This window comes from Dipteris shenzhenensis, chromosome 29 (genome assembly GCF_047967505.1).
Source record: "Dipteris shenzhenensis isolate YYH24624 ecotype China chromosome 29, Dip_SZ_1.0, whole genome shotgun sequence".
Lineage (NCBI taxonomy): Eukaryota > Viridiplantae > Streptophyta > Polypodiopsida > Gleicheniales > Dipteridaceae > Dipteris > Dipteris shenzhenensis.
In genome coordinates, this window is record NC_141624.1 from 34358037 (window position 1) to 34430125 (window position 72089).

At 41.3% G+C, this 72089-nt stretch overlaps 1 protein-coding gene across 1 annotated transcript; it reads right to left on the reverse strand.

Moving 5' to 3' along the window:
* Positions 1-24782: 24782 nt before the first annotated feature.
* Positions 24783-39987, reverse strand: VOZ1 (vascular plant one zinc finger protein). The gene is made up of 4 exons (XM_087400619.1): positions 39115-39987; positions 38852-39013; positions 38218-38746; positions 24783-25406 (listed from the first exon to the last, which is right to left on the reverse strand). The coding sequence occupies exons 1-4, from the start codon at positions 39340-39342 to the stop codon at positions 24817-24819; spliced, it is 1509 nt and encodes a 502-aa protein (XP_087256745.1). The 5' UTR covers positions 39343-39987; the 3' UTR covers positions 24783-24816.
* Positions 39988-72089: the final 32102 nt, after the last annotated feature.

Consider the following 72089-nt stretch of genomic DNA (forward strand, 5'->3'; position numbering starts at 1 on the left):
TTGCCCTTTTGCTTGATTGGGCATTTAAAGAGGGACCTGCTACCTTGGACAATGCCGGTGTTAGCTCTCTTTACACTACCAAGGATGCATGACCTACAGGGACTCAACCTGTCTGCTCACACAAACGTCGATTCAAGCAATGTTTATCCATTTTCTTGGAAGTCTTTTTGAGCTTGTTTGAAGGAGGCACTTTGCTGGTACTCACTTGGCGACGACGAGATACAGCTGGTATCAACTGCTTTCCTTTTCTCATGTAGCAAGTAGACAGGAGGGGCCAATGTGAATCGTCTCATCCCTAGGAGATTGTTGACATGGATGGGCTCCTAATGTACGAACTTGTCGTTGGAGCGGGGATCAAAGTGGTCCATGCAGTGATGTCTACGTAAGAATTCATGTACCTGGCCATCCTCGTATTGGGCGAGCAACTGACTGTGGAATGGTGGCTGAGCGAGATGGCTGGTTGGAGTGGCGATGGGCTCTGTTCTTACTCGCTTTGGGGCCACCTCTTGGTCAGCTGGTACTAGTCCTGTGGCGGCTTTGTCGGCCAATCCGTAGCCAATTGGCCGTTGCTGCTATAGCATATGATAAAGAATTGGCATGTATAGCATGGGGTTGCCGAGGACCTTGCCATATGTCTTGAGGTCCTCCCACATTTGATTACAAAAATAATCCACCCAGTTAGTGACTTGGGGGGCTACCAGTCTTGCCAAGATGTTGGGAACGAGAGATTGGTGGTGATCCGTGTGTTTGAATTGGGTCAACCATTGGAGAGTGTGTGCTGACTTTTCCATCTCTGGCTTAATAATTTCCAAAAAATGAATCCGCCCCTTGCTTTTCTTATGATCGTATCTGTAGATTTCCTTGAGGGCCTCGAGCATCTTCTTCTTCAAGAGGATTTCTTGGCAATGATCGGGAGGTCGAAGGCAACCTGCACCACATCTACCTTGAGGTTGCAGAAGTGGGGAGTGCCTATCACATCACATAGGATGCCAACATTTGTGTTGGAGTTGTAGGCTTGGAGGAATTCTCCCAATAGCCTCATATCCAGGTGACAGGAGAGCCGGTCTGCCACACGGATCCAAGACCTGTCACACTGCGAGAGATGCCTAAACTGTTGGCTCTTTGAGCACTTGATATGCTGCTGTGTTGTGGTAATGGAGGGTGTAGTTGTGGCCCTCGTATGTGTAACAAGAGTGGATGGCACATCTGTTGAGCTGTTGGAGCCACGCCTCTCCAAGTGATGAGTGCATCTGAGATTGCACAATTTTGTATTCCCCTTATGTGGGGGCGGGGGTGCACTTCCTTGATGATCTAGAGGGAGGAATGCACGTTGCTGTAGGTACGTGCCTTGGCTTCTTCGATGGCTTGGCGTTTCATCGGGGCTACCTCGGCTATGAGCTCCTTCTCCCTATGGATGGCTTGAAGGGTTGGCAGGGTGAGGGGGGCATAGTATCTTTTCAATTTACTCCCGTTGAGGTAGCCTTCCATTTTTACTCCAGCTAGGGTGACTATTCGGCATGCCCCTTATGGAGTGATCTCCACCACATGGTAGGGACCCATGCCCCGGTACTTGAGCTTATGTTTAGTGCTATAGACGCTATATAGGAGTGTGAGATCACCCTCCTCAAGGTCCTTATTCTTGAGGTTGTGGTCGAACCATTTCTTGTTCCATGCCTTCTCCACTTGGAGGCAGTAGGCTGCACACAATCTCATCTCATCAAGCTTTTTGAGATCAATCAAGCACTCCACCAAGGCATTCTCAGTGAGCCTCTCCTTGACTGTAATGCGGAGGCTAGGTACTAAATACTCCATTGGCATAATTGCCTCCACCCCAAAGGCTAGGCTGAAGGGGGTGCAATTTTACAAACAAATAGATCACTATTCCTTTAAACTCCTCATGACTCAACCGATAGTCCACATACTCTCACACCTTGTGCATTGCATCAACATACCTATGGTGAGAGAGAGAGAGAGAGAGAGAGAGAGAGAGAGAGAGAGAGAGAGAGAGAGAGAGAGAGAGAGAGAGAGAGAGGAGAGGGAGGGAGAGAGAGAGAGAGAGAGAGAGAGAGAGAGAGAGAGAGAGAGAGAGAGAGAGAGAGAGAGAGAGAGAGAGAGAGAGAGAGAGAGAGAGAGAGAGAGAGAGAGGACTGCACAGGGGTTCTTATGTCATTAAGGGTCTCTTCTACAAGCAAATAGATCACTATTCCTTAAACTCCTCACAACACAACCGACAGTCCACTACTCTCACACCTTGTGCACTGCATCAAGATACCTATGGTGATAAAGTGGGGAGAGAGAGAGAGAGAGAGAGAGAGAGAGAGAGAGAGAGAGAGAGGACTACACATGATATAGCTACATGTACACTAACTTGTATTCCATGGAAAATAGGAATATATACATGGATACTCCTTGGGGTTAGGGTTTGCTCCCAATGCCCTATCTAGATGGTGCAATTTACACCATCCTTAACACCCCCTCTTAAATTGAAATGGGTAATTAGAGGGTGCATGTACAAGATCTTTTTTTATTTCGCTTGGTGCATATGATAGCATCCAAAACTGAAAAAGAAAATAGGAAAGAATCAGAGTCATATGTGCATGTGTGACCATAGTGACTACGTAGCGGAAGCCTATACAATGAATACAACTTATGCTCCTGTACATAAATGTGCATTTTCCCCTCTTAATTTGTGGGCCATCCTTTGCCTTTGGGAATAAAACTCTGAAGATAGGTCGAAAGGAAGAGGAAGGAAATATGCAAAAAGTAAAGTCCACCTGGATCAAAGATTGTTCGATCGAAAGATGACTGCATGATTGATTGCATGTATGGTTGTGTGCTGAACATGTCAAGTCTGATCATGTCATGAGTCACCGTGGTGAACTGTGCAACTTCTCTATAGAAGAGGCATCTGGATGTGAAGCTAGTCGATGTAGCTATATCATAATGATCGAGTAGGTTGTGACAAATAAGGGTGTCATCAACCCCAAAGAACTGACAGCAATGTAGAAGGTATGCTGTAGTAGAAGTATAATCTATGTCAAATGATGCGGGATCAAAGAAGAACACTAGTCAGTGTGGACAGAGTAATCTAGGGGCTACAAATCTGGGGTCGAAGGTGCATGTGTAACATACTGCTTTGTTGAAGAAGAGGCCCATAAAAACTGACAAGGCATGGTGGCCTGTCAAACATGTTTGCCCAACTGTCATGAGCTGAAGGTCATCTGATGTGTGCATGGGTAAACATCCATCGGCATGGGATGTAGCATTTGTCATAGGCTTATCAAGAAGGAGTTGATAGTATAAAGACCTAAAAGCCTAAAATACAATTAAGAATGCATAAGCTGTCCTGAGACATAGGAGGTGACGAATGCTGATGTCGGGACTGATCTAAAGTCGTGGATCCAACCAGTGATCTGCATCAAGTAAGGACTATATACTATAGCCATGAGTGCATGTTGAAACACTAAAGTTCCATAGGTTGCACTATGGCTGAACTTGATGATGTCTGTTGCACTGGGATAGGACTACAATGATGCATAAATATCCTCATGCTGAGGAATGATCTGCTGATTGAAAGTGGTGATAACTGGATTCAAGGGCGGTGCAATGCAGCATGATTGAGCTAATGCTAGAATGTCCTGTAGATTGGTGTGCTGATCTGTCTGCTCATGGAAATTGTTTCCAAGGTATGCTTTATGTTAGAGATCAAAGCATCAGTGATGATGAATGCTTAAATGGAATCACCTAAAGACCTGGATGCACTATGGCATATATCTCCACATGCGGTTGGAGATGTGAGAGCCTCATACCAATGATTTACTTGCTCAATAGCTGCATGATCATAGCTGATCTTTTGCTGTGCATCTGCATCATCTGGCATGACAGTGAATGCAGTTAGATCCATCCATGAAGATGTGTTGAGATATGGTGCCATGAGCACATAGATTAGAGGCTAAGGTATGGTATAGGAATGTATTAAAGTAGCCACCCTAGGATGTGGACTACATGATGTGGAGATGTGGATCAAGGATATCCACAAGGAGAGATGTGGATCAGAGGATCCCACAAGTGTTGACTATTCAAAGAGCTCTCTCTATATAAGAAGCCTATCATGTATTGTTGATTACACACATTTGAATAGATTGAGTATTGCCTACCGTATGTCTCCTTCATGGAGTTTCTTCTATGGTTTTATCCCCCTTGATCTTTTTGCTAATTCCACGTTGCACTAGGAGAGCACGATCCGCACTTTCACATGGTATTAGTGTTGAGAGTTATGGTGCCATGAGCACATGTAGAGCAAAGGTATGAGTAAAGGGCAAGCTGCCACATGGCATGGAGGAGATATCCCACATGTGAGCAAGCATATGGATGTAAGTACCCTCACCTATAAAAGGGAGGTTCATTTGGAGTAACATCAATCAAGCACTTTGCACTATCTATTCTCTTTATGAGTCCAAGCTAATCTATCTTGGAACCTAATTGACTTGAGGTACATGTCATGAGCACTCTCTTCATCATGTTTCCACATAGGTTCCATCCACCTTAGAGTGCTCCATAGATCCTGATGCACATATGTTTTGTCATGGTATCTTAGGTCGAGTCTCCTAGATTAGTTATAGGCATGTCTTAAAAGCTCATGTTTTTCTCCTAGGTTAGTTTTAGTTTTATATTGAGAACAAATTTCCGTCCCTTGAGAGAGAAATTTTCCGTCCATCCATTTCATGAGAGATTGATTGTGAGCTTGAGTGTTCCTTATTCTGTGAGAGCGAGAGAGTCCCTTGAGTATTTTCTTTGAGAGATATATTGTGAGAGTTCTTCTGCCATTTGGAAACTCCATCACTTGGAGGCATTTCATGGGCCGAGGCTTCGATAGTCATTGAGGCCTCTACAACCAGCTGGTCGTCTGCCATAGTTCCCTAACTTGAATGGATTAACGAGATGAGCTCTGTGAGACTCCAAAGGAGTCAATACTTCTAGAGAGCATAGTCAAAAATGGGAGCTGGGTAGCATGACAACAACAAGGGCTGAGCTACTGGGAGGAGTGAATGCCCAAAGCAAGCAAGCCTCCATCAACGAGCCCCTGATGAACACCAGCTTCAGCCAAGCCTTCTCCAACAAGACGAATCTGTAGCACGACCAAGCTATCTATGCCTCTCCAACGACCAAAGTGGCATCTCCCTCGACTGCTACAACGCTCATGGCCCAACACTGGCCTTCAAGGCAACTCATTCATTGTTTGCGACAAAGTGCAGCAAGCGACTACCCGCTTTGGTGCCCTTCAAGTTACCCCTTCATCAAGCTTGCCCGCCATCTGCTAGCTTCAACTTTGCAATGCGCCAATGCTCTCTAGCGACTAGATCCACCTCACGGGGCATGCATAGCAGTGCCAAAACTCCAACAACACGGCTCAAATGACCGAAGGTTTGTGCGTAGTCTTGAAAAGCCTAAACATCGACCACGACTTGCTGTAATAGATTCTGAGGAGCTCATCCACCAAGATCTCACAATGCTGTCGATTATAGCCCTCCACAACTCTAAAGATCCTCAAGGCCTTCAGCAAGCTTATAGCAAAGCTAGCCCGTCCGCCACACAGCAGCTTCTCAAAAGAGCTACAAGGGCTTCACAAAGGCTTACAGCTTCACGACTAGCAGCCTTTCTCCAGACAAGGAACCAGCGACGGCCTCCAAGCTCCATCTTGCAACTAGCATCGGCGCTTTAGCCGCATCAAGCAACACAGCAGCCCCGAATGTCTCTAACCTATAGCAGCAGACAAATCCACCGAGCCACCTATCTGCATCGGACTACGTCTCCAAGCGCAACAAACTGTGCTCTCCTAATGCAGACGACCATAGCCAATAGGGCAGCACATGGGCGCCTCCTACAAACTGTACCTTCGTCACAAAGGCTGCGATGTCGCCACGCCATCGTCGTTTTTGAGCTTCTCCAAGGTCTCAGACCTTAGGAAAAGCCACGTGGAATACTGTGGTTAATTCTGAGTTAGGTTTAATTCTTTGGTCAAAGTTTTGCCACATGGCAAATAAGGTTCAATCTTGGTCTAGTTAACTTAACCCACCATGGTTAGAGTTAGGGTTAGTTATGTCACATCAGCATGCACAATCAGCAGTGCCTTCTAAGCACACAGCCTCTTGTTAAGCACACTTTGAATTCAACATATGAATCCCTAAGCCACATCATCAAGGCCCTCTCTTCTTCACAAAAGCTTAGAGAAAGCGTAACTTCCAATCCAGAAAGAATTTGCACACACTCTAAAAAGGAAAAGTGATCGTCTTTTCGAGCTCTACGCACTTGTCAGATCAAAATCATTGTTAGCAATTAGACACTATCAATATTGAAACAAATCAATTGGTAAGACCTTTGTAACAAATGGAAAAGCAAAGCATGAATGCACACATCATTGTCATAAGCATGCCAAAAGCACAAGTGCATGAGATGACCATAGCAGGAAGCATGGCATCCACACATAAAGCATCAAGGCACATGGAAGAACAAAGCATCATGCATGAAGCTACACTAAGCAAAGAAGCGAACGCCATCGTCATCAAGCCATGAGCCAAAAGTGACATCAATGGAATGTATTAAGAAACAAAAACCTTGCCAACCTTTCCTATATTTTGTAAATCAAAACCTGACCACCTGAGAGTAGCTATGAAAGCACCAGGGGAGGTATTGACATGTAAAAGCCACACTTGACCACCTTAAGTAGCAATGCAAGCACTAAGGGGAGGTGATGGATTTATAACTCACATCTTACCACCTTACAGTAGCCAAAGGATCATGGCACCAAGGGGAGGTGTTGAGAGTTGTGGTGCCATGAGCACATGTAGAGCAAAGGTATGAGTAAAGGGCAAGCTGCCACATAGCATGGAGGAGATATCCCATATGTGAGCAAGCATATGGATGTAAGTACCCTCACCTATAAAAGGGAGGTTCATTTGAAGTAATATCAATCAAGCACTTTGCACTATCTCAAGATTCTCTTTATGAGTCCAAGCTAATCTATCTTGGAACCTAATTGACTTGAGGTACATGTCTCTCTTCATCATGTTTCCACATAGGTTCCATCCACCTTAGAGTGCTCCATAGATCCTGAGGCACACATGTTTTGTCAATTAGAGCCTAGGTCTTGCTCTCATAGCTTAGTTTTTTGGTTCATTGTCTTTTCATCAGGATTGCTCATGTTCTTCTCATTCTGAGAGATGAAAATCTTGCGATTTTTGTATGAGAGTGTGAGAGATCAAGCGATTGAGAGATTGAGTGCTTTTCCTTTCATTCCGTTGATGAAAGAGAATTTCCGTCCACAGGATTTCCATTCATTGCTTTGTGTGAGAGAAAGAGAGAGAGTTTTTTCTTTTTTACTATTCATTTCGAGAGAAAGAGAGGAAATCCTATCTCTGAGGGAATTGAGAGAGATCATTGCGTTGAGAAAGAACTCCATTGTGAGATATCTTTGCCTTGACCTTTCTTTAGTGCGAGAAAGAGCTGTGAGAGAGAAGCTAACATAGAGAGACCTAAGGCAAGCTTAGCCTATCCTACCTCTATGACCTACTACAAGCAAAGCCTACACACAGCTCCAGCCACGACAATCTACAACAACTAATCAACTTTGATGGACGGCCATAGCAGCCAACCTTACAAGCAAAGGAAGGCAGCTACCACTTATCCACAAGTGAGGTGAGCTCTACACCTACAAGGCAAGCATGCCTGCTCAGCCAACTAGCAGCAGGACTATCGACCAAATGATCCAATGTTCACAAGCGTGTGACCTTGTAGCACATGGTCAATAGGTTCATAGAGCTCCTGCCTTTGCTAGCGATGCCATCTTTCCTCTCAGCCGCCATCATCACATCACCCAGCTCTGCCCTGCAGCTTGCTTCACCAACAACGGGATCTCCTATGCTCAGCCACACCATCTTTGTGTACACAGCTGCATCCACATCCACTAACAACCTCCTCTCTAAATATAGCAATGCCTGCATGGCTCCTAGCTCAAGCCAAACGTCCGACAAGCTACTCTCGATGACCAAAACAAGAGCATAGTCAACCACATCGGCTCCCAACGACTCACCTCGTGACTCTAGCACCAACTTGTAGCTCCAAACAGCCCACCAAGCCTCACAGGCCATGAATGAGGAGCTACCTACAAACAAAACGACTCCTCGACCAGCCAACGCCAAACGTTCCAGCCCATGACCACCCAAGAAGGTATAGAAGCAGATCATTAGGGGTGATGGAATTCGACGGAGCCAAGCACATACTCTTTCTGAAGCCATGACTAAAGGATTGGAAGGCCGAATGAAATGCAACAGAGCAATGCTAGCTACACACAAGGCAGCTCCCACTATTATGACCTCCATTCATAGCAAGACGCAACCAGATCGACGAGAGAGAACGCTTTTGCATCAGCGCTTGACACATGTCCTCCAAATAAGGTTGGGGAGAGGAAGTGCGTAGTTAGGTTTAGTCCTCGGTCAGTTTCTTGCCACGTGGTAGATAGATTCTAACCTTGGTTAGCATAGTGGTTAAGTTTAGTTAACCTTGAGTTCAAAGGATTTGGTTAGGTTACACAGGGTTTGGTTCAGTTATAGGTTGGTCGAGTATCAATTTGGTCAAAGTTGTGCCACGTGGTATAGTGCCACCTAGGCACAGTAATCCCTTACTAAGCACAATGTAGGTGCAGCATATGAGCCCCTGTGGCACATCATCAAAGGCCTCTTCTTCATAGAATCTTCGACAAGCCGTAACTTCCAATCGAAGAAGAATTTGTATGCGCTCCAAAAAGGAAAATGATCATCTTTTCAAGCTCTACGCGCCTGTCAAGTCACAATCATTGTTAGCAATTAGACACTGCCATTGAAGTAAAACAAAGCTCATGGTAAGACCTTTGCAACAAATGGTAAAGCAACGTATGAATGCAAAAGCATGCCAAAAGCACAAGTGTATGAGGTGACCATAGCACAAAGCATGGCATCCACACATAAAGCATTAAGGCACATGGAAGAACAAAGCATCATGCATCAAGCTACATCAAGCAAAGAAGAGAACGCCATCGACAACATGTATTGAAAAGCAAAAGCCTTTCCACCTTCAGCCCACACGTTTGTAAATCAAACTTGACCACTTGAGAGGAGCCATGTAAGCACCCAGGGGAGGATTTGATCTTGTAACTCACATCTGACCACCTTGTAGTAGCCAAAGGATCATGGCATCAAAGGGAGGTGTTGAGATATGGTGCTAGGAGCACATAGATTAGAGGCTAAGGTATGGTATAGGAATCTATTAAAGTAGCCACCCTAGGATGTGGACTACATGATGTGGAGATGTGGATCAGAGGATCCCACAGGTGTTGACTATTCAAAGGGCTCTCTCTATATAAGAAGCCTATCATATTGTTAATTACACACATTTGAATAGATTGATTATTGCCTACCGTATGTCGAGCTCTCATTGAGTTTCTTCTATGGTTTGATCCCCCTTGATCTTTTGCTAATTCCACGTTGCACTAGGAGAGCACAATCTGCATTTCACAAGATGATGGTTGTACATCATAAGGTTCAGTTTGTGTGTTGATGTAGATTGGACTGCCGCATGGTGAGGGCTTATCATCAAATGTGGCTTGTGTTAAGGGCTTACCGACAAATGTGCATGTCAAAATGATGATCCATGCTAACATGTGGAATATTTGCGTCTGATATCTCAAGTCTAATGATCGAGTCATCGTATAAACTAGTACATATTCTGTGGCAATGAATGGTCAAAGTAGGTTCTCTTTCCACTTGCAAATCTCATCTGGAGTCACAAATATCATCAATTGTGTGATGTGGCTAGAGATGGTCTGGTGCTCTATGCAAGAGGCTTACCCATATACAGACGAGAGTGTCTACCCATGAGAACATTGTGAATGCTGCCACCACTAAGGGGCTTATGTTGCATCTATCAAAACCAAGTCATGTGATAGAAGAACATGCGTATGCCAATGCTCAAGCTTGTAATATAATGATGACAAAAGTGTATAAGAAGTAGCCAAAAGGCTATACAAGATGGAAGGATATGTGTGGAAGAACCAATGCCAAAAATTATTAACAATGAGTGACTTTACACGGGTGGCATATGTGCATGTAAGATGAATGCGATAATCTTAAATTCGAGGAAGAGTACTGCCAAGTGTCACTAATGTACGAAACTGCCAAATGCCAAAACTACTCAACTAGAGTCAGATGTGTGAATGTGTACACCGATGATAGATCTAATGGGACTAACGCCGTTGGAAACTAATCGAGTAATATGGCAATGGCTTACTTGGCTTGGTCGAGTTGAATCTCCTCTACGGCTATGCTAGTCTACAGCTAGACTACATGTCAAGGCATCAAATGCAGCGAAAGAATTGATTTTATGTGATGGGTACCTTGTAGTGGATCAAGAGGTGGTTCTGATGATGAAGATTGGATGATGCTAACCTGTAGAAAATCCAAAAGATAAATCTGAGGTGCTCAACGAGTAGACATAATTTGGTGATCATTTTTGCTTTTTGGATCACCATGAATTCCCTTTGATCAAAAGTTATGGCCATTTGAAAAATGTGCCAAATCTTTGTCCAAGGGAGTGCCAAAATGATGAGGTGGCACTGTGGGTCACATGCAGATTACAAAGGATGTGCCAGTGTGGCACTTATTGCTTAGGTAGCACTGATGACTGTGCATGCTGTTTGGACTATAGTGACATGGCATGATGACTGTACAAGCTGGGAATGTGGCAGTTTGACCTTGTGTGGTGACCCTAGAGGATAGGGTTGATAGACATAATCTTGAGATTTCGTCGGAATCTCATGGATTCCATCGTGGGAGCTTTGCCTCATCCATCCGATGGGGGCGCTATAGAATGAGCCGTTGGAGGCTGAGCATTATGTGCCATCGAAGGCTCAGTAGGGAGCCTGTGTGCCATCGAAGAGCGTAGGTCATTTGTTGCATGGGCGTCGAGGAGGTCGTTTGTCAGCGCTGTGGAGGAGCTTTGCAGCTGCGTAGGTGGAGTCTGGCTATGGCACTACTGTTAGAGCCGGTGAAGACTGTATGCTGGAGGCTAGGGGGTCGATGGAGGTGGCAATACTGGGCGTTGTCAGCGTGAGCCAATTGTTGCCTATGCGTTGGAGCGGCTTTGGTATGTGAGAGCTGAGAGCATTGACAGAGGAGGCGACGGTGAGTGAAGCGTTTGCAATGAGCTTATTGATGAGCATCTTGGGTGCTAGTTTGCTAGAGATGGCTGCTTGTGTGTCATTTGAGCGTTATTGCTCGATGGCTAGCTGTCGTCACGTTGAAGGAGCTTGCGTTGTTGTGTAGGAGCTTGTCGTTGCTGGCGTTTGATGTATTGATGGTTTCCCGGTCCATGGCTGAGCATGTTGGAGAGCTCATTAGCTGCGCATGTGGAGTTGCTTTCGTTGAGGCTGATGCTGTCGTTGCAGTTGAGATAGGCTGGGCCGTGTAGTTTGCTTTGCTGCTGGCTGTCGATTGCTGAGGGCCTTTACTACGTAGGAGGGGCTAGAGTTGAGCTGCCTTTGTATAGTAAGGGATGGTGCTACTTGTGCATCAGCTTGTTTAAGGTGATGTACCTGCCTTTGGTCGTAAGGTCGATTGGAGCTACGTTGAAGCGCTACGTTTGGTTTGTGTTCTCGCTTGCCGTTTTGGCCGGGAGTCGAGCTAATTGTTGCTGCAGTCGAGCTCATGGATGCTTGGGCATAGAAGCCGTTTGAAGCGGGCTGGTTGGCTCCGGCATGATGAAGGGTCGCCTACGCTGCTGGAGTAGTCCTGAGCCTTGATGGAGCGGCTGAGGTCACTAGTCATGTAGACTAGCTGAGGTAGTCAATTTTGGTCAGTTGTCGACAGAGGTGGTGGAGTCGATGCAAACGATCATTTGATGTTTTTACAGTCATCCGGTTGAAGAAGGCCGTTCCTCCTCCCGTTCCTCCTCATTTTTTGCTTCAAGCTTATATGGAGTCCCATAGCGCTAAGTGACGGTTGTAGAGCTATCTCGAATAGTCGTGAGGGCAATCTCAAGGTCGCCTTTAGCCTTGGAAGCTAGGTTGGCTGTAGTTGTAGAGTCTCTGACGCTCACCAACTCCAAACAAATTCTTCTCTTTGTTGAAAAGAGGAACTCGAGGAGGGAATAAACCCAAAATTGTTGAAGTGGAGCAGCAACCTTTTCTCAAAGGAGACCTTTGAGACTATCACTCAAAAAGGAGAGAACACACTCGATGTTTCCCTCAACACTAAAACGAGATCCGGGCAGGCAGCTGTTACATTGTGAAATTGAACGATGAGTTGATGTCAGACAGTCGAACTCGAGAGGTATTCATTTCTATGAATGACATCAAATTAGAATATAAAAGTACTTGGTCTTTAGATGTGCTTGTAGATACCTACCCGTATCAATTGCTTGCAATCCACGTGATATTGGTGTAGATGACAAGCAGTGTCAATAGATTGTAAGTCATGTCTCCAGCCTATATTACAAATGTAAAAACATTGATATGGATAGAGAGTTGGCATGTGGATAGAAAGTTGGTAGTATATAATAATGTGAAAACATGATCATCTGGGCACAAATTTCACGTTATATATAACCACATGTTTGTGTAACTACACGTACATGAGGGGGAGAGTTGACACACTTTCTCTCCAAAAATTATAAGACCAAGGAATGTGCCGTTCCTTGGGATCTTGTATCAGATAATGTATGTGCATTCCTTGGGATCTTGCATCGTGTATTTTGCAAATCACATAATTTAATTTGCATATTGCATAATGTCTTTTTTAAAGAATATTGTTGTTGCATAATATGTTTAAAAAAAAAAAAAAGGGACATGTGTGTTTGATGGCATTGGTAGCCTTGGTGCCTAAACACCTAGCATTGTTCCTTGATAAGCACCAACATATTGGTGCAAATTATCCAGTCAGAGCTACAAATCTGCCCCTGAATCTACTCTCAATCTCTTTGCAAGCCTGTCATACACCTAGTGTAGATATACACGGCAAGTCTACATCCATACACAATGAAGGGAAGCAGTGGGAGCAGGGAAGCCTTTTTTGATGTGCATCACGATATGTGGTTTGCCCAAATTTGCTCGAGAGGCAAGACCTGTTTGAATGAAGAGAAGGCAAGGAGAGAGTGCTTCTTCTCCGGTTATGCTGTACAAAACAAGATCTGGCAACAGCTACTGGCGTACTCACCAGCCTTGATGATGCCTTCAGATTACCAGAACTGACATATATTTAGACAAACATCCGCTTACACAAGCTCTACGGTAAACAGAACAAAAATTAACATGCCATATGCCTGCTTTAAGGAGCTTGTAGGCTAGATTGGAATGCTCGATTCCAAATATCACTAGATGTTGCGCGTGGGTTAGTCTTTTTGCACGAAGAGTGGAGGGAAAGGATCATCCACCTCGATCTCAAACCGCAAAACGTTCTTCAGGACGATAAATTTGTGGCGAAGCTGTCAGATTTTGGGCTATCGAAGCTCATGGATCCGGACGACATGGAGATCTGAACGCTGATCAGTCTGACGCACGGAGGGAAGGATAGCATGGGGGGGCAGAGAAGGCACAGAGGAACGGAGACAGAGGAGGCAAAGATTGTAGAGAGCACTGGGCTACAGCAGCTTGTCGCCTCTAGCTATGGCACCAGGCACTCAGCTTCTCATTTCACGTAGTATTACTACTATATAGAACTAAAGAATTTACTAGATTCCAAAGTCATCTTCATTCTTGCCTCTTCCTTTGCCTGGCTTCGCCATGGACAAACTCTTCTCCTCGGCCTCCTCCCTCTTTTCCTCCTCCTCCATCAAGTAGACCTGTGCCAAAAGGTTGGATTAACAGTGTTTAAAATAAAGCTTCATGTACATCATCAAGAGCCATACAGACATATAAAATCATGATGAACCATATAGATTCATAATGAGCCATATAAAATCAAAACGAACCATATAAAATCTTAATGAGACAGTCATATAAAATCAGTCATATAACAACAAACATATTAAATTAGGATGAGCCTTATAGAATCTGAATGAGACATATAAAATCAGACAATATACAATCATAGTGAGCCATGAAAATTCGAATGAGCACATATAAAATTAGAATGAGTCCAAATATCTAGTGTTTCTTCGAGTCTGCCTCAAAGCATTTATCGTAGGCGGGGGCAGCATATCGAGATATAAATAGCCTAGAATGAGACATATAAAACTAGACATATAAAATCAGACATATAACATCAGATATATAGAAACAATCAAAATGAGGCATATAAAATCAGCATCATATGGACCTATAAATATCCCTTCTATAACTTAGCCGAAATGGCTTTGATACAACAGCTCTGTGCTGTACTCTACACACCCCATATATATAGCCCAAATGGATTGGATACAATAGCTCTACATTGCACTCCACAGACCCTAGTATACTATGTTTTGGGAGCAACCCTAGAACCTAGGAGATCATGGCCCTTCTTCCTCAGCATCCTTTTTAGCAGGTGACCCGAGGGACTATCATCTTGGATATCTGTAGTTGCGATATCTTTTGGGTCATACCTTGCATCTATAAGGTCTCTCACGATGTTATCAACCCTTTTTTAAATTCCTTCCTATAGCTCTAGAGTTGAAGAGTGTGCAGCTTTGTTGCACATTGATGGATCTACAAAAAATGATAGTCCAACAGCAAAAGCTGAAATAAGTGGAGTACCTCTAACTAGTATGCCTCTATCAATAAAACATTAGCTTATAACTGCTAGAGCACATGAGTAGAAGTCTGGCAGGTTAGTACTCTCTACATGAATGCTAACTAGCATAGGGTAGTTGGGACCATAAGTACACCAGTGCGCGCCCAATATCATAACTTAGTCACTTTAGAATATCTAGTATGCTGAGTAAAGTACCATAGAACATAAGCTAGTTAGCTTTAAATAAATGTCAAATGGGGGTTGCCATGGTGAGAGAACAATATTACAAGGTTTTCTCCCAAAATAGGGTATTTTATTTATCATTTATAAACAAGACTAAAAAGTCTTTACAACTATAGGAGACTATAAAAGTAAAAGAACGCCACATACGTTGAACCCTTGGTTCCACTTTGACATGGACCTGAACAACAAAACAAAATGTACATCACAACTTCTTGCATGCACGTGGTTTAACAACATGCTTAACAATTTTTGCATCCTCCATTGTGTCAGATGGCATCTTATCTTTTTAAAGGTTTAAGTAGAGAAGCAAAAGTGGACTTCTTCTTCTTCTTCTTGCCCAGCCTAGCAGCCACGTTTTCTAAGGGACTATCATCACCCATGTCCATCTGAATAGTAGCTGATACCTCCAATTGATTCTTAAGCATTTTCAACTCATTCAATACTTCAACGATATCATCTCTCGTTGCATCCACATCTTCAGGCATGGGGACATTGCCAAACACATCTTCACTGAGGATAATCTTTGGGTACAAGATGTCCTTTCTACCCGATTCATTTGTTGCAGCCACCTTTCCAAGCTCCTCCTTTGTAGCAAAATCCTCTCCAAGGTGTTTAGGGTAGGATTTTTCCTCTTTACCATCTATATCTGCACAATATAGTTTAAATAAATAATGGACCACATATGTGGCTTTAGCCATACAATACTATATTAGTAGACATATATGCTAATTACAGATGTGCCAATTTTATATGTGCTAATAACACATGTGCTCAATGATATGCTAGTAACATATATGATAATTAGCATATATGCTAATAACAAATATGCTAGTAATTGATATGCTAATTAGCACATATGCTAATAATAGATATGTTAATAGAATACTTGATATGCTAACTAGTACATATGCTAATAATAGATGTGCTATCAACAATATGCTAATAACATACCTGATAATAATATATATGCTAATAATAGATATGATGATTATTAGCACAAATGCTAATAACATATTTATGTTATTAACATACCTGATAATTACCACATATGCTAATAATAAATATGCTAATTAGCACATATGCCAATGATAGATATGCTATAAGTGCTAATAAATAACTTGCTAATAATAGATGTGCTAACAGATGTGCCAGTAGATGTGCTAATGGATGTGCCAACAAATGTGCTACCAGATGTGCTAACAAAAGTTGTGCTAATGGATATGGTACCACGTATGCTAACGATATGTGCTAATGGATATGGTTCCAGGTATGCTGATAGATATGTTAACAGATGTGCTAGCATAAGTTGTGCTAATAATAATATGCATATAGCGCCAAATGCTCTAATCGTAGGTGTGCTAATAGCACACCTGCTAACAACACACTTTCAAAAACTAGCTAACATGCTAATAGATACGCTGACAGATATGCTAACACACAAGTGAGATAATATCATAGATGCGCTCAAAACACAAATATGTTGACTTGAGGTCTATTAGCAAACTTGAGACGTTCAACCTTACAACATCCTTCTTACTAGATAGATCCTTGCCAACAGTTGTTACGAGGTTGCAGTCCAACATGAGGCTTTTTGGTATCATCGTTCCTAAACGCCCCAACTATCATCTTCATAGCATCATCAATTACATAGGTGCAAGCGAAAGTCCTAGATGATGAGCCGATGGAGCAAGTTCACCGAACATGGTAGCTATGTTTGCATGCCAAGCATACCAACATCATGGAGTTATCATGCTCAAGGGCCATTCCACAACCTACGCACTAGCCTGAGACATTGATTTGGCCCTGTACTGCACATCGGGGATGAGGGGTAGGTACAAACTGTGTATGCCCCTTGCTCTTCAAGTCATGTAGCATTTGTAAAGCCAGAGCATGTTGGCCTCCCAACTATGACAATTGCTCTGAGTGCAGGTCAACTATAGCCTGTACATATACATAAGTACCCAATAAAAATTAAAATTAAAAAATATAAATTAATTGAATATATTTTTGTCTAATGGAATCTTCTCATGTATCAATCAAAAGTGAACTAATGTTATATGGGTTCTATTGGGCTAGCAAGTTCTTGGTGTCTCTCCAAAGCATGCTAGAGATTGCTCCTAGCCTCCTCTCCTTTACTTAGTAGGAAGGAGTTGTAGGCATCATGAAGTATCCTAGCAATATAATGTTGCTATGAGATTGCATTGAATGGGACAAGATCTCACGTATTCTCAATCCAACTCCCTACGAGTTTAGTGCCTCTAGAGAATTAAGAGCTCAAGTATCCTCGGTCCAACCCTTTACAAGTCTAGCGCCTCTAGAAAATGGGCATGGCATCCACATGAGTTTATGCCTTGTCTAGAAACCTTTATACAAGGAGTGTGACATACCATTGATGGGTAGTTCATGATCTAACTCACGCCTAGAAACCCTTAAGAAAACATGAAATAATATTGGCCTTAAATCTCATAGTACTTAGGGCATCCCATGAGTGCATAATCTCGCATCTTGATGGAAATGTATGGCATCCCATCAAATGCATGCTTTGCAATTTCCACCTCCTACACATCGCATAGAGTGCATAATCTCAAATATTGATGGTAGTCTGTGGTGTTCATCTCAGGGCCTACTTCAATATAGAATGGATGATATGCTCAAAAATGGCCCAAGGCTAATTATTGACCCAAGGCTAATTATTAACCCTCAATGTCGTGGCCCCTTCAAACTCTTGAATCCCTAGGAATTGAGTGAAGTGAGTGAAGTAAGCATCCGTATAGAAAACTATCTATATTACATTTGAGAGGTGGAGCCCAGTGCCTAAATGAAACCATCCTCAAATAGGTGAATGATATGCTCTCTGTAGAATACCATGTTGGCTAATCTACATATGCCATAGATTGCCTTTTGGAGACATGATTGACCTCTTGATGTATCAAACACAATATGGTGGCCTATAAGGAGTTCTTTGTATGGAAAGAGATGATTTCTAGACATGGTGTGAAAGTGAAATTCATGGTATTTCGACATGGAAAGCTTCATGGGATGACCCTCATCCCCTGCTGTTTGGACAATGAGAGAGCCCTCCGAGATAGCTTAAGTCTATCCACTCAATCTAGGCATGCTATCCATGTAGGTTGTAATATGAAAAAAGGCTTTTTGGTATAGAGGTCTCGTTAACACTGTACAAGTACAGTATCATGTGCATTTCTTAGCTCAGATGAGGCATGAGGACATCATGCCTTGAAGACTCTCATTCCAACCCACAGATCCTCTCTAACCAAACTCCCAATGCATAAAAATGCTCTTGGTTTGACCAATGAGTCAAAGAAAAGGGATTTCATATTCAAATGGTTGAAATCATTTGGAAGAACACTCTCTCCAAGATCACCACAAAAGCATTTCCTTTTGTCAATTGTGCTTGGACAACCACCAATTTCATGGTGAACTTGGGTCCTATGAAGATGCATCCCTAGTACCCACATGATCATAAAAACTCAGCTCATTCTCCTGTAAGAGTGAATGACTCCCTATACAGCCAACTCTTGCTATGGTTGAATATCATAACCTTGGTTTCACCAAGATCGACCTTCATATCTTGGCTATCATGATTCATGTACTCTACTATGTCTGAATTGAGTGAACGTTGATCTCTACTAGTTCGGATCCCTTTGCTCCTAGAGTGTCCACAAAAGAAGCTAGCTCATCAATGTATGGAGACTACAGAGGATTGGGGATATACATACTATGTATGTGGCGTACACTTTGGGCTCTCGACATTGGAAATGACATTGTCTAAGTAGATGTGACCCTATAGGTGGAGTCATGAGATAGGATGAGCTTGTGGCATCGAATCCAAGGCCTTTCAAAGTCCACAAATCATGAAGAAACTCTTTATTTACGATACTTGGCCTCCTTGATGCGAGTTCAAGACAAAATATGATCCAAAATGGAATGCTCTTGTTCTAAAGCTTGCTTGGCTTGATGCGCACATACCTACTTACTTGCTAACCTTGGCAAACAAGTGGCCATCGTCTCTACAGTCTCTTGCTTTGTAAATTGGTATGATGTGACCTTGCTAGGCCAAAGACATGGGAAGCCCCACTTGTAGCCATGGGTGGCTTGTGCTCTGGCAGCTTAAAGTTGCCTTAGGAACACACACACACACCTCTCTCTCTCTCTCTCTCTCTCTCTCTCTCTCTCTCTCTCTATGATTGGTCTCTGACTCACACATTCGGTTGACATCTCGTCTCTGCTCTCTACCTGCCCCACCGGGGTTACCGTTGCCCTCATCCATAGGGCCACCTGTCGCCCCCGACGATCGAGCTCGACTAGGCCGCGTGACGTCAGAGGCCAATCATCTATCGTAGGGTTTTTTCCGGCCTCCCATTTGACGGCCCCTCTATGATTGGTCTCTGACGATCACCACCTGCACATATATACTATATCTCCCCCCTCTGCCCCATTTTTGGTGCCCCCCCCTTCTTTTTTGTAACTTTTGGAGGTAGACACATATTTTTTGTATCAGGACTAGACACACCGTCCTTCATAACCTCTTTTTTGTAGAAACGGTTGGCTGGCCCGTTTTGAGACCGCCACCGTTATGCTCATTGTATCCATTATCTTTAGTCTCATAGACCTTCACGGTCTCCCGAAGACTTTAATAAACTTTTCTTTTCTTTTTTTTTTTCTCTCTCTCTCTCACACACACACACACAAAAGAGGCATTGAGTATAAAAACTTCTTTCTTTCAAAAACATTTTTATTCAATGTGAGAAGCATTGCCAACCTTACGCCTAATAGCAATGTATTTTTTCAAGGCAACATGAAAAATCCATACAATATCACTAACTAGAGTCTCTCTCTCTCTCTCTCTCTCTCACACACACACACACACACACACACACAAAGAGGCATTGATTATAAAAACTTCTTATTTCAAAAACCTTTTTATCCAATGTGAGAAGCATTGCCAACCTTACGCCTAATAGCAATGTATTTTTTAAAGGCAACATGCAAAATCCATACAATATTACTAGCCATATTTTCTCTTGGGTCTGTACCATGCAATAGCTGGTACGATGACGAGTGTAAGGCTCTTCGCGGACAACTCCGATTTGAGTCCAAGCATGGCCTCTCGAGTGAACTAGACACGATACGTGAGTACCATCGTCTAGTCCACCGGAAGAAACGAGCCTTTGTTCGCCAAAGGAGGAGGAATTATTGAACATTTTGTTTAGTAACAACTCCATGGACTTTTGGGAGAGGTTCCTTGAATAGCGGTGCCCCTCACCACTCACAGATACTAAGATTTGGCACACCTATGCTCGCACATTATATGACATCCCCAATCAGCACACTCCTAATCTCTTGCACACACCACGGCTTACCTCTTGCATTCTATTCACTAAGGGGGACATCAAGGACACAATAATGAAGCTTCAAAGTGGCCAAGCCAAAGATCACAAGGGTTTATGCATTGAGTTTGTTGCATACGGGATTGATATCCTAGCCTAGATCCTAGCAAACCTATTCAATGAAGCAGTTTGCCTCAGTTTCCCATGCGCCTCGATCAAGCATGTCATGTCCAAGATATATGCTTCAGTACTTGACATGGAGGTCAATTGCTATGCAGAGATGTAGGGACTCAGGGCAGAGGGGCAAGCAAGGTTCCGACGTGATCATGGTACCATGGACCACATACTTAAACTTAGGAGTGTCGTAGAGAAGGCTAGGGCACGAAAGCAAAGGGTCTATTGCTACTGTGTGGATTTCTGCAAAGCCTTTGATACAATGCCACGGGCACACCTCATCAGACAGTTTACAGGAGTTGGGTTATGGCCAAGAGATTGTTTGGGCTGCTATGGCATTATATGAGAGGGTTTCTAGCAGAGTTTGAATGGGCAGTGGATGGACAAATGAGATCATGAGCACCATTGGGGTCAAACAAGGCTGCCCACTTTCTCCGGCCGTGTTTGGCCTTTATATAGACGAGCTTGAGTCTTTATGAGGACTCTAGGGGGAGCTGGATGCTCTTTTGCCAGCTCCTTACTTTAGATTCTATTATACGATGATGACATGGTGCTCTTATCTTCATCTCGAGAGACACTTAGATGCCCTACTGGCTTCTTGTGAGTCCCATGACTTGAAGGTCAACCGGGGTAAAACCAAGGTCATGATCTTCAACATCTCCCAAGCAGCTATGCATTGAGAGCAACTTGCTTTTAATGGGTCACTGGTTGAGATTGTCTCATCATACACATACCTAGGGGTTTTATTTTTTGGCCCTCTCTTCACGATGAGATTGGTGATGCCCGTTTGAGCAGAGGATAAGCCTCTCTTGCCCGACTAGAGAGACAGTGCTTCCACTCACACTTCCAGGATCCACGGACCAAGGTTCTCCTCTTCGACTCTTTGATTTGACCTGCAGGCATGTATGGCAGCCCTTGTTGGGGACCAGACCTCTCCGATAGTGGACTTGCGTGGAGAGATTACAGGTTCTCTTGCTTTCACAAATGATTCGCAGTAAGCCATCAGTTCCACATCAGATCATTCAATCTGAGTTTAAACATCTCCATTGCAATTAATGCGGTATTGTAGACTATCACTTAATTATATTGCGTGCGAGACTATGGCTCCTGTACTGCAAGGCAATGCAAACTACGTTGGTTGGCACTGTCCTCTTCTATGGCATTAGCAGCTTAGGGTGACAGAGATGCAGGTATGCACACACATGTGGATTTGAGAGACTAGGTTTCCATATAGACAGGCTGCCACCCTTCTAGTATAGCATTGACATCCCATTTGTCTTGTTTCGGGGGCAACGAGCTCTTTTACAGTTACACACATTCAAGAACTAGTTGACGTCGATAGAGCTCCCTATGAAGCTCACCTTCTATAGGGATCACTCCTTACGCATCTTTGAAGAGTGGCTTCATTTAACCACAAGGGTACACTTAGATCCCCTTACCACAATTTCTTAGGATTGCCATTGGGCAATTCTGTGTTTCATCACACCGACTCCATATCAAGGTGGACGAGCGGAGGGGATCCTCTTTGATCTCCACACACTGTGGCTAACATGAGATCGAGTCAGAGGAGCACTTTGCGTTTCGTTGCCTAGTCTACTACGAGATCTGTGAACAATACCACTGCCTCTTCAGAGACGGCTTCGAGCCCCTTTCCAAACTTCTCTCATACCTAGACCAGAGGTGCCTTGCTACTTTCATTCATGAGGCGGTCTGACATAGAGGGCGTCTCATCAAATCGCAGAGATAGGAGCGAGAGGCATTATCACACTCATCTTAGAGTGTGATCACAGGGTTCTTCCAACCACAGCATACTACCCCCCTGATCACAAATAGCAGGCGAGGCAGAGACCCCGAGACCACATTCGACAGAGGACCAAACACACATATCACACTAGCTGACATCCCATCTATGTTCAAATCTAGGATATGAGCGACAGAGGTTACTATGGCACTTGTCAAGCGTAGTGCCAAGGCTAGCAGAGGTCACGACAAACTACACTTCTAAACAGTAGAAGCGAGCTATCACGAGATTTTTGTTGCACAACCTAGCTCGTCACGAGGCACACTTTAACGTTTCATGCCGTTGTGTGCTATATTGTATTACATATATTGGATTTAGCTGTAGATGATGACTATGACTATGGTGACATTAATGATGATGACATTGACTATATCTAACACAGCATAGGTTAGGATGCTCGTTTAGTAGCTCCATCCTTTTTGCTCATTATATCAAAACTCTCATAGGTCCGTCAATCTTTGGTAGACCTTCATAAACTCTCTCTCTCTCTCCCCCCCCACACACATTTTTTTGAGTGAAAACTACACTCTTTTACCCTGCAAGGTCCTAAGGAATAAACTTGATTAGTTTGCGCTAATCAAGTCCATCCCATTTTTTGCAATGCATTTGGCCAAGCTCACTGACTTATTTGGTGTTTATTGTTAGGATTAGTGATAGTTTAGTCCATTGTAATGAGTTTTAGGTTCAAGTTTCTCTCTTTATGGAGATCCTAAATGAGTTTGTCACTTTGTGTGAATTAAGTTTTTGTCCTTACTTGAAAGGTAGTAAATTATTTGATCATTTACCTTCCACCTTTACTAAAAGCATGTTAATTTCCTCTTTCATCTCTTTCCTCCTCTCTTTTCACTTATCTACCTTTCCCCATATTCATTCATCTTCATTGTTTCCCTTCCCTTCCAATTTATACCTTTCCTTTCCCTTTTATAAGTTATTGAAAAATTTTATTGTAATATTTCTCCGAGCTACTTTACATTTTCTCTAAATGGGGACTTAGTGATTGTGCTACCTTGTTGAAAGCAAGGCTATAGTGGTGACTTCATTATAGATACCTCTCAAAGAACACCACAATCAACAAATCTACAAACCATGATGGACTACTTTCGCTTCAACTTACAATTCAAAGAACCACCAACTTACGACTCTCATTTAGACCATATATGGAGCAGCCTTGACAACCCTAGGTACCTCATTCGCATATTGGACAAACCATTCCATTGCATACATTTGTACATAATGAAAAACTGACACTTTCACCTATAATAACATTCCAAAAGGTAGGGCTTAGTGCCGGATCCCCACCCTGTATTTTCAAGGAGAAACACACACACACACACCTACCCTTTTGGTTACCCTCCGAGCAGAAAATGGGTTCCTCTCTCTCTCTCTCTCTCTCTCTCTCTCTCTCTCTCTCTCTGTGTGTTTGGGGAGAGAGAGAGAGAATCCCCAAACAGAGAGAGAGAGAGAGAATCCCCCAAACTCATCCTCTGAAAACACAAGAAATAGTGCAGTTTCAATCACATGACACTAACTCACAAGGTTCCATGTTCTTCTGTATATTCTTTATGCCTCATCTGTTGGTTTTGTCACCATTCTCCCAAATTCTCAATCCTGTTTCCTCCAGAATCCTCCTGTGACATTTCTATGACATTTTCTAATCATCGATGAAAAAAATAACATGATGGTTCAATGGGAAACAAGTATTCTATTCTCCAGCTGCAAGGTACAGCTTCACGAAGAATCAGAACAGCCATCCACAGTTAAAGGATACAGTAGCGCAATGAAATCTGTTAACTCTGATTGTCATCAGCTGTACCTAATCCAAGATGCAATGATCAATATAGATATAGCTTGAATATGAATGAATCGTGTTTGGTTCTACATTCAAACCTAATAACATAAGGATAATAAGCATCAGACTGAAATACAAGACAAAGGGGCTTTGTCAATACTACGGAAAGCTGCACAAAATCTACAAAATCAAGCCAATCTCTAGGCCCCCACAAAACAAGCATTCGTTGTGCGGCAAATGTTCTCACCATCACGAGGATGCTCACCACATCAGACGCGCAAGTCCATTTGATCAATTAATTGATGCATACTTATGGATCTTCCAACGGGCTCACATGTGCTTATGAAAACCATTTGGTATCATGATAGGCTTTTATAAAGAGCTGGAAAATATTTCAAGACTATCCTGTTTACCCATAATGGTATACCCATCCATCGTCCAACCATACCATTGTCCAAACGGCATAACCAAAACCATAAAGAACAGGGATTCTCATTAGGAAGATGCCTGTGAATCCATCCTTCTCTGAAAATCTTTTACTGCAAACCACCACCAGGTAGAGCAGGAAGACTATAAGTGACAAAACTTTACAGTTGTTGCACCAGCACATCACTGTTGACAGTACACAGGAATTATGGAGGAACATAAAAATCCCAACAGTCAGCACAGATAAACAGACTTGTCAAATATTCTTGACAGCTCGTAATTAAGCATTTATAACTTTCAGCCTTCTGGGGTGACAAGATAGCTGTTCACATCTTCTATTGCATAATCCAGAGAGCTAGTGTTATTTGAACCTGGGGTTTCAGCCATAAGGGCAACTTGACCACCACCAAAATGTGGACTTCGATTGATAACCTTTTGAGTTCCTTTTGCCCTTCCTTTGCTGTTCTTAGACTCGTTCAATGCCCACACCTTACCATCATAAACAGACAGATCTGCAGACAATCTACCAATTTGGTTTTGTAGTGCTGTGACTTGGTCATGCGGCACCTTAGCTTTACTGCTTTTTTTGTTTGTGTTCACTTGCTTAAGTTCTAGCCTATATAGGGCACATGCATCATAATCACTAAGCTCGTACTCATACAAATGCCATTCAAACTGACAGTCAGGCTGGGGATCCATGTAGTAGGACCTCTTAAGTCCGCCCATATCCTTCATAATCTGTTTTCTTGATTCATGCCAACCGCGACCATTGTAATCAGGTAATGAGCGTTGCTTTCGTGTCCCACTTTCGAAGGCCCTGCGTGGTTTGTCAAAAAAAAGCCACTCACGAAGTACCTCACCATGAAGCACTGAAATGTCGAACAGCTCTGCCCAGGAAAAAGGTGGAAGGGAGTGAGAACAATCCGCATAAAAAAGGTTTAGATATTTCCAATGGCCACAAAACCAAAAATGTTTCAACCAACAATTAATAAAAACAGCTTTTGTTCTTAGAGCATGCTCAGAAAGCAAAATATATGTTTAAAGAGAACTTTCTGTCATACAAATTCACAAAACAATAAACAAATCAGAGATTACACTGAGCAATCGACTGCAGATTCTAGAAGAAGACTCAGCCGGCACCCCACGGAAGTCTATGACATTTGACACTATGTCCCTATACAACAGCTGACCATTCCAAACATGAGGCATTGTCCTAGCTTCGGACCTTGTCTCACCCATTGATAACTACATTTATCCCAGTGTTAACAAGAGTCTAACGGAGCCAAATGAACTACCACTACTATGTAACCCCAAGCCTAGCTATAAAATGCAGAGAAATTCTTCTAAAGAGTATGCCTAAAGAATATAATGCATTGACAACCACCTTGAAGAATCTTCCTGATCTAACATTTGAGGGATGTGAGTCATCTTTACTTGAAAAAGAATGGCAAATTGAATGCAGATTGAAGAACTAAAAATCCAAACATGGAGTCTTTAGCACACAAAGAGGAGACCTCTGCTGACAGACTCTTCTAAGAGCTACGAGGACAACTTCACCACCTTTGCCCATGAATTTGTAAAAAGGTCACCAAATGAGTAGACCTAAATTTTTGGATCGATTATGGATGCTTTTGTGATTGGCTTGAATAAGGCTGTCAGAACCTGTTTGGATCATCTTGGTCTAGGTTCCATATTGGAATTTCACTCAAGTGTTTTAGGATAGTCCATCCATTTGTGATTGTCCGAACAGATGGTACACAATCCTTTGGGAGATGTTTCCATTATTCTTCGTCTATCTAGTGTTGCAACATTACACTATTGGGGTTGGTCTGTTGAGAGACCACGCTCAACATCATGTGATTACATGTGCATAGCACTAACACATATAGAGTGCTATAAAGGAAAGGGTTAGATGCCCTAACCCTAACCCTAAATGGGTTTGTATATATTCTACATTTTCAACTAAATCTAGTATACAGTTAGTCACTTGGGGTGTGCTCTCTAGCTGTGCCGTCTCTCCTCATCTCCACTCTTCTCCTCTCCCCTCTTCATATTTTGTCATGGTATCAGAGCTCCCTTGCCTTCTGCTGAGGCATTGAGATCCTCGTGAGAGAGTGTGAGAGATTGATTGAGAGTTCTCCGTGAGAGTCCACTTTCGGTGAGAGATCTTCATCGATTCTTTGATAGAAAATTTCCGTCCATTCTTGTGAGAGCTAGATCAATTTCTATAGTTGAGAGATTTATGAGAGATTTCTTAGTTCGTGAGAGAGATTGATTCTAAGAGAGAGTTCAGTTTGTGATATTTTCGTCTTCCCATTCGGAGAGAGAGATTTCCTTAGTGAATGAGAGATTTATGTGTTAAGGTTCGTTTGGAAAGTTGCTTTGTGAGAAGCTCTCTTCCCTCCGACACTGGTCTTCTACAATAGATGCAGTCTCAGACCTACAAGCTCCTGCCAACAAAGCTATGGCTTCCAAGGCTCTAGCTGCAAACGCATCGACTCTAACTCAAGCCTCCATGATCGACCTCTATGGCTCCCTAATTCACAGACGACTCCTACAGTACGCTCTACCTCAAAGAAAACAACCACGCCTTGTAGCATCAAGAATGGTCTCTTGCCAACAACGTTACACCGGCTACTCTCCACGGAGATAGCCTATAAACAGAGAGAGCCTTGCAGCACTAACTTGACAGCCAAAAGCTACACCAGCCGCCTATCTACAGACCCGCAACTTCAAGCAACTCAGCTGTCTACGTGAAAGTCGCCAATAGCTACAGCCCTCAACGACTGTCAAATGTGACGCAAGATCGCACCATCTCAATCTGAGCCCCGAACTCTTCTGTAAGACTCGTGGACATTACGGCCTCATTCACCAGGACGTGCAAGGCACAGTTACGCTGAAACGCGTTTCAGAGCCCAGCCAGGCCTGAAACGCCGTTTCAGAGAAGCGCCGTTTCCTGAAACGCGTTTCAGGGTCTGAAACGTTTCAGGACCCTGAAACGGCTGGCTGAAACGTTTCAGCCAGTCTGAAACGCGTTTCAGAGCCCTGAAACGTGCCGTTTCAAACAACACAGGCTGCTAGGTCTCCAAAATCACATTTTTTGTCTTTTTGCTTTTGATTTTGGTCTCCAGGCTCCTTCCACTCCTTCAGCCTCATACTCTCTCCATCCTCAAGGTTTTCCAGCCCCATTCACTCCTTTCCTCTCCTTTCTCTCCTGCAGCCTGCTTCAGCCCTCCATCATCATCTACTCCCCTCCCTTGCTGACGTGGCGTTTCCCTGTTTCAGCCCTCCCAGAAATCCCGAAACGTTTCCGTTCCCCGTTTCCCCGTTTCCGTTTCCCCTAACTATGGTGCAAGGTGCTCGAAAGTGTGAGCAAGCGACTGCAAGATGCACTCGACGATCCTATCAACGACATCGACAGGCCCTGCAAAGACTAGACGACGCACAGACTGCACACAACCGACGACTTCCTGCTCTAGCAGGCAGCAACCAAACATCAAACAGCAAACAGCAGGCGGCGACCAAACAGCAAACGGCGGCAGCACCCGCCTTCTACCGCTCCAAGACGGCACATCCAAGCTGGACAGCAAGCCCTTGATCCAACATCAAGCAGCGACTAAGCCCATCGACCTTCAACCTCCCGCGCAGTCCATGTAGTAGTGCTCAGGGACCTCCATCGATCTAGTCTGCGAGCAACGAGCTCTACCACAGCGCCACAGCCCAACGCTCATGCAACGGGCTGCCCTCAGCTGTTCGCACAAGCTGTGCATCCCGCTTTATTTCAAGCCTCTAGCCCGCTAATCAACAGAGACACCTCCAGCACGTAACAGAACAAGAACCTCCAACAAGCTTCTACGAGGCGACACCTCCAGCACGCTCCAACGCGGACGACGGCAGGCCACATCCAACTCCATCAATGACTCCAAAGGCACGACTCCACACAGCCAGCATCTCCACAAGCCCAACAGCTCCAGACTTTCGACAACATAGGTGGCTCCTCACATAGCTACAGCCCAACGCAAAGCCAAGCATAGCTCCAAAGCTTCAGCCTTCCACGCCGCCTTCAGTGAGCGCATGCAGCAGACAACACATGGCAGCTTCATCGACTGACGCCCGGACTGTCTCCCTTCATCATTGACGTCACCTCGTTTGCTCGATTTGCATCACCCTCTTCTCCAAGGTCTCAAGAAAAAAAAAAATCCACATGGCAGGATAAGACTCAAGTGTGGTTAAGTTAATCTAACCTTGGTTAGATTGGTGTTGCCACTGGAGCAGTAGAAAGGGCTGGACAAACTAACCCTGGTCAAGCTAGTTGAGTGACACGTGGCACCTTATCCTCAGCAGACCTCATCTGCCATGTCACACACCTTCAGCAACTGACATGTGGTAGATAAGCCACCTCATCAGTGCCCAGTAAACAGTTGACCACTCAAAGTTGAGTCATCAATGTCAAGTCATTAGTCAAAGTTAACATTGCCACGTGGCACTGTCCCCTGTAGGTACATTGTACCCCTGCCAACCACCTGCGCCACCTCATCACACAGTGCCCCAGAGGCACACCCCTTGACAGGCACAGTCACTTTATGTGACCCCTAACTGCCACATCATCACTGAGCACATTTGCACTCCTTTTGTCCCTCCACCTAGATCAAGTCATATCTCTTGATCTAGGAAGAATTTAAGGACACTCCAAAAAGAAAAAGCGCTCGATTTTTCGTGCTCTACAAGCTCATCACATCACGCACACATTTCGACGCAAGTATCACTCACTTTTGATCCTCGCCAACAAATCCACTTCCTACACGCACATCAGCCTCTACATCGACGCATCTGACCCAGCACATAAAAAGAACAAAAGAAAAAGAAATTATTTGCAGTTCTTTTCTTCGATCGGCGGTTGGTATAGATCTAGATCAGAGTAGACTAGATCACCATAGAGGAGACGATTTGAATTTCTCCAAGTTGCCAATCTAAGCCATGCCCAAAATTCCCAACTAGTTCCTACTCGGAGTCAGTCCATATGCTCACATACGGTTTCACATCATCACATTACCTGAAACCTGACATTCATCAATTCAGTGAGTAAACTTCAGAGTGTTCGGAGGCATTGACCGATTGATCAGTGGGCAGATAGTATATGATTTGATCACACACACACATGCCATCATTGTAAAGCCTATTTGGGCATTGTGCACTTTATTCCAGCCTTGTAAAGCCTCTTGGCTATTCCCGGCATCATTTGCCACAAGCCTTGTAATTCATATCAGATTATATATTGCAGTTCTACCTTTACCGACAGTTCAAATTTCACTTGCCACACAGTCAGTGTTTTGCAGTTGATTCAGACAGTGATTTTCACGACACTTTGAGTACATTTCTTGCACCATGTCCACGTCTAGCAACCTCAATCTGGAGGCATCTAAGCTTACGTCTAGCAACCTCAATCTGGAGGCATCTACTAAGCTAGACAACTCCAATTACGTTAAATGAAAATACGGAATGGAGACCATTCTTGTACTTCAGGACAAATGGAAGTATGTCGATGGATCTACACCTGGACCATTGGACGATCCAGCCAACACTAGCACTACTCCACCTGTTGTCACAACACCAACAGCGGGATCTCCAGCAACACTAATAATTTTCGCACCTGTAGCAGATCCTGCCATTGCCTGAGCACAAGCAGAATGGGATAAGAAAGACAAGTATGCATATCATCTGATCAAGCAGAATGTACAAGATGTCCCGCTAGGACAGCTCAACACCGTCAAGACATCAAAAGAAGCATGGGATATGTTCATAGCTCTACGAGTCCAAGAACACTTCCTGGATTCTCACACTAAGAAACCAAATCAATAGAGTTTCCGTAACAGCACCGAAACCGATCATCTTATGTACTTAGAATCAAAGATTACAACAATCAACTCGCAGCAACAGAAGAGACCATGAATCTAGCAGAAATGGTTCAAGTCATCCTGAATGTACTAGGAGAGGGATACGAGAATCTAGTCCAGAGTATTGCCATCCAACGGCAAATTCCAACATTGGAAGAACTTCAGTCAGTCTTACTTGGTAAAGAACTCAGGACTCAAGCCATTCATGCACGCAAAGGTCATTCCAATGATCAAGCATTCACAACTTCAGATAGAAGCAAAGGCAGAGGAAGAGGTAGATCATTCCAGAGAAGTGGTTATCATCAGCATCAAAATCATCATCAAAGTCAAAATCATGCTCAGCAACATCAAAATCAACAAAGAGGAAATCATTTCAATCGATGAAGATTCCAAGGACGAGGAAACGCATCCACCAACGTGTCAAACATCCAGTGCAACTACTGTCATAAGTTTGAACACTATGAAAGAGATTGCCGCAAGAAACACTACGACCAAGGCGGTCAATTCAGCAGCAATCGAGGGAATTTCTGCGGAAGAGGAAATCATCGTGGTGGACATTCTAGTCACAGTCATTATGCAAATGAATATATTTCTTGCAGACGAGAAAATGCAGAAGACTGATACGGTGTATTTACACATTGATTGCCATTCAAAAGAGAATTTCAGCTATCAAGTTCACTAAACAGATCAAGATCCCTAGTACATCGACAGCGGTGCATCATCTCACATAACAAATCATCAAGAATGGTTCACAGATATGAAACCATTAGAAGGTCAAAAGAATGTCATCTACACATCAAATAATACACTAAATCCTGTTCAAGGGACATGCATTATTCCTATGAACAATTTCATTGGTACAAAAGGATTGGTGAAAGATGTACTCTATGTTCCGAAGCTCAACAAGAACCTCTTGTCAATAGGTCAAATGACAGAACACAACTATCGAGTCATCTTCAACGGAGATAAATACACTATCAGAGACAAATCCATAGGATTTCAACTAGTAGGAAAAGGAGTCAAGGAAGGATGCTTGTACAAAATGCTAGCTACAGTACCAGATTTACATGCCATGTCAGCTCAACCACAACAAATGCCACTATCTATAAAATGGCACAAGAGATATGGTCATGCCAATTTCAAGAGCTTGATAGATCTCAGGAATCAGAATATGGCAATTGGAATTCCTAAGCTACATTTTCTTGAAAAAGTTTACGAAGCATGCTGCTTCGGCAAACAAAAGCGAGCCAACTTCGACAGAAGCACCTCTCGAGCTAGAGGTATTCTTAATTTGATATATATATATGTATGGGATTATGTCCAGACCCACAGCATCAATGGTTCACTTTACTACTTGACTTTCATCGACGACTAAAACAGATATTGTTGGGTCTACTTTCTGAAAGAGTGTTTTTCAGATTTCAAGAATTCAAAGCCATGGTAGAAAACCAGACAGGCAAAAAGATCAAAGTCATGAGATCGGATAGAGGAGGTGAATACATGTCTTCAGCATTCATGAACTTTTGCAGAAGTCACGGCATTCGAAGACAATTCACTTGTGCAGATACTCCTCAGCACAATGCAAGAGCTGAAAGGAAGAATGGTACTTTAGCAGACAGTGCCAGAGCAATGCTTAGTGAGAAGCATCTTCCGAATCAATATTGGACAAAAGCAATAGCCACTGCAAACTACTTACTTAATCAGTTTCCTACCGAATCGATAGAGGGTATGACACCTTATGAAGCATTCACTGGACACAAGCCATGCATTGGGCATCTCCGCATATTTGGTTACATAGCATATGCCCACATACATGACGACCATCGCAAGAAATTGGATGCGAAGTCACGTAAATACATCATGATTGGCTACAGTGAAGAAAGCAAAGCATACAAGTTGTATGATCCCATCAACCGCAAGGTCATTATCTCCAAAGATATAATCTTCAATGAGAAATCAGAATGGAAAACCCCAAATACACAGGAGATAGACGCATCGACTACTCAGTCATCTATAGAAAAGGTTGATGAAGAAGAGCAAGAATTGCCAAAAGCACCCCAAGCAGAGCCACAGTAACTCCGATGTTCTACTAGAGAAAGCAGACCTCCAACCAGATTGACATATGCTTAGAAAGGAAAAGCAATTCAGGTTGAAGCTACCAACTATGCTCTTATGACTACCATCATAGCTACAGAAGAGCCAATATACTTCGAAGACGCAGTTGACAAGCCAGAATGGCAAACTACTATGAATGATGAAATAGATGCTTTGTACAAGAATAATACTTGGGAATTATGCAACCTTCCACCAAGAAAGAAGGCCATAGTAAACAAATGGATATACAAAGTGAAGTAGAATCCAGATGGCAGTATTCAAAGATACAAAGTCATACTAGTTGCAAAAGGATTTGCACAGCAATATGGTTAGGATTATGATGAGACTTATGCTTCAACAGCAAAGATGGATTCCATACCGTTCTTGATATCACTAGCGATACTCAGCAGATGGAATGTGTACCAACTTGATGTCAAGAATGCATTCTCAATGGTTATCTAGACGAGGAAGTCTACATGCAACAACCAGCAGATTATGTTGAACCAAGAAAGGAGAATCAGGTTCACCATCTCAAGAAGAGTCTCTACGGCTTAAAACAAGCATCCAGAAGTTGATACAGTAGAATCGACAAGTATTTTACTGATTTGGAATACATGAAGTCCAATGCAGATCATACTCTCTACTACAAAGTTCAAGGGGAAGACATTACTATTGCACTTTTGGACGTAGATGATCTCATTGTGACCGGAAGCAAGGATAGCTTTATCAAGAAATTGAAACAAGAATTATCTGTAAGTTCAACATGAAAGATCTTGGACTTATGCACTATTATCTTGGAATTGAGTTTTGAAGAGATTCAGACATCACCTTCATGAGTCAGCTCAAATATGTTGACAGTCTCTTGAAGAAGTTTCATATGGCAGATTGCAAGATTGCAGCCACTCCCGGAGCTCCACACAGGGATATGCATTTTTTCTTGGTCAAGGTGCTATATCATGGTTGTCAAATAAACAACCAACTATTTCTTTGTCTTTGACTGAAGCAGAATATAGAGCACTCACTACAGGTGCATGTGAGGCTATATGGCTCAGAAGACTATTGTCAGAAACAGATTATTTGGTAAATCAAAGCCAACAACAATATACTGTGATAATCAATCGGATCAAGCATTGGCCAAGAATTCAGTGTATCACTCCAGGACAAAGCACATTGATGTCAAAGAGCACTTCATCAGAGAAAGAGTGTTACTTGGTGACATTACACTGCAGCATTGTGATAGCAAAGAGAATGTTGCAGACATCTTTACCAAACCACTCGGTAAGAGCTTTTCGAGAAACACCAACAAGCTCTTGGTTTAACGCAGAGAAAGGACATTTCCATTAAAGGGATGTGATGGAATGTAATGCTCAGTCCTTCTTCAATTCCCCAGAATCATCATCTTGAGGGAAGGCCTACTTCATGATGTTGATCTTGAGGGAAAGTGTTAAGAGTTCATGCTCAACATCATGTGATCATGTGTGCATAGCACCATCATGTGATCATATGTGCATAGCATTAATCCAATAGAGTGCTATAAAGGAAAGGGTTAGATGCCCTCACCCTAACCCTAAATGGGTTTGTATATATTCTACATTTTCAACGAAATCTAGTGTACAGTTAGTCATTTGTGGTGTGCTCTCTAGCTGTGCCCTCTCTCCTCATCGCCACTCTTCTCTGCTCCCCTCTTCATATTTTGTCATGGTCATTGCTCAACTGGGATTGATTTGAATAAGAAACATGTCTTGGACAGGGTGCTTCAATGATTGGCTTGAATAAGGCTGTTAGAAATTGCTTGCATCATCTTGAGTAGTTCGAGATCCTTGGTTTCCAAATATCTGCTGGCATTCTTAGAATGAGAACTCTTTACTAAGGTGGAGTTCTATTGTTGAGTAGAACAATGTCTTAATGAGCCTACAGTCTGCTCCGGATAAGCGATGACTTTTGAAGTGGTTGAGAGATTTGCCTTGAGGATATCGGTACATAATATAGGATTAAGACCTGAGAGAAGGCATGCAGCCTATCATCCTCAGTTAATCTCTTGATCTCCTGGTGCATTGGGAGATATAGGCAGACAAGGAGCAACCTGTTCCACTGAAAAAGTTTCAAACATGCTTGGAAGTTCGCATTAGTAGACACAAGCTACTTATGGAGCACATGTTCAAAATGATCCCATGTAGTTACGCCTTTGCCATTTTTGAGGCGTCTCTGCCGCCAAAGAAAGGCATTGTCTTTCAATAGGAAAGCTACGAGTGCTATTTCCTTGCTATTGGGAAACACAAGCGCATCTTTGCGAGCTAATGTTCCAGACTTCGGCAGTTCCTCTGACTAAGGTAGGCCTTTTGTTGAGAAGCTTACAGAAAACAAATAAAGAACCAAGAATTTCTTCATTTTCTACTTCTGTCCAACCCATGCCCACACCTTCAATGACTGCTTCCATAGAATCGTACCAACATGCAGCTAGCTGTCTCAGTCTGGGAAAAACCAACTGGTTGGCTGCCCTAAGTGTAAATTTCAACATACTTTCAGATATGAATCGCATCAATCTAGAGCCCTCTTCCTTGAGCAAGCTGGGACTAGCCAATTTTAATAGTAACTGTCAAACTTAGCTCCCATGCTGCCTTTCTAAAAAATGTCCTTGCCCTGTAAGTCATGTCTTGCCAAAAGTAGCACAGTGCAAGAGAGCACCTGATCATCTCCAACCCTGTACATGCTTCTCTCCAGCTCCCCCTTTATTGTGCCATCTCCTGTAGCCACCCGTGCTACAAGTGCTCGCAACAGGTCTCTCCCAAACTTATCTCTGTGCAAGTGCAATGTCTTGTATGAAGTACTTCTACCATCACAATCAAAACTTCACACAAGGCACCAGATCTGCAATAACAATGCAAACCTAGACCTTAGAAGGTCGCAATCCATATCTTACTAGAGCTCAGGCACACGCTATACCAGAGGACAGAGACCAGGAGGGGCATGAGGAGGTCAGAGCTCACACAGGACACATGCCTCCACCCTGTGGATGTACATATGAGATGGTTTGTAGACGCCGCAGGATCTTGTTACATAGGGGACGTACTCGCCGCTTCATCTCCAGACGATCCAGGATGATGGCAGCTTTTCGGAGGAGACTTACTCATGGAGATCTCGCCCCACCAGCCGCTCACCTCACCTTTGCTCAGATTTGTACTCTCATAGCAGGAGGTAGAGTCAATGGACAGGATTTCCAGTATTATTTTGGTTCTCAGACTCCGTGACACCTGGACTTGTATCTTTGCATTGGCATATTGTACTCATCCCCCCATTTTGCACCCAGGGGCGGTTTTCTTGCATCTAGTTTACTTTGTATTTAGGCTCAGATTTGACATTATGTACTTTCACTTGCATTGTATTGCGTAGCACTTAGATGATATTCGACGATGCCTCTTCTTTGTGGCACGTTGATTTTGTGCTATCTTGTATGCAGAGTTCTTGATGTCCCATGGGCCCATTTTGGCCTTTAGTGGACAATAATACACTTTCTTTCTTTCTTTCTTTCTTTCTCTTGCAAATAGCCAGAGCAACAAGTAATTGCCTGTAGGCTTCCGAAGCTGCGTTTTGCTCATGGACATCTGCCTAGGAGCATGGCCAACTATCACAATCTCGCATGGGTCTCAATACAATCCATGATCTGCCTAAATGAAGCTTGTTCTTTGGAGTCAAGTTGACGTTTGAACAAATGAAAAAAGTAACCTTTTCTTGCATCTACCTTCAACAATTGTCGTTGAAGGAATGTCCCTGGTCCCATGGGGCATCACACGTTAGCACTTTTGTCTTGGGTGAGCCAGTTTAATCATTATTTTCAGGTTGTAGACCAAAATGGCACTCAGTCCAGAAGAGTGATACATGCATGACAAGGAGACTGTGTTACCACGCACCCACACCAAAAGCACTTGCCCTCACCAGCATTCTCACAACACATCAAGAGGTAGCAACAAGCAACAACATTGCACGTGGCATCAGTGCTAAGCCCAATCTGGTCAGCAAATCCAGTGTCGTCAGTCACTTCAGTCACCAAGTCTGATCAACCTGGTCAACTAGCTTCAACACTTTGTATGTCAAGCACAGGTTGGAAGCAAGGAAGGTCATTGTTCCATTTGACACACGTAGCTTTAGGATCTGATCTCCAACCAGTCAGATCATGAGACAATTAAGAGATAAAAACGATGTAACAGTTATTAATTGCACAGCGCATCTGGTCACAGAAACCAATTACTACCAGAGCAGATGCCCTTGCTCTGCAACTTGCAAGTACACATCTAGATGGAAGTAACCTTCGGAAAGCCATTAATCAAGGTGCACCTTATCAGCTTGGGGAAGCCATTGCCAGTCTGGAGCAGCCCAGAAGCAACCAGCTTCTCTTGCTGGGCTTTCCTTCATGTGGGCTGGAAACATACAGACCCTTTCAATTAGAACAAATCCATATAGAACCAAATGCGGCTTTCCCCTTGCTAGACTGTCTTGTTGAAGCAGGCTTGGATGGCTCTAGCCAGTGCCACCTCATACATAGGAACCTTGTCCAATTGTATGGGCTTGTCACCTGGCTATCCACACTGCTCTGCAGATCTTGCCTTTTCAAACACTGACCCATGCCATTCTCATATACATATCTAGACAAATCCAGTAACATGCCCAAACTCATCCTCTAAAAGCACAACACAGTGTGCAGTTTCAATCTCATGATAGTCACTCATAAGGTCGAAAACCATAAACTCCATCACGCATAGCAGGGACTAGCTACTATGACATCCCCACCGACGCCATCAGCACCCAATCTCAGACAAAGGACTGGCTATCTAAGAAGTCCTTGGTGTCCTTCACATTCAGCTTTCTACTCAGAGAACAGCTTGTCACCTGCTCTCAACAGTCGTGTAAAGTAGAGAATTCTGCCTTCACACTTTGACCTCAGAACTCAAGGCCTCCATCCACCCAACTAGACTCCTATGTCCCATATCCATGTACCCACAATCTGTTGCAGTCTCCTTCTGGCTTTGAAACTTGATACAAAAAAAATCCTTGCAGCATAAGAGAGTATCCTGTTGGAAATTCAAAAGAATCCTGTTGGATTTATAAAAACAAAACCTAACTCTACCACCAATAACAACAGCAACTAGCTTCAAAAACAGTTCAGTATTTCCAGATCAGATGGCATGGCAGCATGGACCAAACAGACCACAACGAAAAATGATGTAGATTTATGCCCATTAGCTTATAAATAAAACTAAGCAGTGAACATAGAAATTTTGCCATTAAGGGAACTTCACTAATCAAACGTTCCAATTTGCAACCATACTACTACATAACTATGCTTCCACTAAGTATGATGATTACAGTCACAGACCACCATAACTAATGCTTATATTCTCTCATACAGGGCCCTCTCATGAACAAATCCTAAACCAATACAAACATCAATGCGTTATTATTGCCATTCTGAAGAATAAGGTATCTCCTGACAAATAGCTTCATAGACCACTACATTCCGACTGAGCAATCCAAACATTAAAAATCACGTATGCCATTAAACTTATGAAAATACACCCCTTTAGCTAACTCAAAATGATTATTTTCATAACCCCAACATTGACAGACGTTATAATTCAAGAGATTAGATTTTGAATATTTTCATAACCCCAACATTGACAGACGTTATAATTCAAGAGATTAGTGCAGGTTATACCGTGAGCATTCCATGGTGATTTTGAAGTAGCTGCACCTTCACACTCAGGTATGCCCACCGCTTTATGGTGGCTTTTTGCAGACAAAGCCGAAAAAAGGGGTCCATCTTTAAGATCGATTCCACCTGGCCGTACAACTGGAGATCTTCCAGGTGCACCTTCGCTGACAGCCAGACTTGCATGAAAAGCACTGCAGTAATCCTGATACCACTCCGAACCATGTGCGGGTCTAGGGCAGTCCCACAAAGCACATTTTGGTCCCAGGAAAGCTGCGGGTGGAGGAGAGATCGCTGATTGAAACGGCGGAGAGTTCTCATCCTGGGAACAACCGAACCCATTTGAAGGAACCCTTGGCGAGAAGGGTTCCTGCATGGATAAGGATGGGCTTATTAACTGCGCTTGTAAGGACAAACTGTCTTCGGTGGAAATAGGTGAAGGCTCGGCCAGTGTAATTTCTGCTCTCAGTAACCTTTCCAGCATCTCTTCCTCCAGAGCTTGTTCCTGAATTTGTACGTCACTGGCATGGTAGACCTGTCAAACAAGCGGGAACTTAGAAGGCCAGAATCACAGGCAATCTGAAATTTTCAAGGACAACAAGATGGAAGATTTGAAGAATGCTACAAGTCATTAACTCACCTGTTCGTTGTGGGAATAGGCAAGGGCATTATGTCGCTGCGGCTCAGAAATAGGTCGCGCAAGGCACGCAGCCAAACTACTGCTAGCATCATCGTCTTCCTCGTGCAATTGAAGGAGCCTCTCCATATCGGAAGATAGTTCCGATGAGCTCGGGCTTGCAACCTGGTCAGTAAGAAAGTTCGATCAACGATCACAGTGTATGCACTCGCCTATCTTTGTGAGGTTTAGAGAGGCAGGACATTACGAGAAAGATAGAAGAGTACCACCAACGATGTTGCAGGCGATGCATCGTGGAGCTCTGCCTTCCACTCCCTGAGCATCTGATTAACTTGCTCCTCTAGGAGAGCCACATCGTTGGCTCTATTTTCTTTTCTTGCTTGCTGCAAATTGCAAAACACACTTTGCAGATCATCCACCCGATTCTTCGCCCTTGTCTTGAACAAATGGTGCATGGAAGCCTTGGAACGCTGTTGACCTCCGCTCCCCATCATCCGAAGAATCACAGAGGGCTCCCTAAAACTCAAGCTGGGAAGGAGATGAGGATGCAATATGCAGCTTGCAGAGATTGAAATGGAGCATAGCCCATGGAAAGTATTCCTTTCCTATGTATGAAGCAAGAATGTAAAGTTCACTGTGGGAGAAAGTCTAGCAAGACTGCTTTCCGACAAAGCTACAGGATAATGGACAAGCTTTCAAATTTAGAAACCCAAAACCAAAAGAGTGTGGAATTTCGGAAGGTGCCAACTGGAAGATTTCTGAGGAAAGCATGACATGCCCAAAAAGGGAGAGAAAACTTTATCACAAGGTGAGATGGGCAGCAGCTGGATGATCTGAAAGGGAATTGATGCTGTGAGACAGAGGAGGGATGTTAATTTGATGCAAGGAAATACCAATCTGAGCGGTGTTTAAGCTTTTATGCCTAATCCAAAACAGAAAACCAGTTGTGTGGTTTCAAGCTTTGCAGGAGGATCTAAAATCTAAAATTTGCACAAGCTGCAGGATCCAGAAACTACAAGGATCAGGGATGGCAAATCAAAGACCAGAATATTAACCCCCAACAAAAGCAAAGGATTATGATGATTGTAGAAGAGCTCGCAATTAGATGATTGTAGACGAGCTCAAATTGTGGGTAGTTTACCCAAATTGCAAGAGAGGGAAATCAAAACCAGAATATACAACTTTCCAATAAAGCAAATCAGAAAGAAATCATATGTCTCAGTCATATGCCTCATGGCTCACATAAGCCCTCATGAACCTCATGAGTCATATGCCTTTAGGAAAGAGAGGAGCCAAATCAGAATCCACGATTTGGTACATTATATTGTGTGTCATATTTATCTGGACCCCTTGTTTACTCCCACTCAATTATTATCCCTCCTAGTGTGGTTTGCGTTGTTCTCACGCTCTGTCCTCCTCCTCCTCTTTCTTTCCACTTTCCTTTTACCCATCTTACCCCTTTCCCCTTTCCATCTCCTTAATCCATCTCAATCCCGAAAAAAAAGGCCCTCCCCCACACAGCTCAAATAATCCCTTCCACATGCCAAATTGTCATTAGTATTTTGAGCGATGGGTGACGGTGGACAGCGATGCCAATGCCCCCAAAACACTTCCAAGTAAGGCTCCAAGCATCCATGATCCTCTATGATACACAGTGCTCTCATCCTTTAAACCCCCTTAACGTTATGTTCACCACCATACAAACAACTAAAAGAACATTTTCACACGAGAGTATGGATATATATTTGCTCATATCATCAAGGGAACATCAAATAAGACAAAATTAGATATACGTGATGCTTTCCATTAGAAATTTAATATATGGCCTTACTTTCACGAAACGCCTTGGTTTACATGTGTTATGTCTTGATAAATATACAAATAATGCTTCATTTACAACCTTAGCACAAGCAAATTTACTTTGTGTGCATCGTGGAACACAAGGCTCAACTTTTAATATAGGCATAGCATTCGCAACTATACGTAGTATGATCAATAACACTCAAGCCGTGTACAAACAATTGTATATTCAAGTATAGAGCATCTACCAATCTTCCTTGAGCAAATAAAGGAAACATGCCTTACTTTTTATTTTGTCAAGTGAAGACAACATTTTTACCCTGTTCATATACACATGCATATGCATGTTACTTAAGAGTTAAGTAATATGCATATGCATGTTGCTTAAAAGTTTATGCATGTCTCTCTATCAACATTAACATCACATATCTTTTGATTAAATCCACACGAGAGAGAGAGAGAGAGAGAGAGAATATATTGTATCCATAGTAGCTACCAAATGTTACTATACAATAATTATTTTATCAAAACACACAAGATAATTACCTCTACTTGACTAATGATAACCTCATTACATAAAGCTTGATAGTTTAAGAATTTTTGCTTGGAAAATCTATGCAACCAAGGATAAATAGGAAAAACACTTGAATCAATAAGATAATGGAAAACACTTGACCTATGTTTATCGAAAAGAAATAAAATTTAGAGGTTTACCCTTGAAGATTTCATTTTCAATCACGCACATTGTACTCTACATTGGGATATCAAACAAAGTTCATGATATATACATGTCATGTGCTTTGTATCAAACAAAATTAATCATATATAGGAGGCATGTTTGTTATGGCAAGGTGGTCCTACTAACGTTTCTTCTTTGATAGAATGTTTGTTATAATGCATTTTCATTTTGCTTTTGTTACTCACTTATTATTATTGGTTGCCAATCTTTTATATAGTCTATGGCATTATATGTTAACGATGTTTGCTAGAATGTGTTTGCATGTTTGACGACTTCATCAGCCCAATCATAAGCACATTTTTTCCATTTTTAAATCCAAAAATAAATTGTAGCTTTTGAGTGGATATGCATACATCTTTGCATAGATTTTTCACAAGGTTAGCCCCCTTTACTCATTTAGCATGGCCAACTCTCCAACCCTTGATTTGGGTGTCATTGAGAGAGAGTTTTTATTGTATATGTAGTAACTGACCAATTGTTACTATTCAATAATTATTTTATAAAAAATTGTTGCCCCTACTTCGAGGAATGGCAACCTTGAAGAGTGTTGCCTCTACTTTGAAGAATGGTAACCTTGTTACATAAAACTTGATACCTTAAGAAAGAGAAAGGGCTACTCCTTGAAGTCACTTGTGTGCTTGAAAATGCCTTGACTTTTGTTTGTAGAAAAAAAATAAAAATTGGGGGTTTTCCCTTGAAGAGTTCCACACATTATGGGATATTAAATAAGTTTTTGATACTACACATGTTACATGCTTTGTGTCATACAATATTTAATCATATGTTGTGACATAAGGAGGCATGTTTGTTATGGCAAGGTGGTCCTAGTAACGTTGCTTCTTTGAGAACTTTGTATGGATTGTTTGCTATAACTCATTTTCATTTTGTTTTTGGCACTCACTTGTGTATAACAAAAAGTAAACCAAAAAGCATAGCGGGGTAGTTGTTTGGCCTTATTGTGGTCGTTGGCATTGTGGTATCGATAATATTCAACCCTATGGTGCTTGTGGTGTGTGGAACATTGAGTAGAATGGTATTTTGCACATCCTACATAAGTATGTACTACTTTGTCATACAACTAGGCTAGTTGGACTCTTTGCTACTCTCCCTAGTCTCCAAAATGTTGAAAATTCTTTCTAATATGTGGCATCCCTCTTCCAAATCTTAACAGTTTTGGTGGTCAAAGTACCAATTGCCCCATGCTATGTGTCCACTATCCTCGAACATTTGGTCTTGATTTTCTTACCTCAAACATAACTCATGCTAATACAAGAGGGACTACTCAACATTCTTTTTGTTATTTCATACGTCTACATGCTCTAGAGTGTATGGTCGCCTTCAATAACTAGCGCATAGGTCTTTGGGGGGCTGATTCGATGCTATTCTTTATATATAAGTTCCTTTTCCCAAGCTATTTGCTTCATGCATTTATCTACCAACCAACATGTTCTTGTTGCAACCTTATCATTATCCTACTCCTATGTTTATCTTCTTGAAACGTGACCATTTGATTCGAGTACCCTTACACTTTTGTCAATACCTATTTTTCAATGGATTTCAACCTTTTCCATAAATCTTTGATGTGCTTAGCATTTAGATAGTTGTGGTCTACAAGGGAGAATAAGGATATGCCCAGGTGGATATATTTGTCATCCAACATCATGATTACCATGTGAAGAGAGCACTTTACCCAAGCATACCAATTTGCAAAGTGTCTTCATTGCATATGCTAGAGTACCTCCCCAAAACAATTAAACTAGAACTTTCTCACTCTTTTGAATCATCACTTGTGAAGTGTTTCCTTGACAACAAAGTGTCAAGGTCCATGACATGGTTGGGGGAGGCCAATGATGACATGGTACGTGCCAGTATGCTTCATAGTGGATATTTGAAATTTTCATTCCAAATCACCCTCATCCTTGCTTTTTATTTTGCCATCAATCCAAGAAATCATGAAGGTTACCCTATGAGCGTATCAACACTCCTTTTCCTAGAAGCTCCGATTGTCATGCCATGTTTAAATCAATATTCCTCCTTTTAATTTTTCCTCCACATTCCCTTAAGCCCTAAGGACACATTTTTTTTTGTCACAACCAACCTGAACACCATTCCCACTTTTTATTGGTTTTGTGCATATTCTTGGCTAGACTATCTAATGCATAAAGTGTTTACGACTAGTAGAGCATTTGATTATGCAAGTCAAGATGATCCCAAAAGCTTGAGCACATTTTTTAGAGAGAAATCCAAGTGTTTTTTGTGTGGACATAATAGGTCCCCCATACGATAGAAAAGGCACTATATTTTGCCATCAATCCAAGAAATCATGAAGGTTTCCCTATGAGTGCATCAACATTCCTCTTCCTAGAAGCTCCGATTGTCATGCCATGTATAAATCAATATTCCTCCTTTTAATTTTTCCTCCACATTCCCTTAAGCCCTAAGGACACGTTTTTTTTGGTCACAACCAACCTGAACACCATTCCCACTTTTTATTGGTTTTGTGCATGTTCTTGGCTAGACTATCTAATGCATAAAGTGTTTACAACTAGTAGAGCATTTGATTATGCAAGTCAAGATGATCCCAAAAGCTTGAGCACATTTTTTAGAGAGAAATCCAAGTGTTTTTTGTGTGGACATAATAGGTCCCCCCTAGGATAGAAAAGGCACTATTTCTTTTGGGGGGGGGGGAGGGGATGGCCTTAGCCTACCAATTAACCTAAGCATAGTAGCTGGATTACACAGCAATTGAGAAGCTTTGACGCAGCAAGATTACGTGTCGGATGGAGGGCAGCTTCTACTCCCAGAAGCTGATGCACCCTAGTATCAAGACTAGGGCGAGGCTGTGAAAGCCTCTTGAAGAAGGGGTTGTGAAAGCCTCTTGAAGACGAGGAGGAAGGGGGAGAGAGGGGGTGTTGAGTGGAAGGCATGGGGAAGGAACAAGAGTGGGAGCAGTGAGAGAAGAAGGGGGAGGAGGGAAGGAGAGGAGGGAGCAAGAGGGGATGGAGGGAGGGAGTAGAGGGAGGGGAGGCTGAGAGGTGGAGGGAGAGGGAATGGTTGATGAGAGGGAGAAAGAGAGGGATGGTGGAGTGAAGAGATGGCGAGGGCAGGGGGAAGCCTGAGAGGAGAGTCAATTAATCAATTCGCCTTAGTTTAATTATGACACAGGCGATAGGAATTAGAACTAATTAATAGTTTTAGGTGGAGGAGTGATTAGCAGCCCATAAAGTGGGAGTGTAGAGGCAAAGGAAGAACACAGCAGTGTGTGGACATAAAGTGGGAGTGTAGAAGCAAAGGAAGAATAGCAGGTGGAAGGGTGGAGAAAGTGAAGCCAAGGTAGAAAATGAAGCCATTGTAGCAATAATAACATTAGCCAGTCAAGTAAATTTACAAGATTATGGGTACATGAATTTTCTATGACGTACCATATTGATGTTGGATTCTACACAACTAATTTCTACAGTGTAGAATGATGAAGATACATAATAATATAGAAATAGAAAACCATTGTATTTATAGAAGAGATTGAAAGCATCAAGTACTACATTGCCAGACAAGAACACTGAGCCATCACTAAAATGGAGGGATGGAACACTACCAAGAGCTAGACACCCTCCATCAACTGCAAGAATCACTCCAAGACTGCCTCATGATCATCTCCTAAGATGGCGGCCTCCAAATCTCCCTTATGGATGTTCATGCAATATTGCCACATGGAAATACTTTCAACAAATCCCCTTTAAATTGACCCATCAAAGCTTGGTTTCCAACACCCCCCTCAAGCTGATGATGGGTAAAACTATCTTTTGCATGAAACTATCCCTACTAACACAATCTCAGAGAAGCCAAAAGATCACTCACAAACAAAAGTGAGGATTTGCAAAAAGCCTTCTGTCCAAAACACACAATCGACCTATATATCAAGGTAAATATCAAGGTAAACAACGACGGCCAAATCTTTTGAAAGACAGCTCGATGTATTTGATTCCTTGATAGACAACGTGATGTTTTCATATGACCCATGACATGACAACACAAACTTGATGATGATCACAGACCTTGCCTCAACCCTACAGGGTATTTTGGCATACAAAATTAATCACCATATTGACCAAGACTTTAGACACCCTAGACTATGTATTGCTACTTGCTGTAGCATACTTTCAAAAAGCAAACTCATCATAGTGTATGTTGCCCTTGACGACACAAAGATCCTTGTTTTCATCTTGGAAGCTAATTGATAGCTTGAATTAAATGCAGCTATCACCAGAGATGGAGTTAAAGGCTAAAGCAGTAAAGCTTGTCACCTTTACTGGGATGAACTTCCCTACATGGCAGCTCACGGTACATCTTTATCTCATGGATAAGGGTCTCTAGCTGATTGTAGCAGGAACTCAGAAAGAAGATGATGACAGTAGCAGCTTGTTCAAATGGAAAGGCTGCAATCAGAAAGCTCTAGGGATTCTTGGAAGGGCATTAGGCACTCATTATAATCATCATCTAGACCTGACTAGCAATGCGGCTGACAACTGGGTGGCCATTGAAATCTTGTTCAGTGCACGACTGAAGAACTCCAAGGTACTTATGAAGCAAGAGTTTTTTGGTTTAAGGATGGAAAGTACTATGACTCTCGGTGAGCACGAGTAGGATGCAAGCAATCCTTGGACAATTATTTGATCTCAAGTTAAAAGTTGAAGACGATGATATTAAAGTGGTTCTGCTGTCCAGTTTGCCTCCATCATATAATGGAATTGTGAAGATCCTTCATGTGAGTGGTGACATTACTTTGAATAAGATGGTTGCCACCCTTTTGGACGATGAACGACATCAAAAGCTTGAGGATAGAGTCGATGAAAGTGCATACTTCATTGACAAAGGAAAGCAAGTGAAGAAAACTGAGCTCAAGTATACCTATTGTGGAAAAGCTAGCCATAAGGAGGATTATTGATATCGTAAGAAGGAGGCCCTAGCAAAGAAGAACAAATAGCATGCATCTACTAGTAAGGAGGGTGCACATGCAGTCGTGGAGGAGATGGTAGAAGAGCTTAAAAGCATTAAGTACTACATTGCGAGATAAGAGAGAGACTCTGAACACCGAGCCATCACTAAAATAGAGGGATGGAACACCGCCAAGAGTTATACACCCTCCATCAGCTACAAGAATCACTCCAAGATTGCCTCATGATCATCTCCTAAGATGGCGGCCTCCAAATCTGCACCATAGAGGTCCCTTATGCATGTTCATGCAATACTACCACATGGCAACAGTTTCACCAAATCCCCTTTAAACTTGATGCATCAAAGCTTGGTTTCCAACAATTGAGAGGTGTGTAGTGTGTCTTTTAAGATTTTGATGATCCTCATGTTGCATTGTGATGGCCCATTGCTATAGCAAAGGGATAAGTTGTGGACCACATTTGCATTTGTACCTCCCTTTTTCTCTCTAATCAAGCTCTAAAAATGTCACAAAAGGGCTTGGCATAATCATATGGGCTTGTTGGAAAATGAATCCAAATGGGCATACGGAGGACAAGGGGGGGTGTCCCATGTAAAGCATATGACAAAGGGTAGGGGTTAAAATCTAGCATGAGCCTAGGTAAAAAAAGGTATCAGATGCTTGATCATAAGGTTCATTGAATTGTCTACACAATGGTTCATTTATTGGCAAAAATGTAATTACATCAAACTTCATTGATGTTCATTAGAAAGAGAATATTTGGAGGGGATAAGAAGGGTCATGCATGGGGTTTTAAATGTTGACATTACCACAATGTTCACTAGAAAGAGCATATTTGAAAGGGATAGTAAGGGTCATACATAGGCTTAAAATGATCCTCAAAACAGAAGATAATCTTCTAGCAGTGAGACATGTCAAAGAAAGTGACACAAAGTCATGATCAAAGACTCGTTCTCCTCACTACTTAAAAATATGTTGTGAGAAGTATCATAATCTGATTTAGTTCCATGGGAGGAAGACCTCTCTAATCTAATGCCTCAATCCAATGTTTCACCACATTAGTGAAATATGTGGTAGGTTTAGGATATTTGGTCCTTATGCGTGGGCATAGATGTATCTAATAAGGGATGCCCACCATCTAAGGCACTACCTCCTTGTGCCCCATTTGATAGGATATACCTGGGGGGTTTCCATTTTCCAAGCGAAAACCCCCGAGCAACGAGCGAACAAAAGGTGGGAGGGGTCAAAATATATAGTCTCAAGTCATTTTTGGGGAGCACATAATTCCCAAAAAATTTCAAGGAATATGTAAGTACATATGAAGTATTGATGAATAGAGATAGATATAAATATACCTTTATATAATGTCCATATATAATGTCCAAGTGGTGACTTATTTTATGACTTTCAAATATCCTTTTTTTCTTCTTCCACCATGGAATAGATCATGAAATTTTGAGCAAATGTCCTCTTTTACAGTTCCTTCGACTAAGCTAACAAAAATATATTAGCCCTTTTTAATAGACCCTCCAAGTGTATTTTGCTAGAGAAACATGGTTTGAAGAGCTTGCTCCAACCCTATTCTGCACGGAATACCCCTGGAGGGCCTACAAAGAAGGGGTCATAACTTTTGCTCCTTACCTTGAATTGAGGAGCTGTAAAAGGGAAAAATGTTCAAAATTTTATGATCTATGCAATGGTAGGCTTAAAAGTATAATTTTCAAATGTATATAAGAGATAAAATAGTAATTTCAAGATGTATATGAGAGTTACAACTTCTACCTAATTCATGTTATGGTAGGAAGGAGTTTAGTAGGGACCACATTTCCTTAAAAGTACTTTGGTTTGGAGAATTGGAAGTATTTCAAAAGTCCCTCCCTTGCCTTTCCATATTTGATAATATTTTAGAGAGGCATTTATGATTGATTATAATGGCTTCAAGTATGAAAGTTTTCAAAGTCTCTTTCTGACTCATCCAACAAATATGGTATACATTACATGAAAGCTTCTCAATACTTCAAATATGGGATTGCTAAAGCTAAGGTAAACTCTTCTAAATCCATTGAATTACCATAATCGTCAAAAGAGAGTATGGTAGGGAGTGGTTTATAAGAGTTTCTAAAGTGTTCACTATTTGTTCATATATAGATGATGTTCTCTAAAATGAGGGTTATAATGAAAATAAGTAAGTATATGGTTCCATAAATGATAAATCAAGAAATAATTATATATTCCTTTGAGAAATATACTAGCAAGGTTGCCGTTAGAAATTATTGCTCAGACTTTTCAGCTCATAGGTTTTTGCTTGGAAATTGTGCGCATCGATTTACCGGGCATGAAGGTATAATCAACAATCTTGTGGAATTTTTCCTTGAAAGCCATGTAAAAGTATGGTTAAAGAGGGATGAAGAAGGAGCCGACAAAGAAAAGTAGGGGTTGAGAGAAGGGGAGAAAGGGGAGATGGATTATGAAAGAAGACCTAGTGGACAAAGGTTAGGGGTAGGTTCGACGATTGAAGAAGGGGAGCTACTTTGGGCTAGCAAAGTTGAGAGAGTATGGGGGAGTGGTGATCATTGAAAAGGGGAACTTTGTGATGATGAAGTAAGGGAGCATAATGGAAGAAGGAAGGGTGTCCTTGCATGAAGGTGAGAGAGTATAGGAGGTGGCATTTGCAAACATTGGAAGCCTATATGGGATGACGTGGGAGAGTGGAGTGATAATTGGGAAGAAGGGGCACCTCTCCGGGTTGATGTATATGTAGGGTGTAAATGTATGACAAAAGGGAAGTTTTGATGATGAAGAAGTAAGCGAGCAAAGAGTGATGATGGAAGAGTGAAGGGTGTCTTTGGGCTAGTGAAGGTGAAGGAGTATAGGAGGGTAAAATTTGAGGAAAGGGAAGGCTCTATGGGCTAACACAAGTGATGATTGGGAAAAAGGGGAGCTTCTTTGGGCTAACATAGAGGTAAGGAGTATTGGGTATGACAAAGTGAACCAAAGACTCAATAGTCGAACCGAAAGTTAACCAAAAGTCAAACCTAACATACCAAAGTCAAACCAAAGTCCCACATGACTTCTTGCTTTTGGTGCCAAACAAACTCTGCTTTTGAGAATCTAGGGTTCAAACTCAAGCCATGCTCCTAAGAGTTTGGTTCTAGAAGTCACACTCGACTTTTAGGAGCTTTACAACATAAGCTAAACCATGCTAATGTGAGTTTGTTAGCAAAAGCTTGGCTTGGTAGCTTTTGCTAAACCATAATCTTTCAAACTCTAATTTTCAATTATTTGATCGTGTCCCCCCCCTTTTAAAAAAAGAATGTATGTATGCAAACTACTAATGCAATTCCTCACAAAGGATGAACACAAGAGATTCTTAAATCTTACAAAACCCAGATGGTAGCTTATCCTTGGTACTAATACGAACATAAGTGTCGCTTTGCTTACTAAGTTACATTTATTTTATTATTTTCTCATTTACTCATAAATTTTCCTTCGCTTCTTTCCTTTGTTCTTTTGCTTTTGTTGCATTAAAAAAATTTAACTTGTAAGATTGGATGTATTCTAGATCTTATGAAGGGATGTGTGTGTATTTGTGTGTGTGTGTGTGTGTGTATGTAAATATGAGATGTATGTACACACACACACACACACACACACACACACACACACACACACACACACACACACACACACACATATATACATACATGCATGCATGCATACATACATACATACATACACACACACATACATACATACATACATACATACATACATACATACATACACACACACACACACACACACACACACATATATATATATATGTGTGTGTGTGTGTGTGTGTGTGTGTGTATGTATGTATGTATGTATGTATGTATGTATGTAGGTATATAGGTACGTATATATGTATGTATATATGTATGTATATATATATATATGTATGTATGTATGTATGTATGTATGTATGTATGTATATATGTATGTACATATATATATATGTATATATGTATGTACATGTATATATGTATGTACATATATATATGTATATATATATATATATATATATATATATATATATATGTATATATATGTATGTACATATATATAATGTACATATATATATATGTATATATGTATGTACACACACACACACACACACACACACACACACATATATATATATATATGTATGTATGTATATATGTATGTGTATATGTATGTACATATGTATGTATGTATATATGTATGTTTTGGGCCATCTCTCAATCACAGAGTTCTTCCAGCCAGAGCATGTGGACCCCATTCTACGAGGCCCTGACATGATCAAGATCCAGAGCCAACAACACGACAGCTCAGAACAAAGGATTGACACACATATTACAATTGGGGATATCCCCTCTTTGTTTAGCGTCGGGGCTCGACTAACAAGGGTCATTGTAGCCCTTGTTAGGCGTAGAGCTATGACCAGGAGATGACACAGGACCACGCTCACAAGCAATTGACAGCACTCTATCGCCGACTTCATGCTTCCGCTGTCTCATCCACCTAGATGACCTGATGATGATGAAAGAGTTGTTCATAAGGAAGAACCCCAATCAAAACTCGCAATAAGAACAACTTTTTCCAAAGAGGAAGTTTTGATTCCCATATATGCTGCAATCTTTTGTGCCACCATCGCAAGTTTCATGCCATAGACTAGATATGATTACCATGAAGAGAAACCCAAGGAGAAGGCATTAAAACTTTGTACAGAGATGTTATCATGATGTCAGCTAGTGATAGCCCATGATGAACATGATTATCTAAATGAAGAACCCAATCTTTGAGGTGATCACCAACCTCAAGAAGAGGAATTGGTTGAAAATCATGCAGCATGCCATAATGGTCTATGGTGCTATCCCAAAGCATACTAGCTCACTATTGTAGGAAAGGATATTACCATACCAATAGGATCAATCACATCAATGACATGTGAAATTCATTTAGAGCAAAGAAAATAAGAGCGATGGGGGGCAAGAACACCTTCGACCAATGAAGGCTCTCAGCATGCAAGGAGAGAGTATCCCTACTATTCCATTTAGGTGGGAAAGTATGTGCTTCTGATTTGAATCAAGCACGTAACAAATTGGAATCCCTTACTTTGCCTTCAATGTGGCCTAATAGTAAGTCCCATTGAGCAGGCTACCAATAACCAAAAGAAGAGGAAGATAAGTGCAAAATTAGATGTCGTATCATATTAATCCATGGCCGATTAGAACATGCATGTGCATATTGAGGATGTTCATTCCCCCCATGCATTTTAGGAGAGCAAAGGTGATCCACTAAAAGTAGCTTGAGGTCTTTGTGATGATAGTAGGATTTCCAAAATATCTCTATAATATTGGACATAATGGAAGTAATGTCCTCCTGGGTAAACTTCATCAAAGGCAAATAAAACTTGATGTATGCCACTAGTGTGGATTGAACAATGTGATAGCAGACATGTTATGGCCAAGTAGCCAAATTCCATTATTCCAACTTCATTTTAAACATATCAAGGATCCAATCCATCTACTAACAATCACAAGTGACTATCCATCCCAATGAGTAGCCAAGGTACAATCTGCCTAGGTAAAACTATGTCCCTTGGCCATGTAATATGATGCCAAGCTTTCTCATGGAGAGCGAGAAGTTTAAATTTCTAAAAGTTTATATGTAGGCCAATAGCTAGGCCATATAGAGATAGAGCACGCATGAGGCATAAAAGATCCCTCTTTGTGTTCTGAGGCAAGAAAAAGGGATCATCTGCATATGCTTGTTGCTATGTATCTCCAATACACACACACAAATGTTTCTTGCTATGTATCTCCAACACACACACACACACACACACACACACACACACACACACACACACACACACACACACACACACACACACACACACACACACACACTCTTCCCATTTCTCATACATGCATGCTCTCATGACATCTATACAAATTGCCCGTGTTGTCCCCCCCCAACACATACACACAAATTTTTCTCACATTTCCCCCCCCTCCTTCCTCCTTCTTTCCCCTGCTTTCTTACTAGACCCTAATTGCAAGGCTAAGACTATTATACTAGACCCTAATTGTTTGTCGAACCACTGACCATGACATGTTCTTGCACCGCCCACGTTCATGGCAGTTTCTCCACCCCCTTATCTCACCTTCTCTCACCAAGTTATCTCTACAAAGCTCTCCCATTGGTTTCCAAGGCTCCCTTATACTTGTTATCCCTTACCTGTGCCCTTGAGCTCCTTGTCATATCCTTCCTCTCCATGGCCATTTGCTACTCTACTTTGCTTTTGTGAGTTTCCCACTTGCTATTTCGGCTTCTTCTCCATAACTACTTCTCTCCAGGTTTGCATTTCGTGCAACCTCTTATAGTTGGTCTTGCCCTTGGACTCCTCTCAAGTCTCAGTTCTCTTTTCTACCATCATAGGCCTCCTGCAAACTCTTCTCCACTCATAGTTTTCCTCGGGCATGACACTTTGTCATGGATTCGTGCACCTCCTGCTTTTCCACAGTCACCTTACTTTCTTTCTCTCAGACTGCTTGTTCTATTACCACTTGTTGCTCATTGTTTTTCCGTTCCATCTCAGTTAAGCATGACATTGCGTAGCAGCCAGCTTTGTAGAGGTTGCTCTTTTTATGCTCTTACATAAAAGTTGCTATTTCTCTTCTCAAGCTATCATGCCACATAGGTAGCCTTGCTTGTGCCTCAAGATTTGTAGGTTTGCTCATTGCTTTTCACCCTTCACTATTCTTTTGCTTGAAGATTATGTTATTGCGATGCTTTAATTTATGTTCTTTAAAGTTGTGATATATTTATTTATTTTTTATTATTCTTATGGAGTCCCTTTTTTAATTATTCTCTCTTTATTTTTAATGTCTTTTAATTTAAACTTAAGCGTTGATAGGCTTTTATGTACCTTTATCAGTTCATTTGCCTTATTGTATGTAATTTTTCTTGCATATATATCCCTTTGTCTTACCAATTGATTCTATTTATATAAACCTTTATTTATGTATACAATCTTCCTTATGCTTTCCTATATATTTTATGAACATTAAATACTACTTATATAATTGACTTTTTATCAATTCTTAGTATCCGTCTTTTCTTCTTTTAATTTAATCATTGGTTTCTTTTATTAAATCAATGGCCTTAGTTAAAGAGTTTGGTTTGTAATAGTCTCATAGTTAACCATTTGTTTACCTCGTTTTCATTATTGTAGCAATTTTTATTGTGGGGGATAGCTAGGGGTGGCCTTGGACTTTAACCCTTGGCATTTTGTTTCCCTTGTATTTTCCTTTTAACCCTTCATTCTTTACATGTGGTTAGTTAACCTCTTTACTATTTAATTTCCCTCTCCTTCTTAAAGTTTTTAGACTTAGTCATTTTTTAAATTTTACTAGTGTATTTTCTTTAGTTGTTCCTTTTATTTAATTGTGGTTAATGTTTCAAGGATGAGGATTACCCTCCTTATAAAATGTTGATAATTTAATTTGCTTGATTTAAGGGTGTGGATTGCCCCCCTCAATAATAGTTTTTGTAGTGGTTCCCATGGCTAGTTTCAATTTCACTCTTTTATCTCTACTAATTCTAATAAAGTTCCCTTTAGTTGTAGGAGGTATTCATTTATTTATGAGTATTTGAAAGGTCTATCAATTATGGATATGGAATACCCCTCATATGACATGTGATGCTACTTTTGCATTATGCTATTATGATTTTTTCAAAAATTTACTTGGTGAATCTAGACAGTTGTCTACATTCCTTGGTAAAGCAATAACATGCCAGGGGATACAGGCATTACCTGTCTACCCATTTGTTCTTGGATGGTGGCAAGTAAGTGGACCCTGACCTTGGAACGTGGAGTACCTGATGGATTTGACGGCCTTTTCCAATCTTGTGTTCCTATTTCAAACTCAATATGATTATAAATTCTTAATTTTGTTAGAATTTTTGCAATCTCTCAAAATTTTGTAAGTCCCAACTTAGATGTCGTAATTATTTTTGTACTTGTCTCATATATAACTTTTTATCCAAATGGTGGAATTAATTGTATGGCTCATTTATTTATGGGATTATCAAATCTAAACACACACACTGATTTCCCAACTAGCCTTTGGTCGGTGGGCTAGTGCCATATAGTTAATTCATATTGATTGGATAACTCTTTTTTATGTATAGTTTGTAATCTTGTTATCATTGAATAATTTTTTGTTTGAGATAAATATTTTTCAATAGTTAATCTTTTGATTCCATTTAATTTGAGTACTAATTATTAATTTTTATGTGTAGAAACATGGGTACCACCCTACTATGGAATTGGGATACGCTTATACTAGTGACATCACTTTTTGACACATCATAATTATTTGTGTAATGTTTGCAAACTCAATATAAAAAATTCTATTGCCAATCCTCTTGCTATCCTTATCAATTTTTTGCGATATTGTCAAGGGTTAGTTTTCTTTAAATATTTCAATCCATTGCTTTTTATAATTATCCAAATGATTGAATTAATTGTATGGTTCATTTATTGATGGGATTATTAAATCTAAATGTAGAATCACATGGGATAGAATAGATGCATCTTGGAAGAAGAGTGAGAGCATAAGATGTAACCAAAATGTTGTTTCACTATATATTGTGAGAGAGGTGACTCTCTCTTATAGAAATGGGGAGAAGGTGGCACCTTCCCTAAATCAGTGGCAATCAGCCCCTACATCAGTGGGACTGGCCTAAATCAAAGGAACCTCCCATGTGGGGGCCTTTGGCTTACATCATCACTTAGGTCACACACTAGACACATCATAGCACTAGATGTGCCTCCACAACACACACAAACACACATGTGACTCTCGTAGATGCACACATGCACCATAGAGCAAGCCCTTGATCACACTTATCCCAACATACCCCCCCTCAAGGGGTTGCCTCTTTCAATGTCAAGGATACATCTAGTCTCATAGTTTCTCATGCCATCTCATGGTGGTCAGGGATAAATCTATGGCTAGGATCTCATGCTAGCAAGGGTTCCCAAGGGTCAAGGTTTCCAAAAATGGGATAGACCCCCCCAAATGGTTCTCTCTCTTGCATGTACAAGGATTAATCATAGGCCTTTGTGTGGACCTAGTTTCTCATGTCTACAAGAGGTACAATGGGATCAAACACACATCACAGGGCCTACATCATATGGTGACTAGAGGTGATTTACAAAAGACAAAACATATGACATTCTTTTTGGAGTACTACTCTTTTTGGAGTACTACTCTAGGTAGAGAACCTCAAAATTTGACCAAGTGATGATAAACAAAAATTCAAAAGACAAAGTCCTCAAAAAGCATAGTCTTTATATTCAAAGTTTAATTCTTCATTTGCTGATGGAGTTCTTCCTTCAGCCAGATTTGCTTTGTTGTAGTAGCCCTTCTTCACAAGAAATGCTTCATTCTCTTTGGAGTTGTTGTTCTTCATGGAATAACACATTCCCTTTTCCAATTGTAGCCAAAGGAACTTAATAAGCAAGATATATTTGAAGTATTTCCCTTGTGCACCAAATACTATGAGAAGATGTGATCCCAAGCTTCATGTGAAGTTTCAAAGCCATCAATGTGGTGAATGGATGAGTCACTTAATCACAAAGCAATGATAGCAAGAGCCTTCTTGTCTTTGATCAACCAATTAGCTTCTTCTTTTGTAGACTTCTTTTCCTTTCCATTCATAACATTCCATATCTCCTTTTTCATAAGCACAAACTTAGCTTTTGTTTGCAAGTATGGAAACTAGTTCCATCAAACTTCTCTACTTGCTCGGGCTTAGTCATGTTTACAATTCAAGTACTCATCAATCATGAGAATCACATAGTCATCATTCTAAATACAAAGTATAAGGACACTTATGAGCTCCGTGACTGAGTTCTACTACTCAAGTACAAGCAAAACAATGAAAGTTTGCAGTAAATAATAGAAGCCCCAAACTTATGGTGACTGCTCAACACCCTTTTACCAAAATATGCAGAATTTTGTCAGCAAAGACCAAGGTAGATTGGAGGCCATAATTCACATAGCTCGTAGCTCTATTCAAGGGGATTTTTATGTAGAAAGAAAGCCTTATACCAGAGAAGGTCCTCAACCAAGGAAGCGCGCAATGTTGTGCCAGGTCGCCATAGCCAAGCTTAGTAAAATCGACTGGTCTTTTGTCTGTTTCTCCTCAAATGCTTTACCAAACGAGCTCAAACTTCATCAACAGCTTGCTTGTAGTGTAGCCCAACTATGGCTAGAAGCAATTAAAGATCTTTCTTCTCTGTCAATAGAATTGATCGACTGTTCGGCAAGTGAAGTTTGTGTCGGCATTGCGCGTACAGGAAATATATGGCTAATTGCTTGCAGCTGGAGGGTCACCCATACAAGAGGAGTCTACAACTCAAGGGATTTGAAAAATGGTGGCGTGTAATGGGAGAACTAAGTTTTCACAAATTTGGGGAAGAAATGGTGAAGATGGTAGAAGCTTGAAAAAGTCTAAGAATTACATCTAATGCTAGGCTAAACTAGATCTAGAACCTAAAGCTCTGATACCAAGTGTAGAATCATGTGGGATAGAATAGATGCATCTTGGAAGAGGAGTGAGAGCACAAGATGTAACCAAAATGTTGTTCACTATATATTGTGAGAGAGGTGACTCTCTCTTATAGAAATGGGGAGAAGGTGGCACCTTCCCTACATTCAGGCCCTACATCAGTGGGACTGGCCTAAATCAAAGGAACCTCCCATGTGGGGGCCTTTGGCTTACATCATCACTTAGGTCACACACTAGACACATCATAGCACTAGATGTGCCTCTACAACACACACAAACACACATGTGACTCCCCTAGATGCACACATGCACCATAGAGCAAGCCCTTGATCACACTTATCCCAACACTAAACACACACACTGATCTCCCAACTAGCCTTTGGTTGGACTAGTATCATACAATTAATTGATAATCATAGGATAATTTTAAGCATGGTTAATTGTTGGTCATTGGATTTATTTTGATTCCCTATCCTTTGTTTACTAATGATTACTTTTTTGTGAGCAAAAACATTGGTTCCAAAACTGGAGTATTTATCTACTATTGGCATCACTTTTATGTCACGTTGGACACTTATGATAAAGATCCCTTTTTATTGCATTTAATATTAGGTGGGGAGTAAGTTCCACATGGTGGGCTTACTCCCCACCATGTGGTCTTACCTTTTGGATGGGGGTGGGCCACACACACACACACACTCTTCCCATTTCTCATACATGCATGCTCTCATGATATCTACACAAATTGCCCATGTTGTCCCCCCCCCCCCCCCCCCCCCAAAACACACACACAAAAATGTTTCTCACATTCCCCCCCCCCCCTCCTTCCCCCTTCTTCCCCTCTTCTTATTTACCTCTCTTGCTAGACATCCCTAACTTTGTACTTGCTAATTTATCCCTCCCTCAATTTTTTCCTTTAAAGTCTTAATACCCCCTTTCCTTTTTAGGTATTGGCACTATAATATGTATATATATATGTCACACACACACACTTTGTAAAGAATCCCTCGACCACCTTTCTTGATTATTTAAACTATTCATAATAATTGTTACTTAATACTTGTCGTGTCCCTATACTATGCTCAACCTTATCCCCTAAGTAATTTTTGCAAGAATTTTTTTCACACACTTCTTTACCACATTCATTGTAACTATTCAACCTAATACAATCAACACAAACCTAAATTACACACACACACACACACACACAAGTAACCTTCCTTACCCTAACTATCCAGTACTTTAATACACTCTTGCCGTTTCTCCGACTTACCAACACTCTTGAGTGAGATCAAACCCCCCCAACCCTCCTTTTTTTATATATTGACTTTGTATATATTTTAAAAAATAAATATACCTCCCGCTTATTTATTATCTACCCCTTTCCTATTTATTGATTGACATTGTAATTCCCTGGTTAATGCTCTCAACATTAGTAGCTTAGTTAGAAGATTTTATTTCCTTCTCTTTCTTTGCAACCCCCCTTGCGACTTTTGTTTGGGATTCCCTTATAATTATAGTAAGCTAATAATTTGTAGCCCCATTTATTGACACACTTAATTAAATGCATGCCTAAGCTTTTTTACTAGACCCTAATTGCAAGCCTAAGGCTATTGTACTAGACCCTAATTGTTTGTTGAACCACCGACCATGACATGTTCTTGCATCGCCCACGTTCATGGTGGTTTCTTCACCCCCTTATCCCGCCTTCTCTCACCAAGTTATCTCTACAAAGCTTTCCCATTGGTTTCCAAGGCTACCCTATACTTAGGGCCTTAGCACATGGATGGGGCTAGCATGGGTTTAGGATGGGAATATTTTTGCCATCATTACTCCCATCCTACACCAAGTGGTCTAGGATGGATTTAGAATGGGAGTAGCCACTTTTTCTCCCATCCTGGACCATGGCCTCTAGAACCTAGTAGCCAGAATGGATTCCACTTTTTTAGGGATTCAAAAACATGGAAGGATGACATGTGTCCTTGTCCCCACAAGGTCCCCACCTCTTAAACACACGAAATGATGCCATGTGTCCTCTTCCTCCTAAACCCATCCCTAGTTCTTTTTTAGTTAGCACATGGTGGGATAGGAATAGGATAGAAATATGCATGGGACCACTTGGGACCACCTTTTCCCATTCCCATCCTATTTCTTCCCATGTGCTAAGCCTCTTATTGTCCCTTACATGCGCCCTTGAGCTCATTACCATATTCTTCCTCTCCATGGCCTTTTGCTACTCTACTTTGCTTTTGCAAGTTTCCTAGTTGTAGCTTCGGCTTCTTCTCCATAACTACTTCGCATTTCGTGCGATCTCTTGTAGTTGGTCTTATGGAGTCCCTTTTTTAATTATTTTCTCTTTATTTTTTAATGTCTTTTAATTTAAACTCAAGCCTTGATAGGTTTTTATGTTCCTTTATTAGTTCATTTGCCTTATTGTATGTAATTTTTCTTGCATATATATATCCCTTTGTCTTACCAATTGATTCTATTTATATAAAACTTTATTTATGTATATAGTCTTCCTTATGCTTTTCTATATATTTATGAACATTAACTACTACTTATATAATGGAATTTTTATCAATTCTTAGTATCCATCTTTTCTTCTTTTAATTTAATCATCGGTTTCTTTTATTAAATCAATGGCCTTAGTTAAAGAGTTTGGTTTGTAATAGTCTCATAGTTTACCATTTGTTTACCGTGTTTTCATTATTGTAGCAATTTTTATTGTGGGGGATAGCTAGGGGTGGCCTTGGACTTTACCCCTTGGCATTTAATTTCCCTTGTATTTTCCTTTTGACCCTCATTCTTGACATGTGGTTAGTTAACCTCTTTATTGTTTAATTTCCCTCTCCTTCTTAAAAGTTTTTAGACTTAGTCATTTTTTAAATTTTACTAGTGCATTTTCTTTAGTTGTTCCTTTTATTTAATTGTGGTTAATGTTTCAAGGATGAGGATCACCCTCCTTATAAAATGTTGATAATTTAATTTGCTTGATTTAAGGTTGTGGACTACCCCCCTCAATAATATTTTTTATGGTGGTTCCCATGGCTGGTTTCAATTTTGCTCTTTTATCTCTACTAATTCTAGTAAAATTTTCCTTTAGTTGTAGGAGGTTTTCATTTATTTATGACATTATTTGAAAGTTCTATCAATTATGGATATGGAATACTCCTCATATGACATGTGATGCTACTTTTGCATTATGCTATTATGATTTTTTCAAAAATTTACTTGTGAATCTAGACGGTTGTCTACATTCCTTGGTAACGCGATATTCTAATACCTTATTTTTCTTGGATGGTGGTAGGTAAGTGGACCCTGACCTTGGAACCTGGAGTACCTGATGGATTTGATTTCCTATTTCCAATCTTGTGTTCCTATTTCAAATTCAATATGATTATAAATTCTCGATTTTGTTAAAATTTTTGCAATCTCCCAAAATCTTGCAAGTCCCAACTTAGATGTCGTAATTATTTTTGTACTTGTCTTATATATAACTTTTTATTCAAATGGTGGAAATTATTGTATGACTCATTTATTGATGGGACTATTAAATCTAAACACACAAAGAGACACACATGTATGTATATGTGTGTGTGTGTGTGTGTGTGTGTGTGTGTGTGTGTGTATATTAGATTTCTTTTTTCTTATTATGTGAATAACAAATGCTCATTGTTCTTTCTAGTTATTGTTTTGAGAATTAAAAACACATATTTTCCCCCAAAAACATACAAAACATTTACCCTAGATCTAATATTATAATATTTAATCCTTTTGAAGCAGTTCTTAATTTTTAAATTTGAAGTATGTTTTGCAAATTACACACACACACATGCATGCATGCACGCATCCATGCATACATCATACATGCACATGCACGTGCATAGACACACACACATGCATGCGTGTGTGCACACACACACAGAGAGAGAGAGAGAGAGAGAGAGAGAGAGAGAGAGAGAGAGAGAGAGAGAGAGAGAGAGAGAGAGAGAGAGAGAGAGAGAGAGACTATATTATAGTGTGCAAGAGAACGAAAGATCTATGAGGCCAAAAAAACCAAAACCAATAGAAAAGACTGAAGAGTGGAGCCACTAAAGCAAGTATCTTCTCCAAAAAATAGACCTAATTTACATCAATTATAGACTGACAGTCTTAGGCTTTCATTTGTAATCCTTGATAAAAGCCTTGCCTTCATGGTAAATAGTTCCTTAACGTCATTTCTAAATGCCTTCACCTTCGCTAACTCATTGGCCCTTTGCCTTAGTTGGGATTTAGTGAGTTCTTTTGCTACTCATACTTTCATAGCTTTCAATATGTTGGATTGTTTGAGATAGCTTTTGTTGTAAGAGTGATAATTGATTTTTGCATGAGTACCATCTAAAGTGATTATAATCAAGTTTTCCTCTGGCCACTCAATGCTTGATCTAACTATCTTGTGCTCCTCATAGCTTTCATCAAATGTCACTTGTGCTTGGTACCCATCCTTAGGTTAAAAGAAGAATAAATAGTCAGAGGCTAGCTACCAAAGTTGTAGCATAAAGAGGACTCAATTTTATGAAAATGCCATACAATATGTTGGCACAAATCCCTTTGAGAATTAAATGGATTAAAGAGGGAAGAGAGGTTAGAAATCTAAGAGGGAGTGGAGGCTAGCATCCATTAGATGTGGGGGGGGGGGGGGGCTAGCATTTAAGAAATTTTGCTAGGGAAGGGATGAAATTTTGGTTGTGTCAAGCCTCCTAATATAGGTGGAGTAATGTTGCTCCAAAATTTTAAGGTGCCCCTCATTATGGTATTGATTAGCATTCAACAAAGGGCAAGTCCATTTATAGGCATGGTGGTTAATTTAGCAAGAGATCCAACTTAAGGAAAAAATTGCAACATATTATTTGTAAAAGTTGCATCTTCTACATGATTGCAATCATTTCTCTTTTCTAGTTGACATAAGAAGAGGACTTTCATGTCTTAATGATAGTCGCCAATTGGAATCTAAAACACTCTCCCATGAGGCATCACCATGGAGTTCGATACTTTATTCTCACTAATGATCTAATGCCCATTGATTGATGGGTTGTATTGATTGATGAAGGGTCAGTGTTGTAGTCACATCATCCATAAGTTTCCCAACATTTGGTGCATTTTCTACCAAGAACACCTTGAGTAAAATCTAAAGCATAAAGGTGAGTGCACATCTTCTCCTTAAGAAAATGCAAGAGGACAAGGTAAATTGTAGAGCAATAACATCACTCCCTCAATCAAAGACATTAATGTCATCTGATCCATGTCTTTGTTAGCAGTGACTCTCCTAGAGACAATGCTTTAGGATTGAGTTGAGTGGGAGTTTTCTGATTATTCTTAGTTTTTTAGGAATTTTTATTAGGAATTTCTAAACCTACTTTTAGATGGCCTACTTTTAGATGGCTGTTGGCTTTTCAACTTTTAGCTTGTCTGTGGCTGTTGGCTTTTCAGCTTTTAGCTTGTGTGTAGTTGTTGGCTTTTAAGCTTTTAGCTTGTGTGTGCTTTTTACCCCTCTCCAACATGGCTATAAATCAATTCAGGGGCTCCACTCTCCCTCAATGCTTGACCTCTCCCTTCTCCCTAGAACGATTGTCTTGGCCTCCTCTAGCTACAAGTATTCAAGTCACTTCAAGCTTTTTGGTCGCTCATCCAAGTCTCACATGTTCACTTGTGAGCAAGGCGCTAAAGCCGATTTGCTTGTTAACTACTGAAGCCATTGCGTGAAAAAAAAAAATACTATCCAATAAGCCATTTGCCAGAAAAGCAGGTTCGCCTCTGTAAAAAAAATCCATTTTCCTATTGAAATGGGCTTTATGCGTGCCAAATGGGCTTTATGCTTGCCTAATGGGCTTTAAGTCTACCTAACAGGCTTTATGCCTTTTGGTGAAGAGATTGTCGTGTATTGGATCTGTTTATAAAAATAAGGAAAAAAAAACCCCAAAAAGTTGACATCAAAACTTTGCAAGTATCATTCGTAAAACATTTAAGGAAAAATAGCTCCGATTTACCTTTCAGTTTTACATTATAGTTTTTTTAAATTTAAAGGCAGTGGCTTTGCAGTCAGTGTGAGAGCATGCAAATAACAATAGAACCTTGGCAAAATCTAATGGATCTTGCGAGTCCTCAAAGATTTTTAATTAATTCTTACTAAACAATCGACAATGTCTAAAGACCTGTAAAACCCACAAGTTGAACCAAGTGCTTTTGTGCATAAATGCACGATTGTTTAAGTCACCTTACAATGGGTTATGAACGAATAGCAAGTGCCAAGGCATTTTGGCTCATGGGTACTAGGCAAGAGATCATGGATCTTCTAAGATTGTCTCCTTGGGCAAGGGAAGCTACAAGCTCAAAGAAGCAGCTACATGTTGACCTAATAGGAGGTCACCTAGTACCAACCTAGGTGTGAAGGTGAATGAGTAATGAGGCTAGTCCTGGGCTTGCAAAGTAGCACTATTGAGCTTCTCAATTGGATGGCCAAGTTAAGCTAAAAGCCATTGGTGTTATTCCTACCAACCACAATCAATCCAATAGTGTTATCCATGTCCTTGGCCATTGCTAATTGAAGCCAAGCCTTTGACCATTGCTAGGGATAGCCACACCTTGGCCATTGCTAGTTAATCCACCACAATTATAATAAAAACCGCAATCATACTTGCAATTACAACTCTTGTTGCTTTCCTATTTTTGCTTTCCTTGTTACATTACCACTAGCTATATCCTTAGCCACAACATCTACAACTATGATAAGTGATGGCACTGCCTAGACATGTCCATAGCACAACAACAACCTAGGTGCCCCACCAAATAGTGTTACCTCAACTTAATTGAATTGTATCAAATGCAAAGTAAGAATTACATTTAAAGAGGCAAAATTGGTCCTAAAAATCCATCTACAGCATCCTCTTTCTTGTCAGACTCTAGCTTGATATATAGCACACCTTAATCTTTAGAGCATTCAATCCTAAATTTACTTTGTATCCCCTGCACAATCTGAGGTGTTGCTATGACATGGTTGGAAAAAATGAATACATGCACAAGCTTTGTTTTCAACATTTGGCAAGTGTGCCAAGAAGCTTATCATGAGCAAATGGATTTAGAGTCTTTGATTTGTAGAGTGGTGCTCTTTCTATTGAATTTGAGTAGATTCTCCAAGCAAATCCTTCTCATTTGGCAACAATGTCTCGAGAGCATAAGGCATGAACCTTGGGATCTAAAGGTTCTATGAAACTATAAGCTCTTATTTTGAGTCATCTTGGCATCGTCTGCGGGTAGGAATTGAGAGTATTGGCTATCACAATGAGGGGTTTTGTCAATGGTGACTCATGAAATGAAACCCAAGCTTGGTAATTTGTTAGGAGCAACCTTGATGTGCACAGCTGATAACATGTAATGATTGGTGTGAGTCTCATCCCCTTCATCCATGGACAGCTCATGTACTTATCGAAGCGAAGACAAACATCTCGACCACCTCACCCAACCCATTTTGGGTCTCCTCTGCTTCCTTCAGCTACTGAGTAAGACATCTTTTTCCCCTTTGGTGTTGTCATATGGATGATAATTTTGCACTAGGCTCCAACCTTCAACACATGCACATCCAAGGTGTGCTCTTACTTACAATATGCCTCGCTAATGGATGATTTTGGCTTGTTGGATTGATTTAGTTAGGTAAACTATCAACAAAGGATTGCAAGTTTATTTGGTGCTGAACGTCTTGCTCAAGTGTTAAATTCTCCCCACCCTCTTCTTCTATCTATCTTGGATTACCGAGAAACTTGGGATGTTCGGATTTTGGTCTTGGTGTGATGACATCTTGGCTACTTCAATTTGACGGAGCATTCAAACCTTCGACCAAGGTTGCTGGTGTGGGTGTGAAGCTCACTTCACCAGGGGGTGAGGTGTATTACTATAGCAAGTCTACACCAGCAACAAGTACTTACAACCAAGCTGAGTACTTGGCACTCATTTTTAGGCTACAAAAGGCACAAGAGCATCGCATCAAGTAGCTTGAGGTGGAGGGAGATTCTCAACTCGTGTGTGAACAAGTTAGTGGAAGGTGGAAGGTGCGGAGCGAAGGCTTGGTTCCACGACATCAACAAGCATTGGAACTATGCCAACAATTTGAAGAGGTAAAAATTCAGCATATCCCTTGAGCTCAAAATATAGTTGCTAATTTCTTGGCACATGAAGCTTGTACTTTAATCACGCATGATGCGAGTGGAAGCACCACCCCAACAAAGCCACAAGCCACAAAGGAGGGTGATCATTTGTAAGGAATGCAAAGGTTGTGGCCATCATGAAACTAAGTGTTGGGCATATTTGATATGAGTTTACCGACTTCAGAAGATCATCAGAAAGGTCCTCAAGGACATTGCTCAAAAGAAGGATGCCAGACCGCACACCCCTTGAAGAAATAGCATGGCAATTACAAGAACTGGAAGAAGCTGAAGGTGATGTGCAAGCTCTCCAACTATTGACATTTGCCATGGCATTCTTATTTGCCTTAATGAACAACCTCATGCAGCACCGTGTCTCTAACCCTCGCTTGTAAATATGGATGCGATATCATGAGGGCTGGTCCTTTTAAGATTGTCTATGAGCTATTCTATGCTGAAGATTCTTCCCGTATAGTATTTCACAATACACTAGTCACACCCTACCTGGCCTATGTGTGCTTTGTGGATGTATCTTCACCTAATTTTCAGTTCAAGCTACCTCTTTCCATTGTTTACCAATAGATAAACCTCATTTCGACTTTCTCTTTTCCATTTTTCAAGCATGGCTAACATTCCCATGTTCTATGGATGGGTTGAAGAAAATCCAAGTGAGTATCTTGTGGCCTTCAAGCACCGTTGTGTTTCAACTTTCTTACTGAAGATAGATGGCTATTGGTTCTTTCCACATTTCTAGAGGGTTTGGCGCGAGTGTGGTATGAGAAGCAAGCCAACCACATTCACCAAAGCTAGCCAAGGTTAACAGCAATGATGATTGATATTTCGGCAAAGAAGAGGAGTCAAAGAATGTGTACCTGCAGGTGGCAAACTTGAAGCATTCAGAAGGTGAGATGGTGTGTCGATATGTGGAGCCCTGGCCATGCTCCTGGACTGTTTAATTGCCATGCAAGAGGACAATGCCAAATTTCGAGCTGGAATGACTCAGCATGTGCTGGGCTACCTTGTAGCAGGAGCAAGTGACAAATTCCATCTCAAGCTTAAATGGGAGAATCCAAAAACTATGGTGCTAGCACATGAGATTGCTCAAAATTTCGATAAAGTTCAGTCTGAGCCCACTTCAAAGAAGACGATTGTCCCTTCGCAACCCCCTCAATTCTTGCAACAACAACCTGGGGGGTCTAACTCAAGGGCATACCCCTACCCCTCATCAGCGATGTATCCACTGCCTCCACCTCAAATGTATGGTCCTCCCTTAGATGCTTACCCTCAACAAGGAGTATATCCTCAACCTTCGCCTGGAAGATTTTCCCAGCCTCGCCCATAAGCCCCCCTCCTTCCTACTCCCTCGGCCCCTCCTACTAAAGAACTCAGAGTCAATGACCTAGCTAAGGCCCTGAATGATCTTTGGCTTGAGATGGTGGGCATCAAAAATCAATCCAATCGCCCTCCAAGAGAACGTGCTAATGTTGTGTGCTATGAGTGCCACCAGAAGGGTCATTATCGCATGGAATGTCCCAATATTACAAGGGTGAATCTTCTAAGTTAATCAGGCACTAAGGATTCTGATGTAGAGATCCTCGACCTCGGGAAAAGAAGTCGTACCACCTCGGACCCCTCTCCAAACTATGGACCGAGCCGCTCTAGGAAGGTGTCCTTCTCAGAGCCCTCAGATGCTAAGATGGCAGACCCACCAATAGAGAAGACTAAAATATCTCGTAGGAGTAAGTGGGTGCCCTCGGATTTTCCCATCAGCTCGGGGCAAGAGGACTATTCGATCATTCAGGACCTTGCTCATCAGTCTTTGATCATCACGCTCCCTCAACTAATAGCATTAAGCCCTAAGGTGAGATGTGAGCTACAACAAGGGCTCTCAACAAGGAGGAGCAAGAAAAAGGGAAAGGTACGAGAGGTCTCTTCTATCTCTAAAGAAATTGATCGACACCCACATATAGTAGATGTCATCATAGATAATTGCCATGTCAAAAGTGTGTGTGTTAATGGGGGAGCTGCATGTAATATCATGGTGCCCTGCATCATGAAGAAATTGAATTTGAAATGCACAAGGCATTCCTTCACTCGAATCAAGGTAGCAAATGGTCGACGACTCACCACCCTGGGAGTCATTGAGGATTTTCCCATCATTAACAATGGGTTGACCACCATCGTCAATTTCTATGTAGTGGACATCGAAGATACAGACAGGAGTTACCCAACCATACTCAGGAGACCATGGTTGAGAAAGAATGATGTAGTCAGCTATTGGAAGACAGGACATATGTCTTTTGGTGCTTCTAAGGAGAAGATCCCGGTGCAACCAGGTGCCATGGAACTAGAAGAAGAAGAGGAGCAAGATAGTGATACTCTCTCTTCCTCGATGTCTGAATCAATGGAAGGATAAGACGGGGGGGAGGAGTCCTCAGAGGAGGAAGTTTACATGATGGGGGTGTCTCCTATCCCACCACCTACAGAAAAGGTAACAGCTAGTCCTCAACAGCTTGAATCTATGCTTTCCCCAGACCTCACTCCAAGTGAGAAAGACGAGTTTCTAGAAATGTTCAAAGATTTCCCTGACCTCTTTGCAACTAGCTACCGCCACATTCGCCATGTGACTGCCATAGAGCACAAGATAGAGTTGAAGCCTATGGCTCAGAAGTATCGGAGATTAGGTCCTGTATACATCGATGCTTTGCGCTCAGAGTTGTAAAGACTTGTAGAAGATGGGTTTATTGTTCCGGTTCACAATACTGAATGGGTTTCACCAGTGGTAGTCACCCCAAAGAAAAACAACAAGTGGCGGTTCTGCACTCAGGGGGGTCACTATGTATAAACCCTCTATATCATGTGCGTTCAAGGCCTATATTTAAAATCCCTTATCTGTAAATTTTTTCATCAATAAAATGTACCCCTTTACTATACAAATCTGTAAATTTTTTCCAAAAGTATTTTAAATAGTCCTTATGTATATTTATTTCTATAAATTTTAGAAAGAAAAAATATCCTTTTGTTGAACTCATGTGATAGGGTTACATATGATGAGTGCCCCCCACGAGTTCTGCATCGACTATAAGAAACTCAATGCAACCACCAAGAGGGACCATCATCCTCTTCCCTTTCAAGACCTCATTCTTGAGAAGGTAAGTGGTCATGAGATGTATACTTTCTTTGATGGTTACTCCGGGTTTTATCAAATCAAAATTGTTGAGGAGGATGTGCTTAAAACCACATTTGCCACGCTTTGGGGACATTTGCATTCAAAGCAATGCCATTTGGCCTCACCAATGCTCCTGTTACCTTTCAAATATTTATGCAGATGGTGTTTGCTCCTTATTTTGGGGTTTTCTTGGAGGTGTTTTTAGATGATTTCTGTATATTCTCAGCACGTAAGGAGCACATCATGAAGGTTAGGTTGGCCTTCCAAAGAGTCAATGATGTGAATGGTACCCTCAACCCTGATAAATGCACCATTAGAGCCACTCAAGGGAGGTTATTAGGACATATTGTCTCATTTGAGGGCGTCAAGCCTGACCTCGAGAAGGTAGAAGCTATCCTCAAGCTGTCCCTACTAACAACCAAACGTCAGGTATGCTCATTTGTTAATCTAGCAGGATACTATCACCGCTTCATTGATCAATATGCTACTTTGATGTGACCCATGAATATGCTATTGAAAGATGGGGTTGATTTCTCTTGGAATGAGGATTGCGATCATGGGTTTGTACAAATCAAGAGTGCTCTAGCTTCAGAACCCACTCTATGCAATCTTGATTGGTCAAAGACTTTCTATATCAATCCTAGGTTTGGTGAGCACACTCTGGCGAGTATTCTTCTCCAGCAAGGGGAGGATCGATTCATGTATCCCGTTCGATTTGCTTCTTGACAATTGCTTGAACCTGAACAATGCTACTCAGAGGCTGACAAGCATGCCTTGTCTTTGGTGTTCTGCATTGAGAAATTTAAGCATTATGTGGCTAGAAAGTCCATTATACTCACTAGCACTGGTCTTGCAAAGCAGGTTCTTCAATCACCAATCCCATGGGCCAGTTGGCCAAATGGTTGGCAGTTTTGCAAGAATATGATTTTTCTTTCAAAATTGTAAAAGGGGGTTGTTCCAACTTGAAGAGTGCTTTGATTGATTTAGAGGAGTGCCTTGATGTAACCCTTGTAGCAGCCATAGAAGTTGGGGATACATGGTATGGCAGTATCTACAAGTTTCTGACTGCTTTCTCCTTTCCTCTAGAAAGTACTAGCTATGAGAGAAAGAAGATCCGCAGAGATAGTAGGCACCACACCCTCTTTGATGGGGTTTTGTACCGTCAAGGCATGGATGGGGTACTAAGATGGGCCATTGATGCAGATGAAGAACCTAAGGTATTGAAGCATTATCATGATGGATTTTGTGGAGGCCACTATGCCAGTGACTATACAGCTAAGAAGATTTTACATGCTGGGTACTATTGGCTGACCTTGTTCAAGGATGTCACTATGCATTGCAAAACTTGTGAACCATGCCAATTCTTTGGTAGTAGAGAGGATGAAAGAGAGGAAATAAGAGAGGGGAAAAGAAGAAAAGGAAGAGGAGAAAAGAGTAGGAAAAAAGAGAGAGGAAAAGCATATGAGCATATGCTCATGCATAAGCATAAGCATATGAGCATAAGCATAGGCAAATGCATATGCTTATGAAAAGAAGAGAAAAGAGGATGAAAGAGAGGAAATAAGAGAAGGGAAAAGAAGGGAAGGAAGAGGAAGGAAGAGGGGGAAAAAGAATGAAAAAAGAAAGGGGAAAAGAAGAAAAGAGAGGAGAAAAGAGAAAGCATATGCATATGCTTATGAAAAGAGGAGAAAAGATGATGAAAGAGAGGAAATAAGAGGGGGGAAAAGAAGATAAGGAAGAGGGAAAAAGAGAGGAAAAAAAGAGAGGGGAAAAGCATATGAGCATATGAGCATATGCTCATACATAAGCATAAGCATATGAGCATAAGCATAGGCAAATGCATATGCTCATGAAAATAAGACAAAAGAGGATGAAAGAGAGGAAATAAGAGAGGGGAAAAGAAGAGGAGAAAGAGGAAGGAAGAGGGGAAAAGAGAATGAAAAAAGAGAGGGGAAAAGAAGAAAAGAGAGGAAGAAGAGGAAATAAGAGACGGAGGGAAAGAGGAAAAGAGGGAAAGAGGAAAAGAGGAAAAGAGGAAAAGAGGGGAAGAAGAGGGAAGAAGAGAAGAGAGGGGAAGAAAGGGTTCCTATGCCCATCACTACAGCTAGCGCTTAAAGCGTTAGCTGTAAGGCAATGCAAATAATGAAAACAAAAAAAGGCAAAAAGAGGAAGCACTTTCTTACCTGAAAAAGTCCCGCTCGGTGTTTCATGGACTGGCCCTACAAAAGAGAGGAAACATACCATTTTTCAGATAACTAGTTAGAGGAAGGAGGAGTTTGGAGAAGTAACTTTCCAAAGGGATTGGATTGAGGAGACAAGCATAAGCCTATAAATAAGGAGAAATCACCGAAAGGAACGGAAAGAGGAGAAAGAGAAATACCAAAAAGAGAGGAGCAAATCTCGTTTTTTGTCCTTAATCTCTCAAAATCAAGCATGAAAATTAGCACATAGGCTTAACAATGCAAGGAGAAACATGATTCAACACTCCTAAAATGAAATCTCACAAAAAATGAACCTACATTGCTTAAAGAGACACACCTTGAAAAACTTCCTTTCACACTAGTGAGGGAGGAGGGTGGATGCCTGCAACTCTTGACACGGAAATCTAGATGCACTTTTAGCTCAAAACCACTTTGTTAGCAACTTCTGACCTCCATACAGGCATGCAAATGAGTGAACCATAAATTTTTCACTAGGACAAAGTTTTTCTACTCAACAAGATCTAAAACTCTCTCATACAGAGTTTCTTCAAACTATTTCTCTAAACAACTCAAAATCAAGCTGCAAAATCTAGCTGACACCATAATGGACAAAAACCAAAATTTTTCGATCAACACCAAACTTTCCCAAAACCTTCAAAACATCAAAACCATCCTTTTTGAACACTATCTGTGATATATATTCCAAAATATTTCATATACAAAATTGGAGCGTCACATATTTTATATACAAATCTTTATGTGAATCTTTGGGAATAGTGAGAACATAATGGGATGACTTTTGAAGAAACCCACATGTAGACTTGTCTATGAAAATATCCTTATGATCCTTCTTACAACTTTAGTTTTTAATAGGGGGTGACATTGAAAAACTCTCTCACCCTATCTTCATGAAAGGGTTCCTCTAAAGAAAACTCATTGAAGCAAGCCATCAAGGTAGTTTCGCCAGCAAAACCCCTTTGAAGGAATTATGAGGGATATTTCTTAAAGGAAAATTGATGCATCCCACACACACACACACTTGCACGCGCGCGCGCACACACACACACACACACACACACACACACACACACACACACACAAATATACCCCATCATGGGCAAATCAACTCTTAGTAGATACAGCGTGTGGCCATCCTAGAGGGATAAAAACCAAGGAGCCGGCCTTTGCAACAAAGGATGTATGTGGTTTAGGCATTTGTGAGCTTCCATTCATCAAACACTCTTTCCATTTTCTTATCATATCTTTGTCATGTGGATTCCAAAAATGCCATGTTTTTTCCCTTGAAACTATGATCATCTAGCTTATTTGACACATGGGATCAAGATGAGAAGCTAAATAAAAATTTTTATATGAGAATAGAATACCCAATTTAGATTGAGCTAGTGTTTTTCCAAGAGACTCCAATAAGGAAGGTAATATATCATCTCCAAATTGTGGGATGTATTCTTCTAGAATCTTATGGATGGGATTTTCTATAGGTACCACTTGATCTAAAATACTTAAACATTCGGCATTCCCTCCATGAAGCACTTGCTTATAACTTGTTAAGACTCTTTTCCCATTATTCGT

What these genes read in the sequence shown, in the direction of transcription:
- VOZ1 (XM_087400619.1), bottom strand. Translation starts at nt 39,342, where the DNA reads ATGATGGGGAGCGGAGGTCAACAGCGTTCCAAGGCTTCCATGCACCAT. An exon ending in CCTATTCCCACAACGAACAG is followed by an intron (nt 38,747 to 38,851) that starts GTGAGTTAATGA and finishes CTTGTTTGACAG; the next exon opens with GTCTACCATGCCAGTGACGT. An exon ending in ATCACCATGGAATGCTCACG is followed by an intron (nt 25,407 to 38,217) that starts GTATAACCTGCA and finishes TTTCCTGGGCAG; the next exon opens with AGCTGTTCGACATTTCAGTG.